Source organism: Amphiura filiformis, chromosome 16, assembly GCF_039555335.1.
Source record: "Amphiura filiformis chromosome 16, Afil_fr2py, whole genome shotgun sequence".
Taxonomy (NCBI): Eukaryota; Metazoa; Echinodermata; class Ophiuroidea; order Amphilepidida; family Amphiuridae; genus Amphiura; species Amphiura filiformis.
The window spans coordinates 55017897-55089985 of NC_092643.1; the positions used below are offsets into that span (position 1 = coordinate 55017897).

The 72089-nt window shown below is 38.0% G+C and overlaps 3 protein-coding genes across 4 annotated transcripts; all 3 read left to right on the forward strand.

Annotated features, from left to right (window-relative positions):
* Positions 1 to 6139: 6139 nt before the first annotated feature.
* On the forward strand, positions 6140 to 17938 carry LOC140136221 (zinc finger protein 532-like). 2 transcript variants are annotated; one of them, XM_072157941.1, is made up of 2 exons: positions 6140 to 6347; positions 14122 to 17938. In XM_072157941.1, the coding sequence occupies exon 2, from the start codon at positions 14129 to 14131 to the stop codon at positions 16280 to 16282; it is 2154 nt and encodes a 717-aa protein (XP_072014042.1). In that variant the 5' UTR covers positions 6140 to 6347; positions 14122 to 14128; the 3' UTR covers positions 16283 to 17938. The 2 variants fall into 2 exon arrangements, with proteins under 2 accessions (XP_072014042.1, XP_072014043.1); XM_072157942.1 differs by having other exon boundaries at positions 6140 to 6343.
* A 20445-nt stretch (positions 17939 to 38383) lies between these two features.
* On the forward strand, positions 38384 to 42888 carry LOC140136222 (zinc finger protein 711-like). Its single transcript, XM_072157943.1, has 2 exons — positions 38384 to 38585; positions 40777 to 42888. The coding sequence occupies exons 1-2, from the start codon at positions 38572 to 38574 to the stop codon at positions 42866 to 42868; spliced, it is 2106 nt and encodes a 701-aa protein (XP_072014044.1). The 5' UTR covers positions 38384 to 38571; the 3' UTR covers positions 42869 to 42888.
* Positions 42889 to 47682: 4794 nt separating this feature from the next.
* LOC140136223 (uncharacterized) lies at positions 47683 to 53113 on the forward strand. The gene is made up of 2 exons (XM_072157944.1): positions 47683 to 47870; positions 51020 to 53113. The coding sequence occupies exon 2, from the start codon at positions 51040 to 51042 to the stop codon at positions 53047 to 53049; it is 2010 nt and encodes a 669-aa protein (XP_072014045.1). The 5' UTR covers positions 47683 to 47870; positions 51020 to 51039; the 3' UTR covers positions 53050 to 53113.
* The last annotated feature ends 18976 nt before the right edge of the window (positions 53114 to 72089 follow it).

A 72089-nucleotide genomic window follows, 5' to 3' on the forward strand; every position in this document is an offset into this window, starting at 1 on the left:
TGATCAATTTTGCATTGTAGAAAAAATAAAAATAAAAAGTTCTCCTCTTTTTAAAGTTTTTTTCTGTCAGTGTAGTTTTTAGCTGTGGGCCTACTATGGAGTGCAGCCTGTTGTGTAGAGGTGTATTTTACTGACTTGCTTTTAATACTGACTTTCTAACCTTTTATAATTTTATAATATATAGTTACCCCTTTGGCTCTAAAATCATAATTGCAAGACTCTGAATTTGTAAATAGACCCTACCGAATACTGGCCACTCATCCTTTATATTTAAATAAAAGTCTCCCCTCCATAAAGTACCAAGGGCAATTCGCAAAATAATACCATAACACATGTGATATGCTGAGGAAGCCTGATTACCTTTTTAAAATAGCTGAGTGGGAGGGTTTTCAATGAAATATTTTTTCACGTCAGTGAAATGATGCCATTTGCCCCCCACATCTCATATGCACAGTTTATCCCTTACATACCCTGTGTCTTGAATAGCTATATAGCCCAACCCTGTGGTTAAGAGGCTAGGAAATAATTCCTAATATCTCATACCCTAGTTTGTATGCCTTTATCTAATCTTGCCCAACATGACAACTTACTATTTAGCCCTTAAACCCAGCAAAGAGTCTGCTCAGTGTAGGAATTTTGTATCCTTTTTTTATAAATATGTTTGCAATTGGCTTATAGCCATCACTTGCTGACAATACACATAACTGATTGGTTAATCAAACTAGCAGGTCATGGTCAGGCCAAACATATCATCTGCATAGAAAATTATGCAGCAGGCGACTTACTTCAGAAAAAGTTCAATATAACTACATTGCATAAAACTAAGTCCATTATCTATAGTTAATTGGTCAAATGTTCATTGACTCTTGTAATAACCCATGTGTAGGCCTATAAACCTGTATAATATTGGTGTTCATAAAAGCAGGACTATGAGACAAATATCCCTGACCCTGACAAAAGCTATAGCAAGAGCAAATGGCTGGGTAAATTGTTTACTTCAGTGATAAGGCATCTTGCATACATGTACAATTTTCATTTTATTTTATTTATTTTATTTATTTATTAGACTCTTCGTAGTTTATAGCCAAATTTGTTTCTTGTAGGTGGCTTAATAAAATTCCTTTAAAAAGGAATGGGGCGCCCAATGTGAGCTTGGTCGTGATGTATTGAATTTCATGGTGTTTAAATTTGGTATTATTATCTCATGAAACCCGGTGACACCTCATTATAGAAATCAGACCTGTTGATAGGTTGTAAGAGGGAATAGCCTTCTCCAGGCACGAATTGGCCATATATAAAGAAAGTTTTGCTACTTTGCAACGCAATAAAAACCCTAAATGCAAAATGAGATCCTGTAGGTGGCTTCCGAGGTGGCTTAAAAAACTAAAAAAAAAAAAAAAAATTTAAATTTAAAAAATATTGTTTTTCAGAGTCAAGACACATGTATCATTATTAAGCCTCATATCACTTATTTATTGTCGAATAAGTGCAAATTCTTGTTTGTGTAAAAACTGAAGCATCATATGTGTAAAAGAATATTTGAATATTAACTGTACATCATATATAACGATTCGTGATACCCAATCATCAGGGCTGTCAACTCTCACGCATTGGCCGTGAGTCTCACGCATTGGGTCACTTTCTCACGGTCTCACGCCAAGGTAGTATAATCTCACGCCTAGGTAGTAAATCTCACGCAAAAAGCTGGAAAATGAGTAAAATCTCACGCATCTTCATGAATAATTTGTTGCTCCTACCCCCCCGCTATTTCACATTCCCGAGCGCCGTGGCTCAAATAATCATGGTACAAAATGAACATTGGAGTCGGCAAATCCCGGTACGCCCCTGTCTCACGCCAAGCAATTCCAAAAAGTTGACAGCCCTGCCAATCATGCTTCAGTGGTTTAGGAAGCAGAGAATTTTATTTCAATTTTATATACGCCAAAATATTTTCTGAATAATAAAATTAACACGGAATTGATGGCGGAAATTTTATGTAAAATTTACGTAGGTCCCCACTAAAGATTACTGTTTCGTCTTTATGGGAATTTAATCTTTTAATATCTGAAAGAACTTTGGGGACCTATGTGGAATACGAATCCAGACTGTCTTACAAGAAAAATGGTAGGCTGACTAGGCTCCCTGCCTTGCAGAGCATGTGCATGCACGAAATCAATTGTGTATGTATCATAGGCCCCTCGTATTTTTTGTATGCGCCTGAGAATTCAACAATATTAATAATGGTAGCTCTACACATTAATGTTTTTAAGCAGATAAAATTCCAAAATATGGTACGTTTTCTGCTTTGCTTGTCACGTGGTATGTTGAAGTAATGAAGTACCGTAATTGAAGTTGTGATTATATGTTCAAATTTTCAAGATGGCTCCAACAAGTCAGTTCAGTTGGCCGAGCGGTAAACATGGTAAAGGCGCTGGTAATATGCCGATACGATACTGTATACATGATAGCGGTGCAGCTTGGGTTCGAGCCCCACCTCTGCCGAACTAAATTTCCTTTTTTTTTTTTTTTAATTTCATATTATGAAATGCGCCTGGGAGAATTTATGTATGACGAAGAGTGGTGTGGGTCTATAGGTTCATCCCCTGCAATGGTGATCCCCAGCCCGACTTGGGTCTTCACTCTTCTTCATTCTAGCTTGTGCGAAGATTTTGTTTTATAGGCCTATTTGTTTAAAACAGCATCACACTCACTCCCACAGCCCACACCCCCACACACAATAGTATAGACATATGATATCCCTATATCATTGATTAAATATTTTGAGCTCAAAATGTAGAAATATACACTTTGAGCTCATCTTATAATAATAGCTATACATGTAACAGGGCAAGGAAAGAAATAGACAGGTGTCAATTATAAAAACCTTGAATATATTTACATAAACAAAGTCAAGTAAAACGCAAGTGTGGACAACTCAGCTTGGTCGTGTTTACTCAAGAAAACTCAAGAAACTTGCCAATTTTAGAAAAGAAGTTGCATTGCGTTCGAAACACTAGCATTTGTGAGTCAAGTGCAGTAAAAACATGCAAGTTTCCCAATCCAAAACTTGCATTTTGATTTTTACTAGGGTTAGTGGGGTCAATTTGTGGTCTGAAAGTGCAGTCGTGAACTTATTTTCCTTTCAAATAATAATCCCTCACTCAGACATCAGTATGATACGAGTGGTTATTTGTTTTGTTTTATCGAAGAAATGAGCACATGACACAGACAAGGTATTATTAATTGCACCATTCGATCCATGCAACATGTTTACCTAGATTTGGAAGATGTGCACTTTATTATTACTTTATTCATGTCGTATTTTATTCATACATGTCGTATGTATACGGACGTTGAAACTTTAAAAAATAACAGTCCCCAACGAATTTAGATATGAGCTCTTTAATGTCCACTCCCCAATCAGGGAATTCCTTTTAACAAAGGAGCACCTACGTAGTACAAGGTACTGCAGCAATTAGGCACCATAGGCGCGACAAGGTCGCACTCGTTCTACTTGCTGTGGCTTCATGTATTTATCATGTAGCCTATTATAAATATATCTATTTCATTCAAATACAGGTATGTATTTAATATAAAAACAACATTTGAGGCTTTAGGTATTTTAGTCTCAGCTCAAACCAAAGTAAGAAAGTTTGAATTCTTATGTACCGTAAACGTTCGCCTAATGGCGCACATGGGCTCCTTTGCCTTGGGGTAAATTTCATGTACAAAGAGAGAGCTACCTCCTCTAATCACAACAAGAATTAAGGGTATGCGCATGCCCTTATTTGCTGGTGGGATTTTTGTAGGAGGGCACTTTAAGTTTGTGTCTAAAATACCAGTTATATCATAGGGGCCCATAGCGCCATTAGGCGAACGTTCTACGGTATATCCATTGACAATACAACAATATTCGAGTTGTAAAGTAGGGAAAAAGATCTAGGCCTCAAGAAAGAAAGAACAGGAATAAATAAAGAATAATTAAGGACATAAAGAAAGAATTTTGCCCTAATGAATTTTTAGAAAGAGCTGAAGCAAGAAACTGAGTTTCACAATACAATCCTTTTATAGTTCGAAATGTGTGCTGCCGACAGAGTATGCGTCCCTTTGTGTGGTTCAGTTCATGGACTTAAAGACCCGATTTAACAAGAATGTTAAAATTATGTTACGCCAATCAAACATTTTTTAGGTCTAATATAGAAACTAGTAGGCCTACATACCACATATTGTTATTGAAACCTGTAAGGAGAACAGCAACCCTTCACAAAAGAGATGCTTAATTTTAGTGGTTACCTAGGATACCAACACCAGTGACATGCGCAAAGGGGACAGGGGGATGTGCCCTTCCCCCTTTTTTTGTCAAAAAGTTCGGGGAAATAATGCACCCAATCGGGGGAAACTGGGGAATTAGTTATTAAATTTTAAAACAGTCAGAGAATCGAGACCCCTGAACCAGACTTTGAAAACCTGCGTACGTTACTGCCAAACACACGCCTTGGTGGTGGGCCTATATTATACATTGTACATGTAAAACATCATAGATGACTTGGAATAAATGCAGATAAAGCAAATATAATGAAACCTTTAGAACAATAAACACCTATACAAGCCTAACACAACTCTAAAAACCCTAACATGGAATTCCAGACTTTTTGGTAGTCAATTGAAAAATTCCAACTTATTTGTGTAATTTTAGATACCCTCTATAGAGGGCGATGGAATTCAGATTTTTTTGTTAAGTCAATTGAAAATTCCAACTTTTTTTTGATAATTTTAAAACCCTCTATACCCCTCCATGGAATTCCAGACTTTTTGCTAGTCAATTGAAAAATTCCAACTTTTTATTTGAGTATTTTTAGAAACCCTCTATAGAGGGCGATGGAATTCCAGATTTTTTTTTTGGTAAGTCAATTGAAAATTCCAACTTTTTTTTTTCTTTTTTAAAAACCCTCTATACCCTCCATGGATTTCCAGATTTTACATGCACTAAACAGGGCCGGAAATCCAGGTTTTTTCCTCAAGTATGCTTTGGAATTCCAGACATTTTAGAAAAAAACAATTTTGCCCTCTATAGGGGGGGTGCATGTTTTATCTGGAATAGCCCATTGTCGAGTGCAATGACGTCCCAGTTATACAATGAAGGCTGAGGACTATACTCAAAGCTACTCAAATGCAGTAAACCTTTGACGAGCGCGTATTGTAAGTATACATCGCATATTTACTGCGTTGGACGCACTTGTCTCTGATTGGCTGCTGAGGCGATCTGCTGTTGCCGAGTGGAAATTTATGAATGAACTGTGCGCCGTACGCGTTTGTTAGCGCCGAATTTGCAACATCACGGTAGTCGTGCATTTGACTATAGCACAACTATTACGTCATTGTACTAATGTCGGCGCAGGAATTTTGATTTATTTTTGAATAGTCGCGTGTTGAGAGCCGACTGTTTTATTCGTTTTATGGTCAATATGAGTTTGTTTTAAATAAAACCATGTGATTCGTGCTTGATTATTATTTTTCTTACATATTATAAGGCATAGGCCTAATGTTATAATTACCGGAGACTCCCTTTAACATATTTTGGTTGCAACATCAATGTTTGTCTGAAGGTATCGGATATCAAAGTTTTTTTGTGGGACATGATCTCGAGCAGTGGCGTAGACAGGGGATTCCATACAACGGTCCATGCAATTATCATGATCAGCCCCCAATATTTTACACCTGTAGGCCTACATGGGTTTCTGACAAAATCACCATAGGCCATTATTTGGTCATTTTAGCCCAAAAGTGACTCGCTTTGCTTCAAGGCGCGCGAATATATTCCATTTTTGAACCACATTTCATCAGTTTAGCTTCAATATGAATATGGCAATTTCAACCCCATCCCCCGATGTCAAAAAGAAATCTACGCCGCCACTGCCTGTCTGTGGGAGGCATTTTTTGTAATTTTTGAGCCCATTTTCTTTCATCAACACCCCTCCCCTGTAAACTGCCTCCCCCCCCCCTCTGAAAAGGTCCTGGCTAGTGGCTACGTCACTGCATGAATTGGGGATGAGGCTATCACTTTGTGTTTTCACGTGTATTTCAATGGGACGACTATTTAGTGGTGTGCCCCCTTACATGTACGAGCTGTGAATTGAGTCAATTGACCCGTGAAATCGTCACTAACGGAGAATTGGCGACGATCGATGTTGTCGTAAATTTCTTTGTCATTTAAAAAAATAATAATAATCTGGATTATGCATTAGATCAATAGGCCTACATCATTTATGATGACTGGAAACGGTGCTTTGGTACCCAACCAATTACGTTGAATTATACATGTAAATTAGTGCAGTACTCACGAGTAGGTAAGCTTACCAATTATATTTTAAACCAACTACAAAATCAAATACAATGCTTGTGATCTAGTCCAGTTGTAGTAACTACAAATTTCGAACGTTTGAGGACTTGTTCTCAAGTTGTAGCAGATGTCATAGGGTGGTTCCAGCCCGGGGGTTTCAGTGTTAATTGTTTTATAATAAATGTCGCAAAATTGACAATTTAACAACCATGTCCATGACAACCTGTTTGACCTCTCCATATATTCATACATTGCTCACCTGTGTTTTTATATAGGCATATATCATATTTTATGGTGAAAAATGATGTGTAATTTGTAGTCATTTTTGCAGGGGTGTGAGAGTTCAGATTAAAATTCTGAATTCAGATTTTTTGATCTTGATCTCTTTTTCTGCACTTCCTCTGTACAGAAATAATTATGTACATGTAGGAGCTTTCCAAATTTCAGATTTTTTTTTATCTCTGGTCACTCATACCCCTGTTTTTGGAGCAACGATTTCTTCTTACCGACGGCTAAGGGGCTGTGCAATATTTATGAGCCCTGGGGGAGGGTAAAATTGAGGGGGAGCAAGAAATTTTTGGCGAGCCGAAAGGGGTGGGGGCAAACAATTTTTGGCAAGCCGAGAGGGGGGCAAGCGATTTTTGGCACACATTCATGGGGCTTTTAAACAAAACGTGCTAAAAAGGCTTAGGAAAACACTACAGAAACGAAACGTTTAAATGCAAATTTTCTAGCTCACTGCGCTCGCAACATGTATATAGACCATTTAAGATTTGGAAATTAGGATCCCAAAAATTTGGCATATGCAAGGGGGGGGACAAAGAAATTTTGGCGGGCCAAGAGGGGGGGGGCAAGCGATTTTTGGCGGGCCGAGAGGGGGGCAAGCGATTTTTGGCGAGCCATTTAAAAATTTTACCCCACTGGGGGGCTCATAATTACAATGTATTGCACAGCCCTTAAGTGTGTATGTCAATTGATACACATTAAACACAAACACATACTCATCAGTGTACCCCCGGAGTGTACCTGTTGGAACTCCCGTTCAGAGCCGGGAGTTTCAATTATTGGAACATCTAGTCCGAATAATCGGTCCCAGAACAAAATATTCATTTACTGACATGATCATGTTCTGCATGTGATCAAGTAAAATCAGTCAGAAGTCGGAAATATTATATTGATTTTCAATTATTGACAAACAAAGCCTAGGAAAAAATTTCTTTTGTTGTCTATGCTGTTTTGGAAACTTCGAGTTAATTGTTCATATCATTTTGAACTAAATGTTTGATGGGGTTTTCTGCAAAAAGTACCTTTGCATGTAGAAAACTGACAATTGAAATTTAACAATATGTTCGACTTGTGACTTGATCACATCACATATGAGTGATATGAGCCGCTCTGACAAAACCAGGAACAAGTTGCTTTTTTGACATTTCATGATTTGAATAAAAAATGTAACTGTAAGCTCTAGACAATAAAGCTTGAAACTTATTCCAAAATTATAGCGTCAATCCTATTTTTTCAAGATAATTTTGCAAATGATACCTTGGTATTTTTTAAATTTACTATTCTGAGTAATGGGCCAATTAGTTTCCTGCCTTACACAGGATTGAATAGGGATTATCATAGTTCAACTGTTATTTATTGATTAAATAAACCTCTTTTTAATAAGTAATTTCAAGGATTTGAAAGTCCATTAATTAGTCCTACACTCAAATATCATGAAATTAAGAATTCCAAAATTTTATTATTTTTTTTAAAAGGAATGTCATCTTTAAAGGCCTATAACTCAAAAACATGTCTTTGTTGGAGCTGGTGGGCACATATAGGGAGATCGTCCTCCATGATCAAGAAGACATGCATATTGCATAGAGTACAAAAGAATGATAATACCACTTTTTAGGTGATTGGTAATTTGTACTCCATGTATTTGCATGTCTTCTGGAGGACAATTTGAAATATAATATTTTGCACTAAACCTTTGACGAGTGGAGAGTACGTACTACCATGATGTTGTAAAGACAGAGTTAACAGTGCGTACGGCGCAAGGATCATTCATAAATTTCCACTCGGCTTGTGACTTTCATTAATACTACACATTTTCCACCCAATGGGCCGACTCTATTTTATTTCTTTATTTTAAAGGAGTATTTCATGATCCTAGCATCTTCTTTTTATGACATATTTCAGTAGATATCCACGAAAAAAAGCTTATTCCCAAAATTTCAGTTGCTTCCGATCGTGCGTTTGCGAGTTATGCATGATTATGTATATTGCACTGCTCCATAGACAATGTGTTGTAATTTCATTCTGGTGCACCAGAACAAAATTCGAATGTCACGATATCTTTGCTAAACGAATTAATCTGGATCACGAAATGCCCTTTTAAGTCCTCAGCAAATAGTTTGTGTTCTCCGACAACATGTGGGTAAAGCTGTATTTGCCCTCTAGTTTAACATGGGATCTACATGTAATTGTGTTGTCATGTATGTATTCAAGAAATTTTACTCCTTGTATCTCAAGAAGTAAATTATGTATACATATTCTCAAAGGTTATTGTGTAAAGAATGTTAATATGATACAGGGTGGCCTAAATAGTTTCTATTGGTGAAACATGGTGGCCTAAACAATTTTTATAGGTGAAAGAAACAAAAAGTTAGTGACAATTATTATGGTTTACTTTTTTCCATCTACACCAAGCAATTACACTGTACATGATACATGAATGTATTCATGATGTAGCTTAGTCTAGCCTATACCCACCAACCCAGGAATAACCAAAATTAATTTTGTTTATTTTAATATTAAAATATTCCATCATGTATACAGGGTGGACAAAAATATGATTTGTGTGTGGGGTGGGGATGTGTGTGTAGAAAGTACTGTTTTGTTATTGATATTTTAAAATGAGCATAAGGCTACGTGTCTTGAGCTCGCCCCATTTTGCGTTGCGCATCCTTTTTGAGCATATTTACATCTTTCGAGCTTGAAATCAACATAACATTTTACATATGTACCTCACCCTATCAAAAGTATACATTTCCTGAAAGGAAATTGCATGAGGAATCCAAATATGGCATTGAAAAAACTATAGGAAGTAGGGTAAAGTTGTCCAGACTGAAAATATCACCTAAAAATTTACTTTTTCATTTTTTATCTTTCAAACCACATTTTTTTAACCTTTACCCCTACCTTTGATTTCTCATCATATTTGAACTCCCCATGAAACTTCCCTTCAGAAAATGTATACTTTTATAGGGGTAGGGTATACTTTACTGATTTACTTACTGCTTTGGTAAATGACCTCAGATGACCTTTGACATGTGACCTTTGACCCCATGTGTGACCTAAAACATAGCTTAGCTAATACCTCTTCACTCATGGACTCTTGGGTCCAAGTTGCATGGACAGGGACCTTATACTTATGAAGTGGGAGCAATTTTAAAAATCAAGTGCAATGCCGTGTCTTCCATAGGGTTTGTACAGGCCCGCTTCCGCACCTCCGCCTTCCGCCTCCTCCTCCACCCTCAATACTCATAATATAAAATGACACTTCTCCAGTATCCTGCAACTTTATGTCATGAATTTTGCACAGCACAGAGAAGGGAGTTTAAGCTTTAAAATGATACCACAACCAAAGGTGTGGCTTGCATGGTTGTAAAGTTATAGTAAATTTATTACAGAGAGATACAGAAAAACGCAACGCCTCCACCCTATTTGGGAGGCGACTTCAAGACACATGGCCATAAAAGAGTTATATTTGGACTATAAACACAACTTGATATATTGCAAAACAATAATCACATAATTAGCTCTAATTATGTTTCATACTAATTATACATACAGTGTGTTATAAAACTTAAATCATGCATTTGCAATTATCCTAATCTGTACTGTAATATTTTGAGATCGACAGTAACTACCAGTAATTAAATGTTATTATTAATGTTCATGCTATACATACGAAGTTTAGTGGCATAAAATAGTCATAAAATAGTCATATTCAAAAGTTGCACATCAATATATGTACACGGACCTCTTAATAAACATGTTGAATATTATAATTAATCCTATGAAATTCATATAGGCCAAAATGCATTGGCACAAGTTTTGAAATCTAATTTTGATAAAGAAATGCAAAATATAACACATACTTGGTGGGTGGGTGCATCTTGGCCCGAGACAGAACAAGTTTGTATTGGTTAGTGGAGTCCTAAAAGCACATCATATACATTATATGTAAAGCTATAGTTTTGTCAGAATTTCGGTTTTAATTGCACCATTTTTCAATTCCGGCTACCAATTTTGTCAAAATCGATTCGCGAATGTACCCATGGGTGGGTGATTTTGCAAGCCACAATATAGAAATATTGATTATTTCTGCTGGTTATAATTAGAAATGAAGTACTGGTTGGACATTTTAGTAGAGGACCATCCTGTAGAATCCGTGACTAAATCGTTGAACAAAAGTTTGAGAGTCATTTTGGGATCTTTGATTGATTCTGAATAAATTTAGCTTGAGCTCACCTCCTGAAACTTCCGGGATTCCGGAGAGGGGTCAATCAATGACACATGGGGGTCAAATTTTCAGAATGCTCCAATTATGTCAAGTAATATATCAAATTACTCGTATGGTCATGAGGATTCCAAAAATGTATAGTTTGTTATGTGTCAGACCTTTCAAGAAGGCGCTATGACGAAAAATGTTCAAATAACAGTTACTTGTCAAGATGTGGATTTTTCTGTTTTGCCCATTACATGACTTGCCCTTAATCACGAATCCTGTCTCTCTGCCTTAATGTCTTTATTAATTAACTAGGCGGTCACCCATATTTGGCGGTTCTCAGCTGTCGCGATTACCTGGCTGATAGGCTGACCATGCCCATAGGACAGTTTTTACTAATTTGACCGCAAATGACCCATGGTGACACCGAGATGACTTTCCCAAAATTTGGCTCTAAATGTTGACTGTTCCCACCAAGTTTCATGCCCATACAACAGTTTTTACTAATTTGACCCCTGGTGACTCCAAAATGAGCTTCCAAAAATTTGGTTGACTGTACCCACCAAGTTTCATGGCCATATGCCAGTTTTTACTCATTTGACCTCAGATGACCCCTGGATGACCTCGGGTAACCCTGATCCACTAACCAATACAAACTTGTTCTGTCTCGGGCCAAGATGCACCCACCCACCAAGTTTGAGGAACGTGCGACCGAGTCCCGAGTCACCGAGAAAATAGGCGGACAGACACCCAGACAGACGTTACGTACTATATAAACTCCTCAACAAAAGTTTGGAAAGTTTTTTCAAGTATCTGTATCTCAAATTATTTGTGACATATTCATATCGTGTTGCATATCAATAGATAGCTACTATACTCCCTTTGCAATGACACCCCATTTGAAAAAAATAACATTTTTCACGGCTGAGTACACGCCTTGTGAATGTAGTGGGGTCTCAAACAGAATTTGGCAAATTCTGTGCTCAAACAGCGCTAGCCACTAACCTCAATAACTGGTGGAAAAACCATAGGCAGCCACAATAGTCAGGCACCTTCTCCTCATGCTGCTCACCGACCTGGTTACACGTCACTGTGGCATGGCATTCCATTCTTCAACAAGGATTCGTCCCAGCTCATTCAATGTGGTTGCAAATGGACTTCTCTGGCACTTACAACACGATCAAGCTAGTCCCACAAGCAGTGGCGTAACTAGGGGGCGGGGGGCAATATGCCCAGGGCGCCACCCTTAGGGGCGCCAAATTGACCAATTCAGCATCGATTCTGCGCCCCTCCAAGCGATGAAAGTCAAAATTTTCAGCACAAATTCAATTGAAAGGACATTTGAAGACCGGTATTCAGTTTCTCAATTGAAAGGAGATTTTAAGACCGATATTCAGCTTCTAGTAACCAACATTAATTAGTGGTAGGCCTTATTTGTCCAAAATTTCGGACGCTCCGCGCAATTGTTTCAAAAATTTGAAATTCTCGGGTGGGGTAGGGGCGCAAATTTTGTTTCTTGCCCCGGGCGCTACCAACCCTAGTTACGCCACTGCCCACAAGTGTTCAATCGGGTTGAGGTCTGGCCCCCGAGTCTGCCTGATAGCAGGCCATTTTGGCTCTACTCCCATATTCTGTAGGTAGTCGTTGACCACCGTGGCTCTGTGGGCCGATCGGTGTCATCTTTGAGGATTGCATTAGGTCCCTGATTTTGAAGATATGGGATTGCAGCTTGCTGCACAGAATAATGGTCAATTTGGCGAATTCTGTTTGAGACCCCACTACCTTCACAAGGCGTGTACTTAGCCGTGAAAAATGTTATTGTTTCAAAATGGGGTGTCATTGTAAAGGGGAGTATTGTAGCTATCCATTGATATGCAACACGATATAAATATGTCACAAATAATTTGAGATACAGATGCTTGAAAAGTTTATATAGCTTTATATGCTTGAGGAGTTTATATAGCTACAAAGGAATGTTGCAGATTATGTGTTTGAGATTTGTTCATTCCCAGGACTAAGCACTCAGAACTCCAGTCAACCGATGGCTATTGTTGTACAAGGCTCACTCAGTCATTTAATGAGGCCAATACAAACGATCAATTAATTGTTATTGAAATGAGCAAAATTTTGAATTTTCATTTTTCAGAAAATGTCAGAAGAAAACTAATGCTAGTTATAATATAGTGTATTGTATATTTTCAAACCTTGCTTCAGCTTGCCCTGCAAGCATGTTTTTCTTTTTTTTTTTTTTTTTTTTTTTTTTTTTGGTCAACGTTTTTGCTTGTGAAAGTAACATAATTCGCTAACGAAAGATATTTCCCACCTATTGAACTTCCTAAAAGCACATCATATTATGTAAAGCTATAGTTTTGTCAGAATTTCGGTTTTAATTGCACCATTTTTCAATTCCGGCTACCAATTTTGTCAAAATCGATTCGCGAATGTACCCATGGGTGGGTGATTTTGCAAGCCACAATATAGAAATATTGATTATTTCTGCTGGTTATAATTAGAAATGAAGTACTGGTTGGACATTTTAGTAGAGGACCATCCTGTAGAATCCGTGACTAAATCGTTGAACAAAAGTTTGAGAGTCATTTTGGGATCTTTGATTGATTCTGAATAAATTTAGCTTGAGCTCACCTCCTGAAACTTCCGGGGATTCCGGAGAGGGGTCAATCAATGACACATGGGGTCAAATTTTCAGAATGCTCCAATTATGTCAAGTAATATATCAAATTACTCGTATGGTCATGAGGATTCCAAAAATGTATAGTTTGTTATGTGTCAGACCTTTCAAGAAGGCGCTATGACGAAAAATGTTCAAAGGACTTTGGTGTCTAATTTTATATTTTCTTGCATTAGAAATTTATTTCTATTTTATTTATTTTTATTGTAAATACAATTACACAACTTAAAAACTGTACAAGGAACCAATGACCTAATTACAATATGGATGCTTTTGGCAGCCATGTTGCAAAAGAGGGTCATCCGTTCCTTGTATAGTGTTTTAATTTGCTGAGTTGTATTTCTCGTGCTAGAAAACATATAATTAGACACCAAAATTACCAAAATCAGACTTTGTTAACTGTGGTCAGAATTCAAAAAGGTTGTTGACCTTTGAACACAATTGGGCTGGGTGTACAATGGTGTAGTACCCCTTAACTAAAAAGAGGGGCTATGACACTGAAAGGAATATAACCTAACAACAGAACATATAATGAGAACACAAAAACAAAAAATCATTATTTAATTTTGCGTCATCGTTTTTCTCTTCCAGACGTGCAATGGAGTCGCCTTTCACGAAATTCCAGTTGTTATTCTGCAAAACTTGTGGTTTACAACGATTGTGTGATGTGACCGAAGAACTCCAGAAACTCTTTACAGAAAAATATTTGGAGCCAAACACATGTGGTATTTGCCAGAAACAAGTGGAGCAAGCGAACAACATCAACAAAGAGAAGTCTGCGCAACAATCTGGTATGAAAGAAGAACAAATTAACGACGGTGATGGTCAGAATGACGATTACGATTTACGTCCAAATTTACGTGTTGCTGTAAAAAAGGACAAATTGGTTATAAACAATAAGGTACAAGATGATGAGGTCATTGCCATGAAAATTGAGCCGAATGTAGACATTGACGAAGGCCACAAATCGATGCAAATGGAAGAAGATCCTGAACTGGTGGCTTCACCTATGAAAAGTGAGCTGGATGAAGACACTGACGAAGAAATCCACTCATTGACGCAAGAAGAAGATCCTGAACTGATGGCTTCACCCATGAAAAGTGAGCTGGATGAAGACACTGACGAAGAAATCCACACATTGACGCAAGTGGCAGATCCTGAACAGGTGGCTTCATCCACTGCCATGAAAAGTGAGCGGAATGAAGACATTGACGAAGAAGTCCACAGATTGATGCAAATGGAAGAAGATCCTGAAATGGTGGCTTCGTCAACTTTACTGGAAGGAACAAATGAAGATTTTTTCAAATTTCTTGATCCTGAACTTCTTAAAGTCACACTGCCTTCAGATGACCCAAAAAAGCCCCTCAAGTGCAAGGTATGCAATGCAGCATTCGGTGCTATTCAATTATTTGCTAACCATGTGTCAGATCACACGGATAAAGGGCCGATGCAGAAGCCACTGAAGTGCCCAGACTGTGGGAAGAACTACCCTACAAAATCTTTCCAACAGCACAGAGGATTCCATTTCAACTTGAAAACTCCGCAGCAGTGTATCTACAAAGGATGCAAATTCGCATTCAAAGAATTGAGAGTATTTAAAAGCCATTTGGATGTGCACAAAGGGGACAAACGTCATTGTTGCAAGGTATGTGGTGCAGGATATTTGAGAAAAAGAGATCTGTCCGTACATGAACAAGTCCATTCTAGTGGACCAAAACGATTCCGTTGCCGGTATTGTGAGAATTCCTACAGTACTAGTAACATAACACTGCGACATGAGAGAAAAGTTCATGATCATCAAGATATTCTTGAATGTGATGAGTGTGGCCTTAAATGTTCGACAGAATATTCGTTAAAGAGGCATAAACAGTCCCACAAAACAAAATTGGAAACCGATTTTGTATGCGCCCAGTGTGGAGCATGTTTTACAGATCAAGTTACGCTTGATCAGCATGCATTAAACGCCTGTGAAGCCCCTTTTGATTGGGAAGGGGAAACCAAATTCGTGGATCCAAGACTTGTAGCTCTCATGGATAAGCCAAGAATAAAGAGCAAACCATTCAGGTGCAAGCAATGTCCAAGGAAAGAATGCAGACGTTTGTCTCTATTTTTGTACCATGTGAAATATAAACATGATTGCCCTGTGACACATGTATACACTTGTGATCAGTGTGATATGAAATTTGACAAGTATAGCGAAGTGGAAGATCATAGTGCAACCCACTCGCATGATTTGACATATATGTGCGATCTTGACGGCTGTAATAAACATTTCAAAACCCCAACCGATTTTAGAAAGCACAAGCTTTATCACAAAGATGATAAACGACAACACACATGCCACATCTGTGGCGTAAGCTTTCGGACAACTTCGACTCTCACAAGACATGTGAATGGTGTACATTTTAAAAATAACAGACCCTACAAATGCACGTACTGTGACAGTCGTTTCCTTTGGAAGGGAATGCAGCAAAGACACGAAAAATTACGACATCTCAATGAAAGACGCTTTGTGTGTGAAGTCTGTGGAAAGTCCTTCAAAGAAAAGACACAGCTGGTTACTCATAATTACAGTCACACCGGTGAGCGACCATTCGCTTGTCATCTGTGTGAGTATCGATGTGTTCGCCGAGACTATCTGACCAACCACATGCGTTTACACACTGGTAAACGCCCATACAGATGTGAACTGTGTGAGACAACATGTATGCACAAATCTGCCCTAAATTATCACATGAAGAAAGTTCACTAGTTACCTAGATCATAATCCAAAGAAACATTGGCCCGTCTGACTCTGTGCTACTTTAAAAAATATTTTTACCGTTACATCTAATGTAAAACGTTGAGACAGATACATCAACACTCCTCAAAAGAATTAAAGGATCAGATGAATATATCAGCATTTTTGAAACATAGGATATGATGATTATTGATATTTGTGCTTGATCTTTCATTACATCTCTTGTTTCCCAAGTTGTAGACAAATCCGCCATCACCCACATCTTGAGGGGAGGGGGGGAAATGGAGGCTAAAATTTCAATGTTGAAGCCATTTTTCAAACATCTCCACGGTCAAGGTCATGTCACATATTGAGATGGGTTTGTTTACGTGATGTGCGTTTGGGTCTATATACGTCACATTAGTGGGTATAAAATGCCCTCAATTAATCCCCGGGGTGGGGAAAGTCATTAATGTAACCGCACAAATGATCATCTCCCGGCCCCCTCCTCACATATCTGAGGGTAGGGGTCATAAATGAGCGCCCTTAATAGTGGAACGTAATGCATAAATGAATACTCTATAATGTTCTGTACCATTTAATGATCACGATTAAGACCCCTACCCTCAGAGAAACGAGGAGGGGCCCGCTGGTCATCTTTTGTACGGTTCCGGATTCCAGTAATGACTTTCCCCAACCCCGGGGAACCATCTTATGCCCACTAATGTGACGTATACTAGTAGACCCAAACACATGTGACATACACAAACCCACCCCAATATATGACCTGCACTTGACTGTGGTGACCTTTGAAAAATGGCTTCAAAAACGAAATTTTAGCCTCCATTTTCCCTCCCTCAAGATGTGGGTGATGCCGGATTTGTCTACAACTTAGTGTATAATGTATCTGTCTCAGCGTTTTTACATTAGATGAAACTGGTGGTGGTTTATTTCGAAATACCGTGGAACCCCTTCTATGTACATACTACAAGTAGTATGTACCTTTAAATGAGTGTTTTTTGACGAGAGGCAGACACCCTCTTCAAAAACATTCACTACTTTTGTCTTACAAAAATACATGTTTGTGCAGCAGCCTGTATCATTAATATAGTGCTCCCCTGGGAGTTGCTCAAACTCCAAATAATGTTTTGTGGGTCTGCCTCTCGTCAAAGAAACCCTGATTTGGAAGAAATTATATATTAAATGCTTCTACTATTGTAGATTGACTTTTCCGGTACTACCAATGCGCATAATATCCGTACATTGTCGTAAAACGCAGCTCCAGCCAAACATATTAATTATTACCAGTACTATCCGGATATATTTTAATTTAATTGTGGATTTTATCTTTCTATCCATGCATGTAAATAATGTCTGTCGTGTAATTATTGTAATGTTTTGTACTATGGGCTGAAGGTCTACGTACTCAATAAAATACTATAACATAACATTTTAACATTATTTCTTAACTCGATATGTATTCTTATGAAAGTAGGCCTATATAATTTAATAAATGCTCAATTATTAAATTTAACGTCATATCAATTTCATATTGCCATTGTACAACAAAGGGTACGTTTAATGAAACATCAATTCTTTCTTTCCCCTTCCTTCTCCAGCTCTCTCTCCTTCTCCTGTTTCCCATCCTGTCTCCATATTCTCTACGCCCCTTTTTGCTCTTCAAAACTTTACCCCTCCTATAATACCTCACTCGCTCCCTGGGCACTCCCATTTCCCCCCCATGTTGTCGTGATTTTTCCTTTAGGAGGGCATGGGAAGGCGACTTTCAATGTAAACTGTCCCTCTCCTTTGGCTACCGGTCCCTCTCCCCTGGCTACCGCCACTGCACCTCCCTGTCCACTTCAAATGCCCTCCCTCTTCTCCCTACCCCCTTTCTTACGAGATGCAACATAATGTTCTATTTAAAAATATATGCACCTGCTCTTATATACTTTTCCCACAAGTATTCTACATGTACTCTGCTGGCCCCAGTAAAATAAGTCAATTTTACACGAACTTTATCCCCTTGCCGTTAAAGTTTTCATAAAACTTCCATTTCGCAAACTGATTTTTTTAAAAACAATTAGTGGGTTTTTAGCGGATTCGCCGTCGGACAAGTTTACAACTGTCAAGCTTTCTTCAGGATTAGCTCTGACTTCTTCAGGACAAAGCACCTAAGAATGAGACATGTAGACCGGCCCTTGCCTACTGATGGCTCTGAAAAGAGCCTTCCACCGAAGACTGCCCCGTGTCAACAGAGAATAAGCAGATCTCGCCTATTTGCTAACTTAAAGGTTTTGGTGGCTCTGAAAAGAGCCGTTCACTGAAGACTGCCTCTTGTCTACAGAAATAATTGTTATGAATTCCCGTCGTAAAAGCCTGTAATGGGATATTGAAAGGTATCTCTATTAATTCATAAAATAAAACCACTGTCTACCAATTATTAGAAACACCCCAATTATACTGCCCCCAATTATGCAAATTAGGCCCTAATAAAACCCAGTGCACAGTCCAAGAAGTTTCATTCTGTGTGGGCAAAAAGTTACCATTTTTTACTGTGTGGCTCTGTGTGAGCAGAAATAATTAAGATTTTGAACTGTGTGAGGAACTTGAACTTTGTGAAATAACTTAAACTGTGTGTTGAACTTAATATAAGGCTGTTTGCTAGAAAGAAGATATTATATATTTTTTTGTGCCTTGGACAATACTGAGGTTTCGGTATTCTTCATTCGTAATTCTCCATTGGTATTATAATTCTGGTAATATTACGGGATTGTCTATTGTTCTCCATTACATGCTAGTATTGTATCGTTGGTATTGCAATACTATTGGTTGTTAAGAGTTGTTATGAGAAAAGAGAGCAAATAAAGCTACCAATTGTAAATAAGAGAAATACTTGTGTGAAACGTGCTTTTATCCCTAAGGTTTGTGTCAAATCTACTAGTCCACACGGTGTGTTCTGCCACACCAACGAACCCGTGGTGGTGATAAAACTAAACCAGTAGCCCGTACCAGTCTCCGGTCCCGCCACAAATGGTGGCAGCGGTGGGATCGTGTTAAATTTGTAGGCACAACCTTAGAGATAAAGGTCAAATAACTCTGTGTGAATTCCGTGATAAGAAAAACTGTGTGCAATCTGTGTGTAAACTCAGTGGATGAGAGAAAATGGTTGCTTTGTGCAAGTATCTGTGTGGAGACTAAATGAACTGAGAGTACTGGTCAAACCAAATGTTGTTTTAAATATAGAAGATATTTAAAACAAGAGAATTAATTAACTTAGTGTATACAGGCGTGTGGTATTATACTTTGTGAGAACAAAAGAACCCCTGATGTGACAGTCTAAAGTTTAATGGACTCTGTTAGCCATGAGTGCAGATAAAGAGAGTGAGACTGGAATAATGGAAAAGGAGGGTTCTGTGCATGATGAAATGGAGGTTAGAGGCGCAGAGTTGGGTGCAATGGATAGCAAGGCCTCCGAGACCATTGTGCATAATGACTCTGAAGGTGTGAGTTCTAAAGAGAGTGATTTGGAGAGTAAAAGATCAAAGGAGAGACTTGTCGTTATAACCTGAGGTCAACTAGAAGTAGAGAAGAGACATGTGTAAGAAAGTCTAAGGCAAATAGTGACAGTGATGAAGGAAGTGTGATAGATAGACAGAGACTTGAGTTGCGTGAAATAAAGCGATCAAGACAAAAGCTTGTGAGTGAGAGACAGATGTTGGGAAGACAAAATGATGAACTTGAGAAGGAGAAGAGAGACTTGAGAAGATTAAATGATGGGCTGGAAGAGGAAGCTATGAGACTTGCTAGGGAGGCTAGAGCTAAGTCATCAGAGATAAACGAACAAAATGCCTTGGTACAAGAGTTGAGATCCGTTATTAGAGAAATAGAGCAGGAAAAAGTACAGTTGTTGGGAAGAGTGAAGGGAATTAAGGCGGAATTAAAAGATGTCCAAACAGAGAAGCAAACGGTTGAATGGGAGTTAGAGGAGTGTATCCATAGTATCAAAAAGACTCAACAAGAGCGAATAGAATATGAAAGTAAGGAAGAGGAGCAGACAAAAGAATGGGAGAAGACAATGCAAAGAAAGGCAAAGTTGAGGTTTAGAGAGTTTCGCCAGAGAGAGAGGAACTCGCAAGGAAAGAGAGAATGAGGCAGTTTGAGAAAGAAGACAGTGACTTTGACTCAAATCTTGCATTGCTTGAGAAGCGGTTACAAGAAAAACGGGGAAGTACAATTATTAGCGAATCTTGCAGTGAAGCAAGTGAAAAGATCTATGGTGGTCTGAAAAGATTAGAATCTCGATTGAGTGAGGAAAAACTGTGTGAGAATCGAGATATCCAGACAAAGAAATCAAACAAGTATACTAGTACGAGTGAAAGTGAGGTAGAGTGTAAAGGTGTCGGAAAGAAATTAGGTTCCCAAAAGAAACAAAGAAAAGGGCGTAAGAAGCGGGAAATGCAAATGAAACAATCTGACTGTACTAGTATGAGCATGAGTGAAAGTGAGTAGGTCTACAAGTGCTCGAATGAGGCCTCAGAAATACGATGGCAAATTGGCAAGGGTGTGTTGGCAGATTTGAAGCATGCCGCGAGTACAATAGATGGTCCGATAAAGAGGCTGCATTTCAATTGTTTTCATGCTGTCAGGATGATACACTGAACAGGTTAACAACTGATGATGTGACACCCCGTACTTGTACGTATGTAGATCTTGTGGAGGTGCTAGAAAGAGAGTTTGGCCCGAGAGAATGTAAGAGTAGTCACATAATGGAGTTGAATCAAGTGAAGCAAAAACCGGGGGAAAGTGCACGTGAGTTAGACAATAGAATCAAGAAGAGGCAAAGATACAAATAGTAAGGCGACAAAAGAAGAAATGAGCTTGAATAGCTTTACCTTAACCTTACATCATAAAGATATCAGAGATGCTGTGTTTGGTGCAGAGTTTGCCAGTCTAAAACAGGCTATTGATAAGGCAGAGTTTTTAGAGTCATATCATAAGAGGGATGAAGAAATTGAACATGCGCCTGTGAGAAGACGTGAAAAACATGTGTCGTTTGTCGGGAAACATTACGTTTTGTTACCTGGAGAGGTTTGATCATGTCTCACCTCCTTTTTCAACCAAATCGACGGTAATAACCCTTGTAGTGAGGGATCAACATTTAACCACAAATTGCCTCAGGCAAAACTCACTTCCTGGGAACTAAATACCACACAAGGTCATTTTTATGTAACTCATTGACCATTTGTGGTATATATACTGCCAATAGCTATATGATATCCTTGTGATCTGGTCAACTCATTGACATGTACCAAGCTCAGGAGGGAATTCAATTTTTGATCAATTCTCTCCAGGTAGTGAAACGTAATGAATCTGGAGTAGAACATGCAGACGAAAAGTTGTGTGAAACCGAAGGTGAAGAGTTGGAAGAAAGAATTATACAAAAGTTGCTCAGTGGTGTTAAGGTGCGCACGCTGATTGAGTCAGCCCAAGATGCGTATGAAACTCCAGCTGTAGCGAGTAGGCCTACAGGCTCTTATGTTAGGCCCTCACGGTTTCATGTAAATGAAAATAGAATACCTCAGGCTGGGTCAGTGACATGTTATCACTGTGGTGAACCTAGGCATGTGAGACCAAATTGTCCTTTTAGATCAGGAGGTGGAAATGAAAATAGAAAACCTCAGACTGGGCCAGTGTTGTGTTTCAGTGTGGTGAACCTGGGCATGTGAGACCGAATTGTCCGTATAAATCAGGAAAAGATAGTAGGCCCAAGGTGCTATGTATGAATTGTAATAGCCCTGGTCACGGATGGCGTGAATGTGGATATCCACCATTGTGTTTCGTATGCCATGAAGAGGGGCACCGTTCACGAAACTGTCCAATGTCGGAAAACGGGGGGGAGGCTAAACCACTGGCCCAAGGGGAGGCCCCAGACAATGAGAGAGGGCCAGAGACAGCCAATCAATCAGTATCAGGCACCACTGACACAGTAAATAGAGAATCAGAGAGTGTGAATAATGTAGAGGATGAGAGTGACGAGTTTGTCAGATTAATTGGGTCTGAGTATTTTGATACAAAAGATGAGATTGAGGAGTATTCTGAAATCAATGAATTGTGGGTCTCAGCTAATGTGCAGGGTGAGAAAATAATGTTTTGTTTGGACAGTGGTGCGTCACGAGTGATTTTTAAATCCGAACAGTACTTGTGTATTCCTGAAAGTAGACGGCCCAAATTAATGTCAAGGAATGTTGTGTTAAAACAAGCTGATGGTACTAAGGTACAAATTGATGGTGTGGCTAATATGAATATACAGGTGGGAAGTTGTAGATTGCAAATTCCAGTATATGTAGCACCTGTGAGTGACAATTTATTAGGCCTTAATTTCTTGCGTAAAGCTTGTGCGCAAATTGATTTTGACAAACTCCAGTTAGTAATTGGAAAGGAGAGAATTGATTGTCGGACTCGTGATGACAGGCCCTTATATTCAAGAATAATGACGGATAGTGATATCATAGTACCTGGTGAGCATGAGTTGATCATTCCTTGTCATGCGGGTGGTGATTGTGGTCGTGCACAGATTGGTATTGTCGAGTCCCTAGATAGAGGAATGTTATTAGAGAACGGAATCTTGTTTGCTCGCAGTCTAGTTGAAACTGAGTCCAGTTTAGTACCAGTGAAAGTAATGAATGTGTGGCAGGATGAGTATGTTATTAAAGCAAGTACGGTGTTGGCCAGAATGTATTATGTACATGATAATGATGTTCAAGTTATGCATGCAGCAGAGGAACATGCTAATGATATAAAAAGTGACTTGCCAGAATATCTGTGTGATATGATAAAGCGGTGTACTAAAGACTTAATGAGAACGAGATTAGTGAAGTGGTGAAATTGGTCATTGAAAATCAAGATGTGTTCTCTAGTGGTGAGTTTGATATTGGTCGTACTAGTCTAATCATGAACCCGGGATACGTCGTCAGAAGGTATTGGAGTTCAAGGAGATAAAGAACGTTACAGAGTGGACCATCACCCGGAAAGAATAGAACTGTGTTTTATATGTTTCACTTGCATAAATATGTATTTTTGTATGAGTAGTTTTTTTGTAAGGTAATCTAGACCTGGAGAATACGGTACTTTTCAATACCCATTAGTCTGACATCCCAGTTGTGACGATGTTTGTGTGCCGAGGACGTCACACTCTGGGAGGGGCTGTGTAATGGGATATTGAAAGGTATCTCTATTAATTCATAAAATAAAACCACTGTCTACCAATTATTAGAAACACCCCAATTATACTGCCCCCAATTATGCAAATTAGGCCCTATTAAAACCCAGTGCACAGTCATATTCATATTCATATTCATATTTTATTATCAAAAGGTGACCCGAAGGTCAAATTACATGATAAATTTACAAAGATAAAAACAACAAACATTCAAAAATATTTTTTAAAGAATAACATCTATAAAACACATAAAATGGTATAAAATTTCATTTACATAAACTAATATTGCACTTTTAAAATAGTATCATTAAATATTAATAAATAAAAAGAAAAGGAAAGAAACACGTTGCAAAATACACTTCAGAAAAGGGGGGGTTATTGCACGGCCACTGTGCATGCAGGATACAATGAGCACATGAATAAAAAAGAAAAATTACACATTACTTATTTAGCAGGTCCACAAAGTATGGTATGGGACTATTTTGGAAGCGAGAGGTTCTGAACCGCAGTTGGGTGAATTTATGCGCATTGCGAAGGTTGCGACCATGAGCACTTTGTCTAGATGGAGGAAGAAGATCTTTGGTACGGTCTGAGTCGGCAAGCCCTTCGGCTAACCTTCGACAATGATCTTCTCTTCTATCTGACAAGCGCTCAAGGTCGCAAGCTTGCACCGCCTCAGCATATGAGGTAAATCTCTGGCCTAAAATGATCCTGCATGCACGTCTTTGGAGTTGTTCAAGTGACTTTGTCTGATTTGTTGTTAACGAGGAGTGCCAGGTGACATCTGCGTACTCAAGAATAGGGCGCACATAACCTTTGTACACAGTAATTAGTTCTTCGTCATTGAAACCAATTTTTTTTAGCAGTTTAAGCATATACAACTTCTGGTTGGATTTCTTTGTTATTTCATTAACATTTTTGTCCCATTTCAAGTCATTTTGAAGGTGAACCCCTAGTATCTTAGCCTCAGTTACATAGTTCAAGGGCTTACCAGCTATCTTAAGCTCAATAGGGGCGGTGGTTCATTTTGAAACAGACCTGGATGGCCTGACACTTGCTAGGGTTCAAGCTAAGCTTGTTTTTGTGAACTCGTCCAGTGTGTCTTGAAGCTTGCTTGGTTGGGAATACGGACGATTTTCAGCAAGTGTCAGGTCATCCACGTACTTCCAACAGTTGATGCTTGCATCTTTGGACTGGACTGCATCATTAATGATAACCTGGAAGCCAATTGGGCCGAGTTTAGTCCCCTGTGGAGGGCACCATTGAGAACTTTGAACTCAGAGAGTGACTGATTGTAGCGAACACATTGCATACGGTTGCTGACAAAGTCACACAACCAGGGAACGATGGATCTGCGGACTCCCAAGTGGATAAATTTCTCAATGAGGATGTTATGGTCTATCATATCGAACGCTTTGGAGAAGTCCGTCAGAACCACCGTTCCCACGTTGTTGACCCTGTCAGCACCTTGATGAAGAGTGTGGAGGAGGTTGATCAAGTAGTGGGAAGTCGAGATACCCTTGATGTTACCAAACTGTTGGGGTCAATTTTGTCTTCGATGTCTTCCAAAATCCACTTCACAACAAATTCTTCACCTATTTTTGACAAAACATCGGTCAAGGAGACAGGTCTAAGTTTATCGACCTTGGGAGGTTTTGTTTTGGGGATCGGGACAACGATGGCTTTTTTCCACTGTGTGGGGACCACTCCCTCATGATAAGAACAATTCAAAATGTCAGTTACAGGGATACTTAATTCGTATGCGAATTCCTTGATCAACCTTGGGGAAACCCCATCTGGGCCACATGCTTTACTGGCTTTAACTTTACTGAGTTCAGCATACACATCCCATGGGTAGAGCAATGGAGGGAATCAATGGCCGGTAAGTAGGTCTCAAGATTGCAAAGATCCAAAGGTGTCATATGGGAGGAGACCTGCACAAACTGATCATTGATTTTATTCGCAATGGCAACATGATCATCATTGTCCACCCCTGGGACAGGTATGCTGACTTCAGATTTTGTATTTCCCGTCATAGTCCAAGAAGTTTCATTCTGTGTGAGCTCTGTGTGGGCAAAAAGTTACCATTTTTTACTGTATGGCTCTGTGTGAGCAGAAATAATTAAGATTTTGAACTGTGTGAGGAACTTGAACTTTGTGAAATAACTTAAACTGTGTGTTGAACTTAAGGCTGTGTGCTAGAAAGAAGATATTATATATTTTTTGTCACGGTGCCTTGGACAATACTGAGGTTTCGGTATTCTTCATTCGTAATTCTCCATTGGTATTATAATTCTGGTAATATTACGGGATTGTCTATTGTTCTCCATTACATGCTAGTATTGTGTCGTTGGTATTGCAATACTTTTGGTTGTTGAAGAGTTGTTATGAGAAAAGAGAGCAAATAAAGGCTACCAATTGTAATAAGAGAAATACTTGTGTGAAACGTGCTTTTATCCCTAAGGTTTGTGTCAAATCTACTAGTCCACACGGTGTGTTCTGCCACACCAACGAACCCGTGGTGGTGATAAAACTAAACCAGTAGCCCGTACCAGTCTCCGGTCCCGCCACAAGCCTATCCCACAATTTGATTTTTTTAACGTCATGATCAATCACGCATAATTAACTTTATACCAAGCTTAACGTTTGGAACAAAAAAGTATTTTAACCTAATTCAGTATTAGTAACTAATTTTCAACAATATATGGCGTATTTTATACCCAAAGAAGAAATTTTCAATAATTGTCATATCATATAACCCTTAAATTGTCATATCATATAATAATGCGAGCGCAGCGAGCAGCAAATTGTGCATATTTGAACGTATGCCCCCACCCTTTGCAACTTGCCAAAAATGCTTGCCCCCTCCCCACACCACTCCACGCCATACATAAATTCTCCCAGCCACATTTCCCCAATATGAAATTTAAAAAAAGTAAAATTAAGTTTGGAAGAGGCGGGGTTTGAACTCACGGCGCACCGCTATCATGGATACTTTAAGAGCCTATATAGCGCCTTAGACCGCTCGGCCACTTGTATTGTTGGTATCCATTTTGAAACTTATTTGAACATAATTATAATCGCAACTTCAACATAGGCCTACCACGTGACAAGCAAAGGCAGAAAACGTACCATATTTTGGAATTTTATTTGCTTAAAAACATTAATGTGTGCTAATAGCGCTCAGTTGTTGATAACTGCGTGTTCTAGATACAGAAATCCGACAATTGATGGGCACAATACATTATCGATTTGAACTCGCTTGGCTGCACGTGCTATACTCCTATATTACATTTTAATAAAGATGGCGGCTTAGCAACAACACGCCACAAAACTGGTCTCCGACCAACTATGAAAATTACCTTTTAAACGAGATAAAATCGTATTTATTCTTCAACCTGTATTTAAAGATCTAAGTTCTCGTCATTATATTCTGATTTTCTTGCTGACAACGTCCACGATGACTACTAAAAATCATGATTCATGTTTATACCGGGTATATACATGTGGGTCTACCATTTTTCGCGTATACACGGTCTGGATGGTTGCAATTTATAGGATAATTCCACGTAGGTCCCCACAAGTTTCTTCCAAATATTGGAGATTAGATTCCCATAAAGACGAAACATTAATTTTAGTGGGGACCTATGTAAAAATAACATAAAATTTTCACCATCAATTCAGTGTTAATTTCCACTCAATTCAGAAAATATTTTGGCGTATATAAAAGTGAAATAAAATTCTCTCCTTTCTAAACCACATTAACTTTAGCATCACGAATCGTCATATAAGATGTACACAGTTAATATTCAAATATTTTTTATACATTGGTGCTTCAGTTTTTACACAAAAAAATATTTCATTGAAAACCCTCCCACTGGGCGATTTCAAAAAGGTAACCACGCTTCCCTAGAATGTTGAATAAATTAGCATTAAAATTTTTCTTATTTTAGCAGCATTCTAGACAATTTGGCGTACGGCGATGACTGCTGTACCCTCCCCTTTAGCCTGCCAAAAATCTTTGCCCCCCCCATAATGCACCACCAGTGCTCCGGGGGTTCACATAAATATTGCACCACCCCTCAGTAGTGGTATCATTTCTATGACCTGAATTGAAATAAGTCCGTATATTTCCCGGCATACTTAGTAGGCACATCCGTTTCACCGATAGCTTTGATAAACAAAGCAAGAAATGGAAGAAAGCAGTAAGGAAAAGGAGAGAAGGGCCAAGTACTCCCAAACACAATTGTACAATTTTACTCTTAGCCCTTCGTCATGTTCGTGAGAAAGAAAACTGGAATTCCAATCTCAAGCCCCGGTGCAAAGGCTTGTTATTTCAGCTCAAATTGGACAGAACATGATGCAGTCATGTCTACAGTAGAATTCATCTCGACCTTTGCAGGACTTAACCCCATTAAAAGCTATTAAACCAAGATAACACTCATTGAAACAGCTCAACTGATTAAATCGGATCTTCTCTGGTTGTGCACAAGTGACTGTTTTCATGTGCGATATCGCAATAAAGCTGGTATTCATAGCTTCAGTTGGGTAACCGATTATAAAGGAAACGAAAGGAAACAATGTTATGTGTGGCTTTGTTCACGAAATCAGACAATGGCGTGCTTTTTGTAAACCAGCATTCTTGAAAATGAGCAACATAATGATTTTTGACTTAACACGGTTTGGAAATAATTTCTTCATATTTTTTGTGTTATCTGTCGTTTACATGTCCTTCCTAAAACACAAAAGTACGACCCTCTCCAAACACCTAAATTAGCTAAAAATTTAGGACATGTTACAAAACTATATTGTCTAGAATTTTAGAAGAGTACTTTTAATATTGGCCGGTTATTTTTCACACAGCGACGTTAACTAGGCAATGTACTATTACCTATAACATTAACTAAAACACCAAAGTACGAATATTTCCAAACATCTAAATTAGCTAAAAATTTAGGACATGTTAAAAACTATATTTTCTAGAAATTTAGAAGAGTACTTTTAATATTGGCCGGTTATTTTTCACACAGCGACGTTAACTAGTCATATCCCCATACTGTTAACGTAGGGCTATTTGTAAAGGTCACGCGTCAATGGGAAAGAGCACTGTCTATTCCCTTCAATTATTACTAGTATAGAGGTTATCCACTTTACTCATGCGTGACTTCTAACAAAAGGCACTGGTTCCCGTAGTGTTCCTCATTCAAACTAATTCAATGCACGACCTCGGAGTTACCTGCATGACTTTGGCGGGCTATTTTGAAATAGTCATGGTTGCACATGCAGGTACTTCTTTTGAAAGTCCTGAACAAGGTATAGGAGTCGCTGGTAGGATATGCAGCTAATAGAACACGGATAACCTCTATTATTTCAGCATTTTGAGTATAGACCCCGGGGTATAGACTAACAAAGGCCTATATAGGGGCTTATTTTAAGTCGAAAATTTATCCAGGATTATAAGAAAAAAAATATGAGCTTTCTTCTGATACCAAAATCTCCATTTTGATAGGAAAAAGTGGGGGATAATGCTGTCGATCAGGTCACCCATAGGCTTTACATCTTTAAAGGTCTCCGGCAATCACAACATTTTGCCTTGGAAAAATAATTATCAAGCACGAATTACATGGTTTTATTTAAAACAAATCATATTGACCATAAAAACAGTCGGCTCTCAACACGCGATATTTAAAATTCCCGCGCCGAAATTGTCGAGTGCAATGACGTCCCAGTTATACAATGAAGGCTGACGACTAGCACAACTATTGGCACATTCTCCGATAAAGCGTTCAAGTTTGGTCTCGGGAAATGCAAATTCCAACCACGAAGAATTCATGAAAATCATTCAGAATCGTAAACTTTAATAGTTTCAGAGCACAAATTAAACAATGCATGTGTGATTTTTCAACAATACTTCATTTTTGAGCAATATTACTTGTACGCATTGGTGGTAACGTATCAGTGGTAACGTATCTGTGAAGCCCTTTCACACTTTTGTCTTGATCGTGCAAGTGTAAAAACTTACCGACTTAATACTCATACTTGATCAGTCGTCACCCAATGTACTAAAGTCTGGTAGGGTATTTGGCTTCATTTATCACAGCGTTTTTTCCGAGGGGAGAATTTATAGACCTGATTTTTTTTACTTTGAAACCATTGTGTTATGTACCACACATATAATATAACTATGGAGCCTGCTTGATCCATCACATATGAGAACATTCATATAGCTAGTTATTTTAACAGATTGCTATCCATTAGAAATATGGTAACGTATCTGTGAACAATATTGGCGACATAGTCTCAAAGACCTGTTGGAAAAATTTAATAACCTGCGTTGTGATGTTTTATACTTTGTAATTAGGGCATGATACCAGCTAATGAAAAGTACCTATAATCCATTATTATGCGCGCATGTATAGCGAACAGGGACACATTATACGGAACGCACCTTGGCTGGCGACATGGAGGAAAACAATGGATATGCATAATCAGCTTTATTGTTTTATACTTTCTAGGCATGTTACAACCTCTAGCCCCACACATTTTAGAAAGCAACTCCTAAGTATTAGTTATGTTAATCAAAGTCATTTCTTTCTGACGAAACAAGTCTGAATACGACTGGAAACTATGCGCGACACAGATTTGGCTTTTTGAATACTTTATCAGAGAATGTACCTATTACGTCATTGTATTAATGTCGGCGCAGGAATTTTGAATAGTCGCGTGTTGAGAGCCGACTGTTTTTATTCGTTTTTGTGGTCAATATGAGTTTGTTTTAAATAAAACCATGTGATTCGTGCTTGATTATTATTTTTCTTACATATTATAAGGCATAATGTTATGATTACCGGAGACTCGCTTTAATATATTTTGGTTGCATCATCAATGTTTGTCTGAAGGTATCGGATATCAACGTTTGCACAGTATTTTTTGTGGGACATGATCTCGAGCAGTGGCGTAGACAGGGGGTTCCATAGAATGGTCCATGTAATTATCATGATCAGCCCCCAATATTTTACACCTGTACATGGGTTTCTCACAAAATCATCATAGGCCATTATTTGGTCATTTTAGCCCAAAAGTGAAACGCTTCGCGCGAATATATTCCATTTTTGAACCACATTTCATCAGTTTAGCTTCAATGGCAAATTTTTTGCTGGCGCCCATGGCCCTACCATCTATTCCTATTTTTTTTCAACCCCATCCCCCAATGTCAAAAAGAAATCTACGCCACTGCCTGTGGGAACCCTTGTTTGTAATTTTTGAGCCCATTTTCGTCAACCCCCCCGCCCCCCCCCCCCCTCTTTAAACCCCATCTTGCACCTGTAAGATTCCCGGGGTGAGATTACTTGCACCTGTAAGATTAGATAAGTATCTTTGAAAAGACCAGTCCCCCCCACTTTTTTATACCATTGGAAACCTCTGGCTACATAATGTTTATGGTTCAATGCAGAGGTAGGTACCGTAGGCCTACCGCGTGAATTGTTTTCACCTATTGCTACGTTTAGTTAATCCGATTATTACGTAACTTCGCCAGTGTATAGTTTTGGGAGCCGAACTTTTTAAACTTTACTTAGGCTAATCAAGATGCACCATGTGATATTCTGAACATTGATCAATTGCATCGCTTTTAGTTTAATTAAAATAAACATTAAACAATCGTGGCTAATCGTCTTGCTCCGAAAGGACACCTGTTTGCACTATCGACCTATGTTTTAGTGATGTGCTGCCTCATCGAGTGAGCGGTTTATTTAAGGGACTGTTCACACTGAAACACTTGTTAGAGGGGCCTGATGCAAAATGGGGGCCCTTAAGTTTTGTCGACCCTCCGAAGGAGAGGGGGCCCTGACAAAATTGACCACAAATTGTCCCGGGAAAATTGAGTCTATATTATGATATTCTATTATACACTAAATCCTTCCGAATTTGATGTAATACATTACGTTTGGGAATTGGAAAGAACCTTCTGATAAATCATGCATGACTCAATTACAAATCTCTACATCCCTTTCTTCTTGTCTATTGATATTTTGAATAGTGTTTATCTTTCCCTAATAGATAGCGCCCTGATCGATTCTTCCTGCATATCAATATGCTTCATTTACATTACATTACAGAGATTGGACACTAATCCCTACCATAACAAACCATGTATAGACTCTACATGCAAATACAGGTGATATAACAGGTCTATATTACAGGATTAGATAGTAAACTATGATCTATTTGCAAGTATTATATTGATTGAGCAGGAAAGATTTGATACTATTTTTTTGTATAGTAGTCTAGTTGCCGGCGTGCGTTATTTCTTTCTGCAACCATAATGGGCCACAATGCGATAACACATAGTACATACATGTAATTAATAGGCCTATGAGGCTAGATATAACACGAGTTTATTACCATTATTATTTCCTCTTACTTAATGAAATAAAAAGAAATCGATAGAATTAAAATTCTGTAACGGTTTACCTGGGGTTCGAACCCACAACCTTTGTATCCATAGTCTAATGCCTACACGACTGTGCTATGATTCGTTGTGCCAGAAAGGTGTTTGTTTATGATACTTATTGATTACGGAATAAACTGCATACACACAATATACTATTACTAGTATAATAAATACGAATATAATCCTAACCCTAACCCTAATCCCTAACCCTAACCCTTACCCTAACCCTAACCCTAACCCCCTAACCCTAACCCTAACCCCAACCCCCAACCCATAACCCAAACCCCGGACCCCAACCCTAACCCCTAAAACTAACCCTAACCCCTAACCCTAACCATAAGACCCTAACCCTAAGACCCTAACCCTGACAATAATGAACCTTGCCTCGGACTATGCGGTTAGTGATATATTGCGGCCCAGTATGGTTGCAGAAAGAAATTATTTATGTCCTCTTTTGCACAATTACTGTATTTTTGTGGGACCTGAATTTCAAATGTTTATGATGATGACATAGACTCGCTTGCCAGTCCTATATACGCCGTACCTATGTATATTGAGGACTGGCTTACGCCATTTTGGATGTCAATGGGAAATACACACTTAACGATTTGCGCCGGTTAGAAACTTGAAAAAAAATCTTTAAAATTTCATCAATGTATATAAATGTGGTACCAACTGTATTGTGCTTGATAATTTAAGACTCGGTTGAAACAAAATTAAGGATCGAAAGCATTTAAGTGTCCAAAAAGGCAAAATTATCGTCAAAGTTCTGCCGAAATCGGCACCCTTGCGAAGGGTTCAGAATTCGAATCGGGAACGAAAATATCCGATCTTTGCGATCAAAAACACAAAATTACAACTTTAAACATACTATTGGCAAAAGACATTATTACCAAACAATATAGAATAGAAAATTTGACATCATTTTCTCAAAATAATGAAACAATTTGCTCACTAGACATCGAAAAAGTACGCAATCCAATTCCCGTTCAAACGCGTGGGAAACTGAAAGTGCATAATCGTGACTAATGATGACATGTATGATGCAAACTCATAGGTGTTGTGTGTTTGGCAAGTTGGGAGGGGTGGGGGTTCAAAATGACCCCATAGGATTATAAAATTGCTCAAATACCTCTTTCAAATATATCAAATTATTTACATAAATAAACAAAAACAAATAAATAAATAAATAAATAAATAAACGAATTTTAGCGAAATATAACCATTGCTGGCAGGAGGACTCGAACCAACGATATTGATATCAGCAGTCTGATGCTCTACCATTGAGCTAAATGACAGCAACTAGTGATGAGCGTCGAGTTTTTAGCTTATACAGTGTTTGTCTGTGATAATGTCGCCTCGTGAAAGAAAGAAATATAAAATCTCAATTTGTAATTTAAATTTATTTGATAATTTTCTAACCTATATTTTCTTTCGAGCAGGGACAAATATTTCCCCTTTTATCTAATTTGACCGCTATATAAGAATCTATTTCTGTTATTACTGATTTAATTCCGCGATTTGTTCCATTAAGCAATATCAAAGATTAATGTCACACATCTCACAACAGATAGTTAGTTGGTCTAGTGGTCTTTCACAGTGCTGTTTAACCGGGAGGTACCGAGATCGATTCCCACCTCTGCCTGCAATTTTTTTTAAAGACTGGCAAATAATAACCTGACATTCGCCGCTGACATTCGTACTTCAGTAGCGGAGTTATAACTTGTTAAACTTTGCTCCTTCCGTAAAAGGGTACATTATTTTGGCACTACATTATTTCTTTTTTTTTCACATTGCTGGTATTAAATATCAAATGGTCATAATTGGCGGTCACTTCAAATCATCCCCAACTGAACTAGGTTCAGGAATTTCCTCTCATTGTTAACTGTTGGTTAACCCACCACTTGAGAATAAAGAACTATGATAGGTGCAACAGGATTACCTACGGGATTATCTCAAGGATATAATTCTGTTCTCCATCCTTTTCTTACATCTTCTCTGATATGTGCTAGTGTCAATGGTTATTGTTAAAAGGCAATAAGGTGTGTAATTGCAATATTTCCTCTGAATAGGAAAGACTCTCTACATCGAGTTATGTATGCTGGTGGTTCGCAATACTGTTATTTAAGAGAAGGTATCTTCCAAATCCAAATTCAAATGAGTTCCGGTTAAAAATAGCGCCTGAGTGAAATGTATAGCCTCTCGAGGGTACCGTACTAATAGCTAAATTTCCCGGTGGGGGGGGCACTTCAATTTGAAATGGATATATGTGTAGGGCTGGCACTTTCGCACTTAAGGGGCATTCGGTGAGAGCAAAATGTAAAATATGGGGTCATTGCGTGAGAGCACACTATGATTTTTGGCATTCGGTGAGAGCACAATGTAAAAAATATGGGGTCATTGGTTGAGAGCATGACCTTTTTTAAATGGAATCTTTGGCGGAACCAAAACAGCGCCACAGAAACCTGAATAAATAAATAATAAAATCAGTGATAAATGAAAGTTGCTGTTCAAATTGAACTTGTAAAGGTCTTTGGGTGATGATCAAATGGAAAAATAGGGGGTCTTAGGACAGAGCAAGTGTTAGAAAAAAAATATGTGGTCTTTGGGTGACAGCGATGCTGAAAAGGGGTCTTAAGGGGTACTACACCCATTGCATTTTTTTTGGTTTTTGCATTTTGTGAAGAAATGAGAAAAAAAAAATGGACAAAGTGGTATGCAAAATGAAGGGGCAAATCTTCTCGTTATATTGGTGGCATCGGTATGAATGTAGCTTACATGCTTTTGAAGATAGAAGCCAAAAGGAGGTACATCACTCATGCTTTAAATTCACTTCATTTTGGAAAGCTTGCTATCAACATATTTCGTTAAAATTTTGGATACGTGTTGCCAACGCATTAGAGAAATAATGTTGATATGTAAAATGGGAATAAGTGGTTCCTGGTGGCTTCATGAACTTGGTGATTTTCAGAGCTCCACATCTATCAAAAACGAACTGGTTAAAATGCTTCTATTTTCAATGTTATATTTATAGCTATATTTTGTATTTGTAACTAGCGACATTATTTCACTGAAACTTACTTAAGCCATAGGTAACAGGTTACCACAACCATACTACAGCAATGTTGAAAAAATTGCATTTCTCGTCACCTATACCCACCATATTCAATAAGACTCGTAAGCTTAGATTTGCTAATTTTGGTAACTATTTTGTCGTTATTTTCTAATCCATTTCAACTAGGAACTCCAAAATTGATACAGTGATATAATATTTTAAGTGGATGCATATTTTGTGTGTCTTACCTATCATTGTCGCTATCCAAGGCAAAAAAAAGCAAATATATAAGCCCTTTCGCAATTACAACTGCGCATGTGCAGAAACAAAGTCGCCAAATAAATATAGCGATAAACACAACGAGGCTACTGTACATTTTCAATGGGGTGAACTTTGACGTTTCCGTAAAAACGTTTTGTACTGGAATTTCGCTGACAGTTTGGTCTTCGCAGGAAATTTATATTTGTATTTCACAGGAAATATTAACATATGTAGGAATGAATAAAAAATGTTTTACAAAAATATGTTTTTGAAGGAAGTGCAAAGTTCGCCGCCATTGGAAATGCACTGCAGCCTCCTCGTGTTTATCTCCAAAAAATCGGCAAATATTACCCACAATGCATCATGATTCTGAATTTGCGAACTGGCTTATTCCATAGAATTCTGCACTCGCCACGGTATCCGAATTTTGACACGCGAATTTTGACTACATCACCCGTGCGTTATAATTACTTTTATAACGAGCTGTCTCCGGGCTGGTTATAACCAGTTGCCGTGTTTTATGCATGTATATATTTAGGTATTTTTAAGCTCAAATTCTGGCGTATGGGACAAGCCAAAGACGGGCCGGGGAAAGGAATTTGGGAAAATTGGGCAGATCGAAGGGGGGAAAGCGATATTTGGTGCACATTAAATGGGACACGACTGATTTTTGAATAACACGCACTTTTGGAAGTCACGTCACGGGTAGGCCTATGCCTACAGTATTACGCAGTAAAAATCATGAAAAATTTCCTGCATGTTATCCGGCACGCTACATAGGCCCTACGCTCGCATTTAGACATTCCCATCTATACAATTTTAAAGGCCTATCCAGTAATCCCAGCAAAGTGTGAAAAATTAAAATTAATTATAATGTCTATAAAAAGTGAAGGATACCCCGGTAAGTCATTTAAATTGTCATTTGGTATTTTTGAAATGTAATATTTGGCACATAGGATCCTATCAGCAGTAGGCCAAGTGATGTAGGTGGCCTATCATAGGCTTAGCTAGTAATCAGATTCGTGTAAAATGTCTGATGATTTTTTTCTCGGGATGAGATTTTGTCTTTAGTACTCGGTGTTTGGCTAATAAACCACTAATACTATAACAACAAACAGGGACAGTTGGTAGGCCTACACCATTTGGAAATCCCCCAGTGAGCCCCTTATCATGCTTATTGAATATTTTAGTAGTGTTATAACCCCGGGCTAACTTTTATTTTTCCGTGTTATGTACGCCTAATTATTAAATTGCGGAATTGTAGGCCTATACTCGTGCTTTACACCGCTGATTCAGTTTATATTATCGCAACTCGCCATCTGGGGCGGTGAATTGCTTTCCCCATGCCAACAAATCTTTGCCCTCCCCACTTTGACATGCCAACCCCTCTATCGACATACCAAAACATTATCCCCCTACACCTCGGGCAGCCGGTATTCAGTTTTAGGCAGCAGGCCGAGAAGGGGCAAGCCGCAAGTTTTGGCACGTAGGCGAGTATATTATTGCAAAAGCCAAGTATTAATATACCCGGGGTATAATAGGTCTACTATTATTTAATATGTTCACGTTCTCTACTTACTTTATTAGGGCCTACCATTTAAAATGTCTAAAATTGCGGAATTGTTAAAATGTCTTAAATTGCGGAATTGAGCAAATTTCTCATACGTCCAGTGCCGTAGGCCCATACATAAGGGGGCAATGGGGAAGCTACCCCACCCCTGTGGGAAGTCCGCCCCCTTGGATGCGGTCGCCCTGAAGAATTTTACTAGGGTCTTTTTGTACTTTTGAGCCTATTTTGTTTCGTCACAAATTCCCCCCCCTTTCACTCCTTCCCCCCCTTAAAAATTCCTAGCTACGCCCATGATCCCCCCATGACGCCACTTCACGGGGAGGGGAAGAGGCACAACATACATTTCTTGATTTTATCAGGGATTTTACCAAGAGAAGGTGCTAGGCATACATGCTCATGTTTGAATCTGGCAACACGAGAACTTTGAACTTCTGCGGTAGTCTTGTAGCCGTCCGGCCCTGTTCAGTTTTATACACGCATTTGAATAGGAATTGTTTTGCGCACTTACTTAATGTTTATGGAGCACATTTTCTTCATTAGTTTGTCAAGTTGATGTCAAATGTTCTATTCTATATTATTTGGCAATAGTGTTTTTTTGCCTACAGTATGTCCAAACATGGTCCAATGTTGTAATTTGTTGTTTTTGATCGCAAAGGTCGGATATTTTTATTCCCGATTTAACTGTGCACCCGCCCGAGGGCTTCGCAAGGGTGCAGAATTCGGCGAAAGTTTGACGGTAATTTTGCCTTTTTTGACACTAAAACGCATTCGATCCTTAATTTTATTTCAACAAAATTTTTGATTTGATTAGGTAGCATAATGAGGCGGCTACCAACATTTTTACCAAATCTTAAAGAATTATTCTCAAATGTCTGACCTGTGTATTTCCTATTGGTAGGCCTAATACAAATTGACGTGTCAGCCCTAGTAGGCAGGTCGTATTTTGGACCGGTAGCGAGTCTAATACGTACTGTATGTGAATATCGATGAATGTTAGAAACGGCAGAACCCGGTTGTGAAGAAGACTACGTGGATCGTATAAGCGTCCTTACCAACCAGCCAACTTTAAGACAAATGGGTGAAAAAGGACACTCTTTCACGATGTTTTTCATATTTTTTATTTCACATGATTCGTGCATATATCGCCTAGCTATATATGAAAAAATATATTTTAGACCAATCAAACCAATATATGGGTGTAGTACGCCCTTAAAGCTTCTTAACAGCCATACATATGCGTCACCTCCAAAGTTGGAGTGCCCACCCCCCGGACTAAATGAGTAGAAAATGTTTATCAAATCGATTGTGAATTTACAGTCGGAATAATAACACGGCCGGAACTGGTAAGGAGGCGGAATTATTAAATTTCAGACATTATTGTTTAAGAAAATCCATACGACATTTTCTCAATTAATAATGGTAGAAAAGCGAATTTACTTTCTTGTTTAATATCTACCTGGATATTAACTGAGAATATTAACAAATTTACTTTCTTGTGTTTTCACGTGTATTTCAATGGGACCATTATTTAGTGGTGTGCCCCCTTTAATACGAGCTGTGAATTGACCCGTGAAATCGTCACTAACGGAAAATCTGGCGACGAAGTTGTCGTTAATTTCTTAGTCTTTTTTTTTAAATAATAATCTGGATTCTGCATTTGATCAATACATCATTTATGATGACTGGAAACGGTGCATTTTATTGCCATGTACCCAACCAATTACGTTGAATTATAAAAAAAAAGGAATATCAGTACTCATGCATGAGTCATAGTAGGTAAGCTTAGGCCTACCACTTTATTTTTAACCAACTACAATAACAATGCAATACATGTGATCTAGTCCAGTTGTAGTAACTACACATTTCGAACGTTTGAGGACTTGTTCTCAAGTTGTAGCAGCTGCCATAGTATTTCTCCAGCGTTAATTGTTTTCAAAATAAATATCGCACTGAAAATGTTTTAATATTGTATTCTGTGTGTATTGACCAGTGTTGACAATAATTAACAACCTGTCGTGTGACCTCTCCATATATTCATACATTGCTCACATGTGTTTTCATATCATATTTTACGTGTAATTTGCAGTCATTTTTGGAGCAATGATTTCTTCTCTTAGGGGTGGTGCAATAATTATGGGTACCCCCGGGGTGGTGAATTATAGGGGGAGGGGGCAAAGATTTTTTGCCAGGCCAGCCCGGAAGGGGGGGGCAAGCATTTTTGGCAGATCGAAAGGGGGTCAAGCGATTTTTGACGGGTCGAAAAAGGGGACAAGCGATTTTTGGCACAGATATTTTGGGTACGCGCACTATATGATATATAAGACAATTTAAGGTTTTAAATTCAGGTTCCCAAAAATCTTGCATGTGCAAGGGAGGGGCAAAGATTTTTTGTCACATCAAAAGGGGGGCAAAGGTTATTTGGCACGTCAAAAGGGGGGGCAAAGATTTTTTGGCACGCTCAAAGGGGGGGGGCAATCAATTTTTGGCAGACCAATTTGAGAATTCACCACCCCGGGGGTACGGTACACATAATTATTGCACCACCCCTTACCGATGGCTAGGTGTTGTATGCACATTAAACATATACAAACACATACACAGTACAGGTCTGTTGGATTCAATTATTGGAACTTGAAAGTCCGAATAATCGGTCCCAGAACAAAATATTCATGTAGCTAATGTAGAAAACTGACAATTGAAATTTAATATGTTCGACTTGTGACTTTGCTTGATCACATCACATATGACCGCTCTGACAAAACCAGGAACAAGTTGCTTTTTTGACATTTCATGATTTGAATTTTTTCATGGTTATTCCTTCATGTAATTTGACACGAAATTAGGGTTAAGGTTAGGGTTAGTTTAGGGCGAGGATTAGGGTTAGGGTAATGATTAGGATAAGGATTAGGGTTAGAGTTAGGATTAGCTTACACGAAATAATTACATGAAGGCTCGACCTAATCTTACAGGTGCAAGTGATCAGCTTGATAAGGTTCAATGCAGAGGTACCGTGTTAACATACTAGTGAAGTGCGATATATTCAAATATTGTTTTGCCCTATTGCTACATGGTAGTTAATCCGATTATTACATCACTTCATCACTTCAACTGCGAATTGTACGTCTTTTAATGCTGTCCTGGCTGCAACTTAAAGGGCATTTCGTGATCCAGAGGCTCACCCCACTTTTCTCAAAACAAGGTTTTTTATAAATTTTTATACCACTGGAAACCTCTGGATACATAATGTGTATGTACCAAAAATTTCTTGCAGATTAGTTCGTTTAGCAAAAATATCGAAATTACAACTGTGGCCTATGGAGCAATGTAATACACATAATCATGCATAACTCGAAAACGCAAAATCAGAGGATGATTTAAGCACTTCCCAGCAAGTCTTGCGAGTAGCACGGCTGTGTGAGTGAACATGACACCACTGCCCGCCCACTGCATACACACGTGCATGGTTAAATTTGAATTTGGACAGATATATTTACAATAAAAACCCTTCAAAAGGTTGGTCGATTTCACATTTTATGATATCTACAAAAGGTGTGAATTATCCTTCATGCATACATCACTTTGGATCTGAAATCGACCAAGTAATAATGACACACGGGCAATTCTAAAACAACATCTTTTGCACAGAGTTCAATGGGATTTGAAAAGTAAAGTGGCAGTTGAAACTCTAGTGATAACACTTTTACAGTGCATGATGGGGCTTCCTTAAATCATCCTCTGACGCAAAATCGAAATCAACTGAAATTTTGGGAATAAATAATTTTGAATACAAATCAATTGCCAATCGCAATGCTTATAGGGCAATAGAATAAGGAAAAACGCAATTTAACTAAAAAGAGGGGGCTATGACACTGAAACGAATAGAACCTAACAACAGAACATATAATGAGCACACAAAAACAAACAAAAATCATTATTTAATTTTGCGTCATCGGTTTTTCTCTTCCAGACGTGCAATGGAGTCGCCTTTCACGAAATTCCAGTTGTTATTCTGCAAAACTTGTGGTTTGCAACGATTGTGTGATGTGACCAAAGAACTCCAGAAACTCTTTACAGAAAAATATTTGGAGCCAAACACATGTGGTATTTGCCAGAAACAAGTGGAGCAAACGAACAACATCAACAAAGAGAAGTCTGCACAACAATCTGGTATGAAAGAAGAACATTTTAACGACGGTGATGGTCAGAATGACGATTACGATCTACGTCCAAATTTACGTGTTGCTGTAAAAAAGGACAAATTGGTTATAAACAAGGTACAAGATGATGATGTCAGTGCCATGAAAATTGAGCCGGATGTAGACATTGACGAAGGCCACAAATCGATGCAAATGGATGAAGATCCTGAACTGGTGGCTTCACCTATGAAAAGTGAGCTGGATGAAGACACTGACGAAGAAATCCACACATTGACGCAAGTGGAAGATCCTGAACTGGTGGCTTCATCCACTGCCATGAAAAGTGAGCGGAATGAAGACATTGACGAAGAAGTCCACAGATTGATGCAAATGGAAGAAGATCCTGAAATGGTGGCTTCGTCAACTTTACTGGAAGGAACAAATGAAGATTTTTTCAAATTTCTTGATCCTGAACTTCTTGAAGTCACACTGCCTTCAGATGACCCAAAAAAGCCCCTCAAGTGCAAGGTTTGCAATGCAGCATTCGGTGCTATTCAAGTATTTGCTAACCATGCGTCTGATCACACGGATAAAGGTCCGATGCAGAAGCCACTGAAGTGCCCAGATTGTGGGAAGAACTACTGTACAAAGACTTTCCAACAGCACAGAGGGTACCATCTCAAATTGAAGACTCCGCAGCAGTGTATCTACAAAGGATGCAAATTCGCATTCAAGGAAATGAGAGTATTCAAAAGCCATTTGGATGTGCACAAAGGGGACAAACGTCATTGTTGCAAGGTATGTGGTGCAGGATATTTGAGAAAAAGAGATCTGTCCGTACATGAACAAGTTCATTCTAGTGGACCAAAACGATTCCGTTGCAGGTATTGTGAGAATTCCTACAGTACTAGTAACATGGCACTGCGACATGAGAGAAAAATTCATGATCATCAAGATATTCTTGAATGTGATGAGTGCGGCCTTAAATGTTCGTCAGAATATTGGTTAAAGAGGCATAAACATTCCCACAAAACAAAATTGAAAACCGATTTTGTATGCGGTCAGTGTAGAGCATGTTTTATAGATCAAGCTACGCTTGATCAGCATGCATTAAACGCCTGTGAAGCCCCTTTTGATTGGGAAGGGGAAACCAAATTCGTGGATCCAAGACTCGTAGCTCTCTTGGATAAGCCAAGAATAAGGAGCAAACCATTCAGGTGCAAACAATGTCCAAGGAAAGAATTCAATCGTTTGTCTCTATTTTTGTACCATATGAAATATAAACATGATTGCCCTGTGACACATGTATACACTTGTGATCAGTGTGATAAGAAATTTGACAAGTATAGCAAAGTGGAAGATCATAGTGCAACCCACTCGCATGATTTGTCATATATGTGCGATCATGACGGCTGTAATAAACGTTTCAAAACCCCAACCGGTTTTAAAAAGCACAAGCTTTATCACAGAGATGATAGACGACAACACACATGCCACATCTGTGGCGTAAGCTTTCGGACAACTTCGACTCTCAATGGTCATTTGGAGGGTGTACATTGTAAAAATAACAGACAATACAAATGCACGTACTGTGACAGTCGTTTCCGTTTGAAGGGCATGCGGCTAAGACACGAAAAATTACGACATCTCAATGAAAAGTCCTTTGTGTGTGAAGTCTGTGGAAAGGCCTTTAAAGAAAAGACTTGGCTGGTTTCTCATAAATACAGTCACACGGGTGAGCGACCATTCGCTTGCCATGTTTGTGAATATCGTTGTACTAATCGGAGCTATCTGAAAAACCACATGCGTGTTCACACTGGTGAACGCCCACACAAATGTGAACTATGTGAGTCAAGATTTATGCATAAATCTGCCCTAAATTATCACATGAAGAAAGTTCACTGGTTTGCTAAATCATATTAAACCCAAAGACCTCCCCCAATCCCCCATCTGATTAAAGTGTCTGTGCTACTTTAAAAATATTCTTCCGGTTACATCTAATGTGAACATTGAGATCGATACATTATATTTTAAGAAGTCAAGTTAGCTCGATTGATAAATCGTTCAACTATGGTGCGAGAGGTTGTGAGTAGTACGCTTTCGTTGAAAAATTTTCACGAAATTAGGGTTAAGGTTAGGGTTAGTTTAGGGCGAGGATTAGGGTTAGGGTAATGATTAGGATAAGGATTAGGGTTAGAGTTAGGATTAGCTTACAAGAAATAATTACATGAAGGATCGACCTAATCTTACAGGTGCGAGTGATCAGCTTGATAAGGTTCAATGCAGAGGTACCGTGTTAACATACTAGTGAAGTGCGATATATTCAAATATTGCTTTGCCCTATTGCTACATGGTAGTTAATCCGATTATTACATCACTTCAACAGCGAATTGTACGTCTGTTAATGCTGTCCTGGCTGCAACTTAAAAGGACATTTCGTGATCCAGAGGCTCACCCCCCCCACTTTTCTCAAAACAAGTTTTTTTTATAAATATTTATACCACTGGAAACCTCTGGATACATAATGTGTATGTACCAAAGTCCCTGAGTTGTTGTTAAATGGTTTATGGAATGATGTGGGCCTGTATTGGCCAGCGATAACATTACATGTAGAGTATGATGAGGCTCGTGGATTAACGTCTAGGTGTTGTGTCTGTGCGTAGAGCACTATAAATCATTGTGCTTATTATTCATTTAATCATGAAATAAGTGTTGGGACACTTATGTACTGTTATGTATCCCCCTTCACAGTACATGTGTAACAATGTTGATCAGGATCTTTTCATCAGGCGCTTCGTGTTGGACTCCGCAACATTGATTGGTGGGGAAGAGAGGGATATAGCTTACAGGAGGGTTGAAGCTACACATAAAACATTTTTTTGAAAAACGTCTCGTCAAAAGACAAAGACACAAAATATTATATTTCAATGAAAAAGCCCTTTCTGTGTGTGAAGTCTGTGAAAAGGCATATAAATAAAACAATTGACGGGGGATGAAAACCAGGAATAAAATCAAGCAAGTGCCTAAACACATTTTTTAAGGATTGTCTGAACGACATCGAAGCAATTTATAAAAATGTCTAAATTCCATCATATTTTAATATTATATATATGTACTATTGAGGCCAGTTACCATATTAACTTGTTATGTTCTTGGTTTTGTCAACCCATCTATATGATTGTGGATTTAAGATTTAGGGACTGGTCATAAGAAGTTACAATGTACATGGAATCCTGTCTATCTAAAATAGACGAAAGACATAAAAGGCAGGCACCCTCTACAAACACATATAATAGTTTTATCACAAAGATACGTGGTTGTATAGCCATCTGTATCAGTAAGGTAGTGCTCCCCTGGGGGTTGCTCAAACCGCAAAATATTATAATGTTTGTGGAAGGTGGGTGCCTCTCGTCAAAGATACCATCAGTTAGAAGCAATATGCTTAAATACTTTTGTAGATTGAATTTTACGGTACTACCAATGCGCATACATTGTAAAACGCAGCATTCCAGCCAAATTCTGTGGTACCAGTACTATTCCAATAAATGGTGAACGGATAGGATAGTAATTCCTAGATAGATGCGTTAAACGTTCAACTCGGAAACTAGAGTAAAGCACTGTGTATTGGTCATAAGTATGTGTTATGAAGTAAAGTGAGTATTATTAATGTTAGCACAATTTATAATTAATTCAAGACAGACCGTGTGATGTGCCGTATTGTATCTGTTATATATACTAATACCACAAAATGTTAATACATTTCTAATGTTCTCTAGAGGATCGCGTGTTATTTTTCTATGTAAAAGACCAAGGCTTTATTGTGTACAGTATGTGAAATTGTGAATGATCTGTCAATGTAGTTGATTATGGTCTTATACTTTGCCTGCAAACTCGGACAGTGCAATGGCTGACCATTGTGCTTGGGATGCGAACGTACACATTTCAAAACATCATCTTCTACTATTCGGACGTCTTATTACATCTTCTCAGTAATTATTTTCTTTCACGCTGGTGTTTTAGATTTTTCCTGAAAATAAAGTTTAAAGATGCGAATATCTGAGAAAACCTGTCATTGCGCCAAATTTCAGAGAACAAGAAACTGAGACTGATTTGCAGAGGATATAGTTTCCTGAAAGAGTGCAATTAAAAATATTCATACGTTTAGTGTCATCCTCGTCCGCTGCTCCTCATACTTTGTCATATTTTATAATTAATCATGTTTCTCACCAGTTTGTATAAATTATATATGTAAATATATATATTGTAAGATGCTTGTAATTTGTGAAAAATAAACTGAACTCAACAGCTTATTTGTGTTTCCTTTGTTTGGGTGGGAGTAACTTCAAGATATTGTGTTATAAAAGACATGCAAGCCCCAGCTGGTCCGCTGAGTTTACCCTCCCGGGCTGCAATATTTTTTTTTCGCTCCCGGGCTACCATTATGTTCTAATGGCAATGATACTGAATTTTTTAAGCAAGTCTTCATTTTCCTATAAAGTTGTGAAGTATGAAACAACAAAATTTAGACATTAGAAAGTCACCAAGTATTTATTAGGACAAGTAAAAAATATGATCAAGTGGTATCTTCTAACGCATGTACTTGGTCAAATTTTGTTATATTACAACATTAAACCAACCAAAATTTGTCCACGGTCGTAAAATTATGTTATAACAACGTTAAACCAACCAATTTACGTCAAAAACACTTTCATTATATACAACCATCCTACAACCATTATACATGTACAACGTTTTTTTTCTGATGTGCCCACTGGGAAGGTACAAGAAAATGTAGTTTTGCATTACTATATAGATTCAAAATGTTAATGCTGGATGGTATAAGGTCACATTATGGTCACATGGTGTAAAACCTTTGACCTCGGTTCTATTTACCATACTAACATTGCAGAAATGCCAAACTATATTTTTCTATTTTGATTCCTTTTGTCAAGAACAAAGTTTTAGACCAAATGTTGCTTGAATTAAAGTATTTTGAAATTCAACCTTTTTGCCTATTTTTAACCTCGCGGATTTGTTGTGAGGGCGCACACCTCCAGAAAAAGGAATTTTTTTGAGGTATTTTGGTCCTTTCTGTGCGCTGATGTGGACTTGTAATAAAAAAAAAGCACGTTGTAGTTTAAATAAAAGTTAGAGACCTATACATGAACTTGGATCCCCAAAAAGTTGCATAACCTTATTTTTTTTTTAAATAGGAAATCGGAATGTACGGAGGAGGGCACATCAACATCATTAATTTTGGTGGGTTTGTATTCCGGAATTTTGAGGTGGTGGGTCTTTGGGAGCTGACAGCATACCGATTAAAGGGGTCTTTTGGTGATGTAAACAGTCGAAATCAAGGGTCCGAGCTTGGCTTTCTTGTTGAAAAATCGCCTGCAAAAAAAACAGAAATGGGAGGAATGCCCAATTTATGGATCTTTTAAGAATTATCAAAATCAAGGGTCTTTCGGAACTTTAATTTGGTCATTGGGAGGGGGGAAGTTAATTGGGGCATGGGCAACTTCAGCCAATCTTGCGCAAAATTGCCGCAAATAGTGGAAATGTTCATAATTTTGAGTTTTTACTTGGGCAGCAACGGGGGGGGTAATAAATATATTTGGAGGCTCTCTGATTGAAAATCGCCTGAAAAAAAACATATGTGTGAGGAATGAGCAATTTAGGAGTCTTTTATAGCTGAAATTATTAAAATCATGGGTCTTTTGGAGCTTTATTTTGGTCAAATTTAGGGGGTCTTTGGACAGTGGCGCCGTCAGGAATTTTTTCGGGGCGACATTAGGGATTAAGTTAATTTTAGGGGGGATAATCAACCAAAAAGTGGTAATGTTCGTAATTTTGGGTTTTCACTGGGGGAAGCAACTTTCTTTTTTTTTGTGTGTGGTGGGGCGAGAAAAATATTGGGGTGGGGTTGGGGGCAAATGCTTCCCCTTATACCTGCATCCTGCATGGTTATTTATGTTAAAAGCCCATTTATTTGCTCCTCCGGACCTTCGTAAAAATCAGATTTTGGTCCCTTGTCATTGTCATATATAGACGTGCTCCATACCATAACCTGCAGATGCTAGTGGTTCAACTGAAATTGAGAAATTTGCACCAAAAATGGTCAGCAAATGCTCAATTTTCAACAACAAAAAATATACAAAAGTGATCATTTGGCCCAAATATCAAATATTTTTGGTGAAATTTATCAAAATTCGAAGAAAAAAAAAACGGTTAATAGATATTTTTGTCTAGTTTTTAAAAATTTAAAAAAAAAGATTTTTTTGTTATGTTGACCGAATCGCCAAATGAGCACTTGGGTCCAAATTTGTCCTCACAGATGATTTTATCAAGTCTTTGCCATTCTAAATATGTATATGGCTCTTTTATAATACTTTAGACCAACAATTTATATTATGAGGCCCGACAATTTCCATAATTCCAGGATTAAGACCCCCCCCCCCTGCCGAGACCACACTGTAAAATAATTAGCTACATGTATTTCATTAGGGCTTCAATTTCTTCAATTATACTGCTATTTTCTACAAAATTCCTTATTTCAAAAATACCAAATGGCAATTTGGATGACTTGAAAACGAATTTAATTGTTTTTACACTTGCTCTGGGACCGGCACTGGGATCACTGGCCAGGAACGGGTTTTTCACGTGTGTTTCAAGGGACACTTCATTGGTGGTGTGCGCGCGCCATTGAGGGCTTTGGTCTGGTTACGAGCTCTCCGTGAAATGTCGAACGATACATTTTCGTTTTGTTAAATTCTACTGTTTATGGAACACGAAAAACCTTTGATTTTGTATAATTAGTCATCATTGGTGATCGGTACGTCCTCGGCTCAACCAAATAAGTTCGCACTAAACTTAGCTCCCGACTTAGCTGCAGCATCTACTGAGCACTTCCATGCTCCCGCCTCAGGTAAGCTTTGATAATAATGGCTGAGTTTATAAGTAACTTACTTAGTAAGACACTAGTCCGAATAATCAGACCCAGAACAAAATATTAATTTCTGACATGATCTTGTACTGGGTCTGAACTGTTTCCATATGAAATCTTGATGGCAAATTGGACAATAGAAGCACGTGGTTCTACGTGACAGCTTTTTAATCCCTATTCAGGTTACGTGAATCACGCTATTGTGGACCATCCTTCTGATAGGCCTACTTGAGTGTTTGGACACGCGGAACGGTTTTTTGTCTACCTCTCTGTTTGTAAACAAACCAGGAGGTCGAAATCGTCCTCCTCGCCGAATACGAAAGTCAGTGTAATAGTACGGCACTAGTATAAAGACACCTCTACAACGAGTCTGTTACCTTCCCAGCATTTAAGAATGCCGGTACCCATTTAAACACCTGGGTGGAGAGGAGTAAGCGAGATAAAGTGCCTAAGGGCACAACACGATGGCGTCGCCCGGGCTCGAACCCGCAACCTTCCGATTATCATATGAGACAGTACAGTGCCCGTTACGCTAGGCCACCGTGCTCCTAAAGCTTTATAGTTCATGGATAATATGATAATTATTTTAAATCAAATCAATAATATCATTTTATCGTTTGAAAACATAATTATTCATTTATATAGTCTAGTCACCAGGATGCTTTGCCATGCACCTGAATGCTTTATTTTTCTATCCTATGTCTTCGTAAAGTCCCCAGTACAAAAATGTTGTTGCCTTTGTTGTTCCCAAAATAAAATATTGTCCCATGGGTGGGGGAAAGGTCATTGAACTTTACATGGGGTCAACTTTCAAACTTCATCAAATAGTGTCGAAAACATTACTAATGTATTCCATTGGTCATAAGGATTCAGAAAATATGTAGGCCCCATATTATTTACCTATCATGTACTGTTCTTGAGTTATTACCAAAAAAGTCAAAGGTCAACCATTGACCTCTAAAGGGTCAAAATTTTAAACTTGCTACAATTTTGATGAACACGTTGTCAGAATCTTCGTTTTAATAAATGATCTTATAATGCCAGTTAGCTATATGTACAGCCTGTCTCAAAAAATGTGCAAGTGAAAAGCGCCCTCTTTGGCAATTAGAAAATACCGTTGTAGCATATTGCTTACATCAACGTCAAGGGCGTAGTCTTAGCTCTCAAATGCCGAAACTTGTTCTGTTCAATTTGCTTGTTTTAATCTCGAGATATGCTTACTTAACAACGAAAGGATGAAATCATAATTGTGCCACTTTTACTAGGGAAGAGGGCTGTACATGTAAATCAATGATATCATCAAGTTGATCAAGAGTTCCTTCGTCAAATCAAAATGCATCAGTAACACAACAATACCAAATTGTTTTTACTGTTTTATCATGATACAGGTAAAATGTTCCTCTTTTACCACTTTTTTCCACAATTAAAAGATAAATATTTCACATTCTGCTGTAAAATTGAATACATGTGAATGTCAATGAATTTATTATGGTAAATACTCTTTCACTCAAGACCTGTTAAAAGACAAACAAATATTGCACACTTAAAGGAGTATTTCGTGATCCTAGCATCCTCTATTTATGTCATTTTTCATTAGATATCCACGAAAAAACCTATTCCTAAATTTCAGTTGATTCCGATTTTGCGTTCGCGAGTTATGCATGATTATGTGTATTACACTGCTCCATAGACAATGCCTTGTAATTTCGTTCTGGTGCACCAGACGAAATTCAAATTTCACGATATCTTTGCTAAACGAATTAATCTGCAAGAAATATTTTGTACATAAACATTATGTAGCCAGAGGTTTCCAGTGATGTAAAAATCTCAACTTTTTTTGAGAAAAGTGGGGGGATAAGGCTGTGGATCACGAAATGCCCTTTTAAAGTTCATGAAATTTGACAAATAAATGAAATTAGACAAAATAATGCACGCGCGATGATGTTGATGCGTCTAATGCACGAGCCCCGAAGGGGAGTGCATTAGACGCATTAAGTGAGCTATCATTGATTTACATTTACAGCCCTATTCCCTAGTAAAAGTGGCACAATTGTGATTTTACCCTTTCGTTGTTAACTAAACATATCTCGAGATTTAAAAAAGCAAATTGAACAGAACAAACGGTATTTGAGAGCTAAGACTGCGCCCTTGACGTTGATATAAGCATAATATCAAATTCGTATTTTCTAATTGCCACAGAGAGCGCTTTTCACTTGCACAATTGTTTTTGAGACAGGCTGTATAGGATGTTTTATTACCTAGATTTCGCAAGTGGTGTTAGAGACTGGAATCAGTTAAACCTTTCTCGTTAACCAACAGATTAGAGCAATTATTGTACCGTCCATAAAGGATTGTTAAGACGCAAGTCTTACGAAATGGCATTTCCTGAAATTAGCCTACTTGGGCAAGCTTGGCGTAGACCGGGGATGGGGGTAGTGCGGCCCGTTAACCCTCTCCTATTAGGCCCCTATAAGTCGTTTTCGAGTTCCTACGGGAAGGTCATTAAAAACAAAAAAATAGCTCAATAACCATAGAAATTCATCGCCTTTGCATGTTTTGGTGCGTACATAGGTTATGAAACATTAGCACTTGAAGAGTACAGGTTGGACAGTCATGAGTTGTAGTCATTGAGTATGTTCTTCTCTATATATCCAACAGTTAAGCAAGCTACACTTGGGGCAATACGTTCTCCCATGGCTATGCCATTGAGTTGCTTGTAGTGATCTCCTTTGAACGGGAATGTTAGTGGTGATAACCAGGTGATCACCAGTTAAATATATAATATGTGACCCCTCAGCACAACTGAGCCCGGAAGTCGCCAATCATCATTTTTGAGATATTCAACCAAAATATTCTGCTTGAAATTAGCTTTAAAATGACGTATATCATGTCTATAGTACTTGACATTTAAGTAGTGAAAAATCAATAAAACAGTCAATAAATCCTTTGTTTCCTATTGTTTATTGTTAAGTTCAATGGAGCATATCTTAATAGTGGCACTGGCGACATCTAGGCTCAGTTGTGCTGAGGGGTCACATATATATTTGGCAAGTTTGCAGAACGCAGAGTAACATATAATGCATCAGAACGGTTCAAGCTTATTTATTTTGTTCTGTTATTTTTCCTTGCAGACATACATGTATTATATATAATGGAGTCATCTATCAAGAAAATACAGTTATTATTCTGCCACACTTGCGGTTTGCAACGAGTCTGTGATGTGACAGAAGAACTCCAAAAACTCTTCACAGAAAAACACTTGGAGCCAAACACATGTGGTATTTGCCAGAAACAACTGGAACCAAATAATGAACAACAATTTGGTATCAAAGATGAACAAATTGATGATAGCGATGGCCAAAATAAAGATTACGATCTACGTTCAAATTTACGTGTTGTTGTAAAAAAGGACAAAATAGATACAAATAATGAGGAACAAGATGATGGTGATGACACTACCATGGAAAGTGATGAGCCGGGTGAAGACATTGACGAAGAAGTCCACAAATTAATGCAAATGGGAGAGGATCCTGAACTGGTGGCTTCTGAACTGGTGGCTTCATCCACTGCCATGAAAAATGAGCTGAATGAAGACATTGACGAAGAAGTCCACAGATTAATGCAAATGGAAGAAGATCCTGAACTTGTAGCTTCATCAGTTTTACTGAAAGAAGCAGACGAAAATTGTGTGAAATTTCTTGATCCTGAACTCGTGGAAGCCACATTGCCTTCAGATGACCCAAACAGACCCCTCAAGTGCAAGGTTTGTAATGCAACATTCATTACGATTGGCTCATTTGTTAAACATGCGTCAGATCACACGGATAAAGGGCCAATGGAGAAGCCCCTAAAATGCTCAGATTGTGGAAAGAATTACTCTACGAGGGCTTTCCAACAGCATAGAAGGAATCATCTCAAATTGAAGACTCCTCAGCAGTGTACCTACAAAGGATGCAAGTTTGCATTCAATGAGAGGCATGTTTTTCAAAGCCATGTGGAAGTGCACAAAGGTCTCAAACGTCATTGTTGCAAGGTATGTGGTGCGGGATATTTAACAAAGAGAGATCTGTCCGTACATGAACGAGTCCATTCTAAAGGATCAAAGCAATTTATTTGCAGGTATTGCAAGGAGCCCTTCGCTACCAGTTTCAAAGTGAAGCGACATGAGAGAGAAAATCATGATCATCAAGATACTCTTGAATGTGACGAGTGTGCCCTTACATTTTCGTCAGAATATTTGGTAAAGAGGCATAAGGAATTCCACAAAACGGAATTGAAAACCGATTTCGTTTGTAATAAATGTAGACAATGTTTTACAGATCAATCCACCCTTGATCAGCATGCAGAATTAAACACATGTAACGCCCCTGATGACATCGACTGGGAAGAGGTAACCAAATTCGTTAATCCAAGACTCGTGGTGCTCATGGATAAGCCAAGAATAAGGAGCAAACCATTCAGGTGCAAACAATGTCCAACAAAAGAATTCAATGTGGCGTCTTTATTTTTGAACCATATGAAATACAAGCACCCAAAGATTGATTGTCCTGTGACACATGCATATACTTGTGATCAGTGTGATGTAAAATTTAAATGGTATAACACGGTGGTAAACCACAATTTGACACACTCGCTTTACAGACCATATATTTGCGATCATGACGGCTGTAACAAAGGTTTTAAAAACCCACAGCAGTTGAGATCGCACAAAGTAACTCACAGAGGTAATAGACAAAAACACATATGTCATATCTGTGGTGCAGGCTTGGTGTCAAATACGAAACTTCGACGCCATATGGAGACTGTACATAGTAAAAGTAGACCCAAACCTTACAAATGCACGTACTGCAACAAAAGTTTCCTTGACAAGTGGAGACAGAATCATCACGAAAGATTAAGTCATCTGAATGAAAGACCATTTGTGTGTGAAGTCTGTGGAAAGGCCTTTAAAGAAAACAGTGCGCTGGTTACTCATAATTACTCACACACCGGTGAGCGACCATTCGCTTGTCATCTGTGCGAGTATCGCTGTATTCGTCGCGACTATCTGACCAACCACATCCGCACACACACGGGAGTACACCCCTACAAATGTGAACTGTGTGAGACAACATTTATGCATAAACCTGCCCTAAATTATCACGTGAAGAAAGTTCACTAGTTAGCTAGATCAGAACCTGGTATTAAAATTTATTTAATTGTAGTGGTCCAATAGTAAGTTTCACGTGACAACGCTCAAGTAACATTAAATCTAATGTGTCCCATTCTGTATTCATTACATTCTACAGGCGGTACAAATTCCAAAATGTGCTCTGAACCCCCCCCCCCCCCAACTCAACACAAAAGTTGACAAGCATGAGAGTTACCAAATCTTTTAAAGGCCCCCTTTGCAATGATTTCTCATCAACTTGAGCCCCCTTTTTCATGCAAAATCGAGGACAAAATTTGGCCAAATACAACCCCTTTTTTGTAGTTATTAATGCCCAAAATTTCAAACACCCCTTTTCAATTATTAGAATTTCAAGCACCCCCATATCAATGACACTAAATATTGACATAAAATTTCTGGATTTTCTCAAGTACCCCATTTATCCAAATTTCGTGGACAGTGCAAATTAAATAACCCCTAATTCATTGAGAGACTTGCCAGTCCTATATAATTATGTACATGTATACCTTTACCCCCCCCAGTTTGACACAAGTGTTCATAAATAAAGAGGTATAAGGTAAGCTATGTTTTAGGTCAAGATTCATTTTCCAAAATCTATTATAAATTAGTTTGGCGAATTTGTAAGGCTAAAAACTTTTACGGTCTACATTATTTCGGGGAAAGGTTTTTTTTTAAAGTTTTTGCGACGCGAAGAATAGTGTTGTCTGCACCCCAATAAAACGTTGAATTTTGTTTTTGGTTACGTTAAGAGTGTGAAATTAAGTTAATTTCTTTCAAACGCGCTGAAAGGTCCCTGCGAGCTAAACACTGAATAAACAGTAACAATACACTACAATACAATCATCTGTCTGAGAATCATCCTCTTTTTGTCTGATATCCGGTCACTGGCAACAATTCACACACTCAATTATAACTATTCAGCTCATGCAGGCGATCTGATTTATTTGTCAACTTGCACAAAAAAGTAAATTATGTCAAAGTATCCAATTAGAGATCCAAACAAGGCAAACATTTTACAGTACTGACCGTTATAACTTGCATACTGATGACAAGGACTGGATTTTTACACACGCTCGCACGCCAATGGCCATGATGGCGTGTAGTGTCGGGCCTGTAAGTTTTTTAGTACACGCCCGACTGGCGTGTGGAATTTTGACGCTCATGAGTCATTCTATTTTAATAGCAATTTTAGTCTAAAAAGTGCGCGAATTTGTCCATCATAGGGCGCCTTATAAATTGTTAGCTTCAATATGGCACCATAAACTTATTCTGTCGCCGCCAAAAGGTGCTGGATTCACTATACTTCAACCCCGCCCCATGCCATAAAGATATCTACGCCACTGTTAATAAAGAACAATTTACTCACATCTAAATAGTTTAACAAATGACCACATTTTTCGTGCAATAAACTTTACTGTACTTGACTATCGTCTTTTTTTCGCATTTATTTTAAAATTATATCTGGTAAAATTCGGGCTTGTAAAATTTCTGTCGGACGTGTATCTTTTTAGAGTTACACGTCCGACTGGCTAGTGCCAAAAAATTAAGGTCCAGCCCTGCTGATGACATTTGATATTGACCGCTCTTTTCTTAAGTGGTGATGTTTATTGTAGCCCTACATGTACCGCACAAAGTTGCCTAATAACATGAATAAGATATAATATTGTATTCAGAGAAAAAGACAGATGAAAAAATTCAATTTTATGAACATCAGAAATCCTTGAAGGGAGTATACCACTAAAACAATGCACCATTTGTGCAACCCACTTGAGTGCATGGGTCTGATAAAATGTAAAAACCTTTTGAGATATGTCTGTTATTTATTATGGGCTGTCAACCTTTGCACTAGTAATAATCAGCGAGAGTAGCGCATTATAGCTTAAATAAAAGTTCAAAGCCATATGCATGAATTTGAATCGCCAAAAAAGTCGCATTTTTATAATTATCGAGAAAATAGGTCCACGAATTTTCAAAAAAAAAGTGGCCAGAAACATGAACAGGTTTGCAATCTTGCGAGCATGTCAAAAACAGTGAGGGTGCTGTTCACTGGCTCCTACCGGAAAGAATACACATACATTGAGACATATGTCAAACTTTAATCGATTTGCAATCGACTGGTTCCCATAAAATATCTCAATCAAAACGGCCTCAAAACGAGCAAAAGTAACTGGCATTTTTACACGTATTTCAATGTGGCGAATATTTGGTGGTGTGCTCCCGTAATGAGTCGCGATTGTTACTTAAAATTCGTGAGGGCACTGTTCAGGTGCCCGTATCGCAAATCCCGGGGAGGGCACTCGAATATGGAAATGACGGGGATGTGCGGACTCCAAAAGTAGGGTCTTTCGGTGACAGACTAAATAAAGAAAAAAGGGTCTTCAGCGAGAGAACAAACAAAATAAGGGGTCATTAGGTGAGGATGATGAAATAGGGGCGTGAATAGGGGGTCATTCAATGAGAGCATTAATTTTTTTTAATTGGGGCATTCAGTGAGAGCATATTACTAAAAACGGGTCTTTCAGTGAGAGCATATATTTTTGAAAATGGGGTCATTCAGTGAGATGAGAGCATTTTTTTCCTGAAAATGGGGTTTATTTAGTGCACGAGCATTTATTTGGGAACCTGGTTGTCAGTCAGTGAGAGCGTTTATTTCTAAAAATGGTGGATATTCAGTGAGAAAGCATTTTAAAAATGGGGGTCGTAATCCGGTCGTTAGGTGAGAGTAAAATGGTTGAGCAAAATAAATAGGGGATTTCAGTGATCGAAAGGCGGTTTGGAAATGGGGGTTAATGTGGCCACACTCCCCCGTCACCTATTTGTAGGGATTATTAAATTTGACACTTTACTGTGTTTTCATTCAGCGGGATAGATGTTTAAGGGCGCATTACACCAAATCACTGCGCGAAAGGTGCAAAGGTGATGAGTTCCGGTTAAAAGTATCCCGGGAAAAGTATATGGCTACTGGAGACAATGTGGTGTCCTTAGGAACCATGCGTAGGTGCAACCTATTAATGACTAAAATAGATATGATATCATACAAATCGATTTCACAAGAAAAGTAGGCCCTGTTCGAATTACTGCTAACGGAACAAGTTTTAATGCTAGTTTTGGCGTTGAAATAGCGGCGCTGCTTTTCAACATTTTTTAATAAAAAACTGAATCTGTAAAGTTCACCAAAATTGAAGCTTAAATTAAAATTCAGTCCTTAATTAATACAGGGATGACGTAAAAAAGTGAAAAATATTATCACGCGTGGTACTAGTAGAAAAAAAACCGGCTAAGTTTTACATGCTTTTCAATGGAGAAGTTATTTGGTGGTCTACGACTCTCAAGCGGTGAGCCCCCAACGACACTGCTATATACCGGTAGTCTCATGCTGTACGTCATTATGTTAATATGAATATTAATGAGTAATATCAGGGCCACTTTCGGGACAGCCAGTGGCATATTAAACCACTCTCGCACCACTGGCACCGGGCAGTACAGTATGGCGCGCGATGGCTGGGGTGTGGGTTTTTCTGGCTGGGTATTTTGGTTAGAAATAAGAACAATAGTTCATAATATTACAAGGTAATTGGTAGAGACAATTAAAATAGTTGACACGATATTTTTCTCCATCGCTGCTCGCTCGCACAATGAGCAGTTGGCATGAAGTGCCGCAATGGTATCATCAGGCATCACACCTACGTGGTATACAGTAGGCCCTATGCTATACGTAAAACCCTGCAGCTGACCCTGGTAAAACCAAAACCCAGTAAATGTGATCAGGGCGGGGCCCAGAAATATTCTTGACATTTATCTTACTAATATAGGTCAACTGACATGTTTGGTGATAGGCCCTAATAGGGGTGTAGTAAAATTGTGTGGAAACAATGAAATTGCAACTGAATATGGCTCACATTTTTTCTATGATCACTGCAACTAATGCAAATGCAAGAGAAGACCAATAAGGGACGCACCATAAGATATAAAGGGGGGAGGGGCTTGATAGTTTTATGGAAAAAAATGTCTCGCCATCTGAGCAAAGAAAAGATATAGGCTAACGTCAAGGGTAGAAAAAAATCACAGTTTGATTAAGGAAAATTGACGTCCTATATTTAATATCAATAGTTTGTCTTAAAATTGGATTTGAATTTGTTCCAGCATGTAGGCCTACAGTTTAGGCCTAATCCCCCGGGCCTAATCCACGGGAGTCAATCTTGATGCGGACACTCAGTGCACTGGTGCGGGCCTACTGTAGGCCCTACTGGGTTTGGATGTGAGGATGTGAGCATGAATGATGATGTGTGTTACTGTCATGTGAGTAACTGATAGGCCTAGATGTTTACGCACAGAATTAGATATTTTTCGTGAGAAAATTAGTAAGAAAATATCATGGATCTCCAAGTTAAAAATATTTCTGCGCAAAAAATTCACTAGGCCTATTTTGTAAAACCTAAAGATAATGCTTTTTACGGCACATGAGAATTTAGGTGCTATATAAAACGTTAAAATGGTAAAAATATAGACTTAGGCGGCCTAGGCCTATTAAACAACATAAAGTTGTTTAACCAATCCAAACAAAGTAGAAAACTTAACGATGAAAACAAAAAATTGAGTCTCATGTTAATGAAAAAAACTTGCTTCACCATGGTGTTAAAAAAACACACAAAATTGCTTCACCAAGTTGTTAAAATAATGCTTCACCGAGGTGCTAAACAAATGGACTCAACTACCCTACCCAGTCGACAGTCCCCCATTGATATCTATTGGTGCGTCCCTAACTGTCGTGTATTAAACAGGCTCTGTCGTGTAACTTGTATTTCGCGTAGACGTTCAAGGCCGTGTCAGTATGTGGGTGTTGCCACATTGAAGTAGTTAAAAATAAAATGAAACTAGTTTTCCTCTTTGAAATCGAATTGCTATTTTCAGTACCCGGTCATTTTTCTACGAATGTTATTTCATTATTCTATAAAACTGCCTATAGGGCCTACCACCGGCATATACAAGATTAAACAAACAAATATTTTATATAATAGACCTAATAATAAGAGCTCACAGACTCACTGGTAGTCTCGGGTTGTTTGTGAAGAAGACATTGCTAGGCAGTGAAGCCCGGCAGTGAAGACCCCATTGATGTCATGATAATCTTCATAATTACTGTTTATAAAGAAGCCCCTCTCACTATATTTAAAGATAAAGAAAAAACCCTTTATTTTATTGATAATAAAATGTTAAACTCTCCGGTAGTCTCATGTCTAAATGAATCCTCTATGCACACAGATATATCACGGACATGATAAAAAGACCCCTATCGCCCGGTAGTCTCATGTTTATGACAAAAATATAAAACGGACATGAGAGAATGTTTAATGTTAATGAAAAAAATATCACGGATATGATAGGAAGACCCCCTATATCGCCCGGTAGTCTCATGTCAATGAAATAAATATCACGGATATGATATGCAGACCCCCTATGTCGACCGGTAGTCTCATGTTAATAAAAACAATCACGAACATGATAGAAAGCCCCCCTATATTGTCCGGTAGTTTAATGTTAATGAAAAACATATCACGGATATGATAGGAAGACCACCCTATATCGCCCGGTAGTCTCATGTCAATCAAATAAATATCACGGATATGATAGGAAGACCCCTATGTCGACCGGTAGTCTCATGTTAATAAAAACAATACCGGTATCACGAACATGATAGAAAGCCCCCCTACATCGCCCGGTAACATGTCAATGAAATAAATATCACGGACATGATAGGAAGACCCACTATGTCGACCGGTAGTCTCATGTTAATGAAAACAATCACGAACATGATAGAAAGCCCCCAATATCGTCCGGTAGTTTAATGTTAATGAAAAAAATATCACGGATATGATAAGAAGACCCCCATATCGCCCGGTAGTCTCATGTCAATGAAATAAATATCACGGATATGATATGAAGACCCCCCTATATCGACCGGTAGTCCCATGTTAATAAAAACAGTACTAAAGTCACGGAAATGGTAGACCCCCCCCTCCCCATATCGACCCACTGTGATATCGACCGGTAGTTTCATGTTAATGAAAAAAATATACTCACGGACATGATAGAAGACCCCCTATATCACCCGGTAGTCTCATGTTAATAAAAAAAGACTCATCACGGACGTGATAGAAAGACCCCCTATATCGCCCGGTAGTCTCATGTCAATGAAATAAATATCACGGACATAATAGGAAGACCCACTGTGTCGACCGGTAGGTAGTCTCATGTTAATGAAAACAATATCACGAACATGATAGAAAGTCCCCCTATATCATCCGCTAGTTTAATGTTAATGAAAAAAATATCACCATATGATAGGAAGACCCCCTATATCGCCCGATAGTCTCATGTCAATGAAATAAATATCACGGATATGATATGTAGACCTCTAATGTCGACCGGTAGTCTCATGTTAATAAAAACAATATCACGGAAATGGTAGAACCCCCCCCTATATCGGCCGGTTGTTTCATGTTAATGAAAACAAATATCACGGATATGATAGGAAGATCCCCTATATTGCCCGGTTGTCTCATGTCAATGAAATAAATATCACGGACATGATAGGAAGACCCCCTATATAAACACCTCAAATAAAGAAAGTCCGCAGTCATGTAACCCGTCCTACACCAAAACCTAATCATGTCATGACAATTTGATTGATAAGGTCGTGTGCAGAATCTTGTTAGCTGCAATTTGATACCAAATATGCTACCGAAAACTCTAAATTCACAGACTTGATACCAGTATATGAAATTTGGTGCATTTTCAAAAGTTGCAAATTAAAAACGGACCACGCGAACCTGTCGAGATGAATGGCAGAGCACGACCATTGACATATTGACATAGCCCGAAACAACCGCTAGGTCTTATCGATCGCATCGTGCCCTAGTATTGATCAGTAAATCACTGTAGCAATCCATGCGTTTTAAATTGACAATTGAATAAAGCGCGCACTTGGGATAGTCGACAGGGGCCCATCGTGGGTAAGCAAGCTTGACCATATTGCCACGCTAAGCCATTTCGACCGCGTGCTTCGTTTTGATTTGCAACTTTCGAAAATGCACCAAATGCCATAAACTGGTATCAACCTTTGTCACTTTTGAGTGTTTGGTAGCAAATTGGGTATCAAATTGGAGCTAACAAGATTCTGCACACGACCGTATCAATCAAATTGTCATAACAAGATCAGGTTTTGGTGTAGGACGGGTTGTATGACTGCGGACTTTCTTTATTTGAGCAGTTTATATATCGACCGATAGTCTCATGTTAATGAAAAAAATATACTCACTGACATGATAGAAGACCCCCTATATCACCCGGTAGTCTCATGTTAATAAAAAAAAATACTCACGGACGTGATAGAAAGACCCCCTATATCGCCCGGTAGTCTCATGTCAAAGAAATAAATATCACGGACATGATAGGAAGACCCCCTATGTCGACCGGTAGTCTCATGTTAATGAAAACAATCACGAACATGATAGAAAGCCCCCTATATCGTCCGGTAGTTTAATGTTAATGAAAAAATATCACGGATATGATAAGAAGACCCCCATATCGCCCGGTAGTCTCATGTCAATGAAATAAATATCACGGATATGATATGAAGACCCCCTATATCGACCGGTAGTCTCATGTTAATAAAAACAATACTAAAGTCACGGAAATGGTAGACCCCCCCCCCTCCCCATATCGACCCACTGTGATATCGACCGGTAGTTTCATGTTAATGAAAAAAATATACTCACGGACATGATAGAAGACCCCCTATATCACCCGGTAGTCGCATGTTAATAAAAAAAGACTCATCACGGACGTGATAGAAAGACCCCCTATATCGCCCGGTAGTCTCATGTCAATGAAATAAATATCACGGACATGATAGGAAGACCCACTATGTCGACCGGTAGGTAGTCTCATGTTAATGAAAACAATATCACGAACATTTTAGAAAGCCCCCCTATATCGTCCGGTAGTTTAATGTTAATGAAAAAAATATCACGGATATGATAGGAAGACCCCGCTATATCGCCCGGTAGTCTCATGTCACTGAATGAAATAAATATCACGGATATGATAGGAAGACCACCCCCCTATATCGCCCGGTTGTCTCATGTCAATGAAATAAATATCACGGATATGATATGCAGACCTCCAATGTCGACCGGTAGTCTCATGTTAATAAAAACAATATCACGGAAATGGTAGAACCCCCCCCACCCTATATCGGCCGGTAGTTTCATGTTAATGAAAAAAATATCACGGATATGATAGGAAGACCCCCTATATTGCCCGGTTGTCTCATGTCAATGAAATAAATATCACGGACATGATAGGAAGACCCTATATCGACCGATAGTCTCATGTTAATGAAAAAAAAAATACTCACGGACATGATAGAAGACTCCCTATATCACCCGGTAGTCTCATGTTAATAAAAAAAGACTCATCACGGACGTGATAGAAAGACCCCCTATATCGCCCGGTAGTCTCATGTCAATGAAATAAATATCACGGACATAATAGTAGGTATATCACCTCAAAAATAATCGCAGCAGAAACGCGTTATTTAATGTTCCTACATTATTAAGCTTTATTAAAGCATCAAAAATCAAAAAACAGAATTGAAATCGGTCAATGCATTGTGATGTAATGTCAATTTAAAGATGCTCGTAGATGGAATGAAATCCTGCCACAAATGGCTGTAATGACAAAATTGGCACATTTCGAGATTTTGAAGGTTTATTTGGACGCTTGCTTGAAAAAGCAGCGTTAATTTAAATAGCACATGTTAAATGCCTATCTTTCCTGACTTCGTTACAGAAAACAAAATTAAAAATCCATCATTGAATAATTATAATAAATTAATCAAATATACTATTTTAGCCATTTCGGCCAATCTGCAGACAAATTAAATCTCAAAAATGACTAAGTTCAGCTAATTAATATGCAAAATTGATGCCAATAGAAAACCGTACATGATATAAAGGTGCGGTTTTTTTTTTGCACACATATGTATACAAAGTTCTTTCAATTGATGACAAAAATACACAAAAATAATTAATTATGCAAATTAGGTAATTACAGCTAATTATGTATTTATGATATTATTATGCAAATTAGGCATGAGTAATTTTGGGTTTTTTTCAATATTTAATGAACGTCTGTTCATTCATCATAAATCTTTTAAGTATGATCCTGTTATGAGGTTGAATAAATGAACTGCAGTTAATTATTTAAAAACAATACAAAAAAAAATAAAAAGTTTGACATTTTGACGGTGTCTGGAATATAATTTTCATTTTTACTGTAAACATGGTATGTGTAACCATTACTCAAAGCCAAGTCCGAAAAGTAAAAATAAAAATTCAGTTGCAATGAGACTTTAAATTAACTTTTTGTCATCTGTATTAACTTGGGAGGACAATCGGTAAAAGGAACATCCAATTTACTGTACCGCGTATACAAAAATAGTATGGCCTTGGACACACACAATGGCTTAGAGCTATTGTGGTTTGGAAAATTACTCCCTAAAAATATCATTGATTAATGTTTTGCTTCAACTAGTTTAAGGGGAGTGCTTCATTCGTTGTCGACGGAAATAATTTACATGCTGAGAAAGATTAGTATTTCAGCTAAATGGTGGTAATCCCTTTACTTCAGTAGGCCTATATTTACTGATTTATGAGCGATCTTCAAAAATCCATAAAAACAGGCAGTAGTTCTTAAAAACAACAATTTTTTAATTTGGGGGACCCGATGGTAGCCTCGGAAGGCTTCACACACCATATATTAAAAATTCAAACAATTTGGATAAATGAAGCATATGAAGAAATTCATTTATCGACATGGATGTTTTCTAAAATTGGCCAAATTTGAAGCGCGCCCTTTTCAATTCACTGTTATGCTTGCATGCACAGTGTAGCAGAATTATTGTGCAGCCACTGTGACATACCTAATAATAGGAAGACCCACTATGTCGACCGGTAGGTAGTCTCATGTTAATGAAAACAATATCACGAACATTTTAGAAAGCCCCCCTATATCGTCCGGTAGTTTAATGTTAATGAAAAAATATCACGGATATGATAAGAAGACCCCCCATATCGCCCGGTAGTCTCATGTCACTGAATGAAATAAATATCACGGATATGATATGAAGACCCCCCTATATCGACCGGTAGTCTCATGTTAATAAAAACAATACTAAAGTCACGGAAATGGTAGACCCCCCCCTCCCATATCGACCCACTGTGATATCGACCGGTAGTTTCATGTTAATGAAAAAATATACTCACGGACATGATAGAAGACCCCTATATCACCCGGTAGTCTCATGTTAATAAAAAAAGACTCATCACGGACGTGATAGAAAGACCCCCCAATATCGCTCGGTAGTCTCATGTCAATGAAATAAATATCACGGACATGATAGGAAGACCCACTATGTCGACCGGTAGGTAGTCTCATTAATGAAAACAATATCACGAACATTTTAGAAAGCCCCCCTATATCGTCCGGTAGTCAAGTTAATGTTAATGAAAAAAATATCACGGATATGATAGGAAGACCCCGCTATATCGCCCGGTAGTCTCATGTCAATGAAATAAATATCACGGACATGATAGGAAGACCCCTATATCGACCGATAGTCTCATGTTAATGAAAAAAAATACTCACTGGCATGATAGAAGACCCCCTATATCACCCGGTAGTCTCATGTTAATAAAAAAAAGATACTCACGGACGTGATAGAAAGACCCCCTATATCTCCCGGTAATCTCATGTCAAAGCCCCCCTATATCGCCCGGTAGTAGCATGTCAATGAAATAAATATCACGGGAAGACCCGATATGTCGACCGGTAGTCTCATGTTGATGAAAACAATATCACGAGCATGATAGAAAGCCCCCCTATATCGATCGGTAGTTTCATGTTAATGAAAAAAATATCACGGACATGATACGAAGACCCGCTATATCACCCGGTAGTCTCATGTTAATAAACAAAGACTCATCACGGACGTGATAGAAAGACCCCCTATATCGCCCGGTAGTCTCATGTCAATGAAATAAATATCACGGACATGATAGGAAGACCCACTATGTCGACCGGTAGGTAGTCTCATGTTAATGAAAACAATATCACGAACATTTTAGAAAGCCCCCTATATCGTCCGGTAGTTTAATGTTAATGAAAAAAATATCACGGATATGATAGGAAGACCCCGCTATATCGCCCGGTAGTCTCATGTCACTGAATGAAATAAATATCACGGATATGATAGGAAGACCACCCCCTATATCGCCCGGTTGTCTCATGTCAATGAAATAAATATCACGGATATGATATGCAGACCTCCAATGTCGACCGGTAGTCTCATGTTAATAAAAACAATATCACGGAAATGGTAGAACCCCCCCACCCTATATCGGCCGGTAGTACCATGTTAATGAAAAAATGTCACGGATATGATAGGAAGACCCCCTATATTGCCCGGTTGTCTCATGTCAATGAAATAAATATCACGGACATGATAGGAAGACCCCCTATATCGACCGATAGTCTCATGTTAATGAAAAAAAAAAATACTCACGGACATGATAGAAGACTCCCTATATCACCCGGTAGTCTCATGTTAATAAAAAAAGACTCATCACGGACGTGATAGAAAGACCCCCTATATCGCCCGGTAGTCTCATGTCAAAGAAATAAATATCACGGACATGAGAGGAAGACCCACTATGTCGACCGGTAGTCTCATGTTAATGAAAACAATATCACGAACATGATAGAAAGCCCCCCTATATCGTCCGGTAGTTTAATGTTAATGAAAAAATATCACGGATATGATAAGAAGACCCCCATATCGCCCGGTAGTCTCATGTCAATGAAATAAATATCACGGATATGATATGCAGACCTCCTATGTCGACCGGTAGTCTCATGTTAATAAAAACAATATCATTCATTCATTCATTCATTCATTCATATTTTATTTCCATAAAAATCAAAGACATTACAAAAATTATAGAAAGACCCCCTATATCGCCCGGTAGTCTCATGTCAAAGAAATAAATATCACGGACATGAGAGGAAGACCCACTATGTCGACCGGTAGTCTCATGTTAATGAAAACAATATCACGAACATGATAGAAAGCCCCCCTATATCGTCCGGTAGTTTAATGTTAATGAAAAAATATCACGGTTATGATAGGAATACCCCTATATCGCCCGGTAGTCTCATGTCAATGAAATAAATATCACGGATATGATATGCAGACCTCCTATGTCGACCGGTAGTCTCATGTTAATAAAAACAATATCACGGAAATGGTAGAACCCCCCCCCCCCTATATCGACCGGTAGTTTCATGTTAATGAAAAAAATATCACGGATATGATAGGAAGACCCCCTATATTGCCCGGTTGTCTCATGTCAATGAAATAAATATCACGGACATGATAGGAAGACCCCCTATATCGACCGGTAGTCTCTTGTTACTGAAAAAAATATACTCACTGGCATGATAGAAGACCCCTATATCACCCGGTAGGCTCATGTTAATAAAAAATACTCACGGACGTGATAGAAAGACCCCTATATCGCCCGGTAGTCTCATGTCAAAGAAATAAATATCACGGACATGAGAGGAAGACCCACTATGTCGACCGGTAGTCTCATGTTAATGAAAACAATATCACGAACATGATAGAAAGCCCCCCCTATATCGTCCGGTAGTTTAATGTTAATGAAAAAAATATCACGGATATGATAAGAAGACCCCCATATCGCCCGGTAGTCTCATGTCAATGAAATAAATATCACGGATATGATATGCAGATCTCCTATGTCGACCGGTAGTCTCATGTTAATAAAAACAATATCATTCATTCATTCATTCATTCATTCATATTTTATTTCCATAAAAATCAAAGACATTACAAAAAAATATATAAAAACACGGTACATATGGAGGAAAAGGCTGGAAGACCAAAAAGGTCTGAAAGTTAGCCTTTCCCTGAAATCAAATGAAATTAACAAAATAAATCAACATTACATAACATAACCAAAAGACAAGGGAAGGGGAGGGGGGTGCTCACGAAAAAGATTAATTATATTTAGAGATCAGTTTTGTTTTGAATTGATTACGGAAATGTTTAACAGATTTTGAAGCTTTCAGATTTTTATCTAAAGAATTCCAAAGAATGGGACCTCTTGTACGTATAGCATGATCAGAAAAGACTTTCTTATTTTTGGTTAGATTTAGGTCATTTACATATCGTGTCTTGTAGTTATGTATGTCAGAACGTTTGGTAAAATAATTATCAAATGAACAGGGCAGCTCATTTATAGAGTGCCTGTACATGAATGTACCTAATTCCAGTGTGTACATATCTTCAACTTTTAATATGTTATAATTAGCAAACAATGGCACTGTGTGGTCTCTATTCGCTACTTGCACGGTTCCGCCATTATGCACTATGTGCGGGGAGAGCCTCGAACTGGCAGCATACATGAAAGGAAGAATTATGTAACCTTACACAGAACGTTATGACTAGTTCAATTCCCATTCATGTATGCTGCCAGTTCGAGGCTCTCCCGCACATAGTGCATAATGGCGGAACCGTGCAAGTAGCGAATAGTGAACGTTTGCCACCGTTCTAATAGCCCATTTTTGAATTTTTACAATTTTATTTAAGTAAGTTTTACATGTATTTCCCCATAAAAGTACTCCATAATTCAAATAAGGCAATATTAACGTACAATAAAGTGTAAATAAAATACGACTTGGAACAAAATGTTTCAATTTATTCATGACACCGACATTTCTTGAAATTGTTCTAGATACGCAATCTATGTGACATTTCCAAGTGAGACATTCGTCTATTAGTACACCAAGGAATTTAGTTTGATGCACTCTTTCTAAAGCCGTGTGATCTAGTGTGATTTGCAGGTCTTGATTCATCGATGTCATTTTGGGTGTGCCAAGTATCATGTAATTTGTTTTGGTAGCATTAATTGACAATTTATTAGCTTTAAACCAATTGCTTACTTCCTTTAACTCTTCATTAACAAGGTTTGTCTGGCGTTCTACGTTTTTATGGGAGTATAAAATGGTGGAAAAAAAAAAAAAAAGGACGAATTCGAGTACTTTAGATGCATTAGTTATATCATTAACATAGAGTATAAATAGAAGTGGCCCCAGGATTGATCCTTGTGGAACACCACATATAATATCGTGTGATTCTGATTCATAAGAATTGTAATAAACATATTGTTTTCTGTTACTTAGATAATTTCTGAACCATTCTAACACAATACCACGAAAGCCATAGTGTTCTAATTTATGTAAGAGTATGTTATGATCGATTGTATCAAAGGCTTTTGATAAGTCCAGAAATATTCCAATAGTTGTTTCGTTTCTTTCAACTGCTGCAGTAACTTTGTCTACCATTTGCTCTATAGCCATAAAGGTGGAATGTTTTGACCGAAAGCCAAATTGTTTGGGGTTAAGGATTTGCTTATTGTCAATGTAATCCGTACATCTGTTAAAAACCAACCTTTCAAGAATTTTTGAAAAACACGGTAGGAGAGAAACTGGACGATAGTTTGAGAATGCCTCGGCATCATCTTTTTTGTATAATGGTATGACTTTTGCTATTTTCAATTTATCAGGAACAATCCCAGTAGATATAGACAAATTAAATATCATATTAAGAGGTTTGGCAATTTCATTACACACTTTTTTAATGATTAGATTGCCAATATTGTCATGGCCTCCACCTTTGTTTATGTCGAATTTATCAATTATTTTTACAATATCGGATTCAACAATAGGCTTCATATACATATTACTGGTCTTGTTTTCATTGAGATAAGCGAAATATTGCTTTCCTGTGTTTTGGATATTTGATGCAAGCTTAGGGCCTACGTTTACGAAAAAGTCATTGAACTGATTTGATATTTCTTTAGGATTGGTAATAGAACTGCCATCTTCAGCTTTAAATTTGCTCTGTGCAGATTGTTTCTTTCCTCGTCCAATAATATTATTAATTGTTTTCCATGTTTGCTTCATATTATTTTTAGCATGCTCAAACTTGGTAAAGAAGTATTTGCGTTTTGATTTTCGAATAAGCATTTGCAACTTATTTTTATATGTTTTGAATATTTGAAATTGTTTGTCGTTTGGAGATTGAATGTATTGTTTATATAACATATTCTTTTTGTTAATACTTTTTAACAATCCTTTCGTAATCCATGGCGATATTGGTTCTTTTCTTCTATTACCAGTACATTTCTTTAACGGAATACATTCGTCGTAAAGCGTATTAAAGGTGTCAATGAATTTATTATAGTCATCATTTGCATCAATATTATCAAGAATTTCACCCCATTTAACGTCGGATAGTTTTGTTTTAAATTTATCAATATTCTTATTATTATGATTTCTTTTATATATAACGTCTTTCGTTTTACACTTTTGATTTTCTACTTCGAGGTTGGTTGATAAAGTAGTTGGAAAGTGGTCACTTATGTCAGTAATCATAATTGTTGATTTGATAATATTGTCATTATTTGTAAGGATATTATCAATAATTGTAGCAGTTGATTCTGTGATTCTTGTTGGTTTATAAATAGTAGGTATTAATGAATAGGAGTAAAGAAGTTCAAGGTAATCATGAGTAGGTCTGTCACTGTCTACTTTAAGTAAATCGATGTTAAAATCACCCATAATATAAATATGTTTTTTATCCAAAGTTAACTTCTTTAAAATAGGGTCAATGTCTGTAATGAAATTATCGATTGAAGTGTGTGCTCTATATAATACTCCCACTAACACATTCTGATTAGATTTACATTCAATTTCAATAAAACAAGATTCAAAATTTGAATTGGCATGACAAAGATCTTTTCTGAGTTTATACTTTTCTTTATCAGAAACATACATGCAGACACCACCTTTTTCCCGACCAGTCCTGTTCATATATTCCAAATTGTATCCAGGAATATTAAAATAATCATGAGGTTTATCTTTCAAATGAGTCTCGGAAATACCAATTACACTGAAATTTTGGTCCAATGTATTTAAACAATTTTTGAGTTTTTCGAAATTTTTTGACACGCTTCTGATATTGGCATTTAGTATATTAAATTTTCCACGACTTGCATCAGGATCTGAACAGAACTGTGCAGGGGGAATGAGCATTCGTGCATATCACAGTTTGCACTGTTTACAATATCATTATAATTTTTATTATTAAAATTGCAATCCAGTGTTAGGGGATTAAAAATCATCTTATCATATTTTTCTAGGTCTACATCTTTTATATTTTTAACGTGGGGGGACTGGTTTAAATCGTATACTTCAGCCTCAATGTCAGAATTTGAATTGTCACAATTATCAGAAGGCCTACTGCAGTTCTGACAAATCCATTCCTTGGGATTTAGAACTTTCAATTGTTTTGGTTTTAATAGAGTACACTTTTTATGAACATAACCGTTACATAATTTACATGATATATCCTTGTGACATTGGTTTACAGTTTTTGAGCACTTTACACATACATCTTTAACAGGCATAAAAAACAAACAAAGAACAACAAAAATAATGGCTAAAATTTAAATGCCAACTATGCAATGAAGAACACTAGCTGACAAATATTTGTAATAAGTGATTAAACAAATAGTTACTCAGATTGAAAGAAGAAAAAGGCCAACGACCCGGCAGCAGAAACAGCTAAATTCCTAAATTAAAAGTAATGAGCCGTGATGGTGATATAAACTGATAAAGAATACATAATTATGTCATCTATTGAATTTCAATGATTTTGAGATACTTCTGTTTTGCAAGCATCCCAAGTGTTATTGATCAACAATACTAAGTTAGAATTCATGATTAATGGAAACGAGAAGGCATTTTGTATACTGGTGAATTTAAGCAATTACTGCCGCCATTTTGAAAGTCGTTGAGAAACATATTTTAGATCACAATTTTAAACAATAATGTTTTAAATAATAGTAATAATAATAGAATTATATGTAACAAACTTATTCTTTACTAGATGTCTCATAACATAATAATTGTGTTTCATGAGTCAACTAAATCGACATCTTACATTATATTAATGATATTTCTGCAAGACAAATATATAATTATGTACATTAAGCAAGCCTTTGGCCATTATGAAATGTTTTATAAATTATAGACAAATGTCTCAAGATTTCAACTCATCTTGCTGTTGGCCATCGTTTTGCCCTGATGATGGCGATGGCTCGTGCATTAGACGCATCAACACCAGCGTGCGTGCATTATTTTGTCTAATTTCATTAATTTGTCAAATTTCATGAACTTGTCAAAGTTCATTAACCTAACCTATAAGTGTGCCATATTTGTTTGTCTTTTAACATGTCTTGAATGACAAAGACAACAGTATTTACCATGATAAAATCATTGACATGTACAAATATTTAATTTTACAGCAGAATGTGAAATACTTATTTATCGTTTAATTTGTCGTAATTGGAAAAGGAGAATCATTATACCTTTATCATGATAAAACACTAAAAACAATTTTGTATTGTTGTGTAATTGATGCATTCTTTTGATTTCACGATACTCTTGATAAACTTGATGCTATCATTGATTTACATGTACAGCTCTCTTCCCTAGTAAAAGTGGCACAATTGTGATTTTACCCTTTCGTTGTTATGTAAGCATATCTCGAGATTAAAACAAGCAAATTGAACAGACTAAACGGCATTTGAGAGCTAAGACTATGCCCTTGACGTGGATGTAAGCATTTTGTCACAACAGTATTTTCTAATTGCCACAGAGGGCGCTTTTCACTTGCACAATTTTTTTTGAGACAGGCTGTATATCGTCCGGTAGTCTCATGTTAATGAAAATAAAAGGACCAGACTCCGGTAGTCTCATGTCGTATGTATTAGTAAATCACTCTATGAACACAGATATATCAGGGACATGACAGAAAGACCCCCCCATATCGCCGGTAGTCTCATGTCAATGAAAATAAATAGCTATAAATATCCCGGACATGATAGAAAGACCCCCTATATCGACCGGTAGTTTCGGACATGATAGAAAGACCCCCTATATCGACCGGTAGTTTCATGTTAATGACACGGACACTCGGACAGAAAGACCCCCTATATCGCCCGGTAGTCTCATGTCAATGAAAAAATATATTCACGGACATGATAGAAGACCCCCTATATTGCCCGGTAGTCTCATGTTAATAAAATAATAACGGACATGATAGCTGAAAATATCACAGACATATTAATGAAATAAAATATCACGGACATGATGGAAAGACCCCCTATATCGCCCGGTAGTCTCTTGTAATTGAAAATAGGAGGTCCGAATCTCTCCGGTAGTCTCATGTCGTGTGAAAATGAATCCTTATATTACACAAATATATCACGGACATGATAGAAAGACTCCCTATATCGCCCGCTGGTCCGGGGGGGGGGGGTCACTCTCACACAAAAGTGCCTCCCACCCGCGTCCGAACACCTCTGAAATGCACCCTTAGTGGCGAATTTTCACATAACCAAATTCCACCCCTTAATGGCGAAACACATGCAAAATCCTACCCTAAATGACGTAGCACATGCAAAACCATACCCTAAATGGCGTCAACTAAGAAATATCTATATTGATACCCTAAGTGGCGTAAACAGGGAAATGAGCTAATTTGATACCCAATCAGTGTGTCTTTTTGATGTTGCAGACAAATGGATATTGAAGAAAACATGCACAAAAGTAACAAGAATCAATTAAAAAGTGGTGATTTTTATCAAATTAGTGCAAACTCACTATAAAAAAAATATTACTAACCCTAAACGTCTAAGGATTTGGCTGAAAAAGGACCCCTAAATGGCGATGCCTTCTGAAAAAGTACCCCTTTTTTCAAAAAGACGTCGACGACGCTGTGTGATGAAAAACATACCCTTTTTTACACGTATTTCTTG

Coding starts and splice junctions, on each gene's coding strand:
- LOC140136221 (XM_072157941.1), top strand. CDS start 14,129: ATGGAGTCGCCTTTCACGAAATTCCAGTTGTTATTCTGCAAAACTTGT.
- LOC140136223 (XM_072157944.1), top strand. CDS start 51,040: ATGGAGTCATCTATCAAGAAAATACAGTTATTATTCTGCCACACTTGC.